This window comes from Lepidochelys kempii, chromosome 2, assembly GCF_965140285.1.
Source record: "Lepidochelys kempii isolate rLepKem1 chromosome 2, rLepKem1.hap1, whole genome shotgun sequence".
In the NCBI taxonomy this organism is placed as follows: domain Eukaryota; kingdom Metazoa; phylum Chordata; order Testudines; family Cheloniidae; genus Lepidochelys; species Lepidochelys kempii.
In genome coordinates this window covers 78,936,537-79,008,625 of record NC_136381.1, presented here as the reverse complement: position 1 = coordinate 79,008,625, position 72,089 = coordinate 78,936,537, and positions in this window count along the sequence as shown.

Sequence of the window (72,089 nt, the reverse complement as noted above, 5' to 3'; positions counted from 1 at the left end):
CTCAGGCTTGTGGGGCTGTAAGATGGTGGTGTAGCCGTTTGGGCTCAGGTTGAAGCCCGAGCTCTGGGACCCTCCCACCTCACCAAAGCCCATATGTCTACACTGCCATTAAACAACTCTTAGCCCGAGCCCCATGAGCCCAAGTCAGCTGGCACAGGCCAATGATGGGTTTTAAATTGCAGCATAGACATAACCTTAATCAGTGTGGCAGAATCATTCTGAATATGGTGCACAGAAAAAGCATGGTTTTAAAAAATAGAGCAATGTTCCTTTGAGAGGCTCACTAGTGTCAACAATTACCCTTCCATAATCAGTTGTCAGCTATCTTCATCCTACTTCATGGGTTATTCTCCCCTTCTTAATCAAATTGGCATAAATAGGTCAGAAATCCTATCTACAGGTTTTATTCAATAACACCTCTTTCTTGTTCCAAGTCCTGTCCAATTTTCTCTTACTTTTCCATGTGTTCTGCCCTCCCTATAATCACTTCTGTTTGATTACTGCCATTGAGTTTCTGATTGTAATTCTTTCCTGATGAGAGATTTCAGAACGTCTGGGTTTTACTCCAAGCCTTGCTAGAGACTGACCTTAGGCGAGTCATTTAGGAGCAGATTCGGCTACCTTTATTCACACTGAATAGTACTTTACTCCACGAATAATCCCATCAAACACAGAACTATTCCTGGAGCAAAGTACTATTCAATATAGTTATTGGTCTATGTCCTGGAATCTCTCTCTCTCTCTACCTCAGATCCCCACCTGTAAAATAGGGATAACGACACTTCCCTGTCTCTTTAGAGGATACGTTCATTAGCGATTGTGATGTACTTTACACCTTTGAACAGAATGACTCTGAGACAGCACTGTGGTAAAGCCTATACATAAGAACACTGCTCCATTAACCTTTTACTCTAATAATAATGGGCTATATTCTCGCAGTTCCCTCGGGATTCCATGCAGTTTCGTTTCCATGTTCTGTGCATGTTTCAATAGGATTTATTTTTCTCCATTTTGTAAAGCTTCAAGTTTGTTTGAGGATCTGGCAAGATTGTACAAGTCTAGGGTTTATTAACTGTAAGAATATAAGTCTTTCCTCCCTTGGAAGGAAATGTCATCTAGTGGTTAGAGCCAGGACTAACCATCAAGAACTCTAGGTTTTATTCCCAGCTGTGCCACTGACTTGCTGAGACACCTTGGACAAGTTACGCTGGCCCACAGCCTCAGAGGAATTTAGGCACCCACCTCCCATTGAAATGTATAGGATTGAAATGTAGTGGGCACCTAAATGCCTTTGAGGATCTGGGCCTTTGTGCCAAAGGCAAAACAAGGTTATTACCTACCTCTTAGGAGTGGTTAGATGCTTAGTTAATTAGGGGTCAGTTAAAGCTGAGGTTGTGCATAATTATGTGGTGCACTGTGACCGAAAACACCCCTTTATTCCCACCCTACACAATAGTATAATCATCTCTGTACAAAATATGCCTTGTGAAGTATCATTTGAGAACTAAACTTCCAGATCAATAATATCATGGTGAAATGTATGTAGCAACATTATAAAGTTATGAAATCCCCCTGTATGATGTTCTTACCACATATTCAAAATCACACAGCCCTGCCCAAGCAGAAGTATCCTGAAGGAAGAAATGTGTTTCCCCCTCAATTTACATACACATAGTAAACAGGGTCCGCAAGATAAGAGGGAAAAGAGATGTCAGGAGACAAAGCAAATTTGCATTTCAGCAAACACAGGTAAGAACAAACCTGGAGCCTCCTTCACCACCAAAGTCCATGTCACCTTCATTACGTGTTTCAATAAATGTTGCTTTGAGGGGTAACAATCAAAAGAATCCACTTCAGAGGTTAACTGGACTATAAAAGAGGGACAGAAAACCCCAAGCAATCTCCTTCTCCTTCACCTAAGACAAAGGAGCCAGGCAGGGTCCTGATCTGAGGATTTAGTCAGCCATGTTGCTGGGAACACCTGGTAAGGATTTTACCTTGAACAAAGTCTAGCTTGTTAAGTTTTAGCTACTAGGAAGTGTTTTCTCTGTGGCTGTTTTGTAACCATTTCTGACTTTAGTACCTTATGCTTGATCTCATTTAAAGCCTCTTGTAGTTAAATAAACTTGTTTTATTTTTAATCTAAACTACTCCAGTGTTGTGTCTAGAATGAACTGCTTGGTAACTCCAGTTAAAGCAGCAAAATGTTGAATATTGACCCTTTACAGGGTCAACGGCTCTTAAATATCTGAACAGTCCAGGAAAGCGCTGAGCGGAGCAAAACACGTGTTTTGGGGAAAAGTCAGGACTGGGGTCACCCTGCAAGTAGTAAGCAAGGCTGGTGGAAGCCAGAGTGGGTGACTGGTGTGTTGCTGAGAGGTTGCTGGGGTGTGAGCTGCTGGACCAGGGCTGCAGCTACACACAGACACTCAGGGTGTGACCTGCATGCTGGAAAGCTGTTTATGAGAGGCCCAGGTTGGGAGCTTAGGGTTGCAGGGCAGGTGGTGACAACCCCTCACTGGTCTGGGTTGTACCTGGAATGTGACATGCACCTCCAGCTTCAAACATTCTACTGGCAGTAGCTGAAAGCATTAGGCCTACACAGAAAGCTACAGCTTGAAGTCTGGTGCTTACTGATGTGCAGAAATGGAGAAGAGGAACCTGGCTATGGTCACACCCCTACATCCAGACACTCCCAGGTGACTGATCAGCAGTGCTGGCAGTATTTGAGGCTCCTCTTGCACTCTGGGAACATGCAACAGCATTGTGGATTGCAACATAATGTGCAGACCATGGCATCCACATTTGGTGAAATTTACCCAAACTGAACGTCCAGACCTTTTGAGCTTTGCCGATCGCTAATTTATTAATACTGTTAAATCTGACATCTTCTCAGCTATATTTCTCTGGAAAATTAAGACTCATTTGGGGAGAAGAAAGATTTTAAAAGCTATAATTGTCACACATTGCCCTGAAGTATTATGAATGCCAAAGTGCATTTGTTTTAATTCAGCTGAAGCCAATTACTTAATTTTTCAAACCCATTTATGCATAATATCTTTATGCCATGAGTAGGTGTATGTTCCCCCCCTCCTCCATAGTAAGATTGTATGGTTATATAATCATATGCCAAGAGAACTGTGGAAGAAAGAATATTCCAAAAATCTTCAAAGAACTACAGCATTTCAAGAGCCACCAGTCCTGTTATTTATTTCTCTCACACACGCAGTACTGTTCTGCAGAGTCTTCCTTTCAGGAGCTAATCTATTTCATGGGGCATTGCCCTCCGCAAATGACTAATTTTACTGGCCACAATCTGGTACTCACAAAATAAAATGAAAAAAGTATCAGGGATTGATTAGTTGATCTAGGCACTGGCAGTCTATACCTACATTGCTGCTCTGTGTGTATTCACAGCACCAGCCAGTGCTTCTGCCGTTCCAGCTTTGTTGTTTTGTTTTTACCCTGCAGCATTAGCACTGATTGCAACCACCAATTGACTTGGTTGCCAGTGTGAAATATAAAACAACAAAATCTATGGTCTGGCTAGCTCTGTGGATAATATGCTGTAGCACCAGTCATCTCCTGCCTGTGGCTATGTCAGCTGAGCCATCCACAGTCCATTTATTCCACTGGTGTGGGGTTGTTTTTTTTGTTTTGCTTTTGTTTAATTTCTATGAAATCAGGAATGGGACCCAGAATGCTTGGAACTTTGCCAGTATCCTGGCGAGTTAATAGAATGGAAAGAAAATAAGAAGTACACTGACCTAATTTCTTGGACTAAATATACTAGCAGTGACAAGAAATGCTACTCCAGTATTTGTTCTCAGAATGATTTTTCAGATTGAGGCTGAAGACCATACATTACAAATGGAGTTAGGGATCATAGACTGAAGAATATTCTTTGGGCTCTTGATTAACTGCAAAGGGCTCTCAACATCCCAGGGTCTCAGTTTTAAACAGACTGTTAGTTTTCAGTCTCTGCATTGCTTTCTGCCCAATTCCATTTTGATTCAAGTTTCCGTTTGCCTTCTTTGCCCCTTTAAAATTAGAAGTTTTAAAACAGCAACATTAAAAATAAACATGTAATCTCCCCCACATCTCATGAATGAGAGGTCCACGGAGGCACTCAAAGGAGCACAGACCCACTGCTCTTTTGTGTGAGCAAAAATCCACCCATCTGCATCTGTATGTGGTGAGAGACATTGTAGCATTAAAGTTTTTCAGATGCAGCGTGGGGGATCCTCTTAAAACCGGACCATACACTAACAGGAGTGCTTGAACCTATCTTCCCACCACCCCAGACCTGGTCCTGTCAATGTGTCATCCAAATAGGCACCAAGGTCCAGAGAATAGTGCTGTGGACTATCAGGAGACTGTTCAATTCCTGGGTCTGTTCCCCATATAACCTTAGGCGAGTCTCAGTTTACCCCGCTGTAGGCTATATATGGAGGTCCTTTGTAAAACATCTGGAGATCTCTGAATGAAAAAGCAATAAGTGCCAAGTATAACTACTCTCAAGCTCAATATGGCCTGTCGATTTGTCAGCATTCATAACTAAATATGCCAGAGTAATTGTAACCCCCCCCAAACTATTTAATACTAATAAAAGTATCTATATTTCAAACCTGCCCAGTCAAACAAACGTTCTAGGATAGCTAGCCACTTACCAGTGCCAGAAGCAGAACTACAGGAGTACTGACAATGCCGTCAATAGATCCTCCCACAAAACTCCCCTGCAGTCCTTGCCTTCTTCAGACCAGAGGCATGGAGTCTTGCCTCAGTGCCTTGTTCAATGCTTTTCAAGCTTTTCCCTTCCAGTGATCAGTCCAAAGCTGGTGGAAAAAAAAAGTAGAGGTGCTAAGGTGGAGAAGGAGGAGAACTACTCTTCGGAGGTATTCCATGGAGTAGATTTACATCAGTGTAACGCAGCAGAATGTGGTTTAGTAGATATGGAGACGAAGCGATCCTCCTAGGGCAAGAAATTGGCCCGAAAATAGTTCCAGTGAGGAATTGCATACCAGGTAATATCTAATTTTAAAAAGAAAAAAATCTTGTTTGTAAGAATAAAATTTATGCTAAGTGCTACTAGCATGGGTTTGCTAGTCCTGGGCCCATGTTGTCAGGTATACAGTTAGTTGTATGGGAGCTCCTAAAAATTCAATTCATTTTAAGAAAGCCCGGATAAGGAAACCAGATGCCTGGAACAAATAAAAGAACACAGCAACAACAACAACAAAATCAATAGCCCTGGTTCTGATGCATCGATACTTGGGTGTGAACACATTCAGAATTGTTGTCTTGATGTTTAGTCTATTAGGTATCTATTAAGTGTCACCTGGTCCCAATTTGTCACTTTTCAAAGCCACTCATCTTCTAAATTCACCAGGAAATGGATTAAAGCTCAGGAGTTTTACTAAATATTCCACACCCCTAACATACGCCCTGCGGATGGGGGAGTATGGAAGGGGGGGGGGGGAATAAATAAATCACAGCCCAAAAATTTCCCTCTTATGCCATTCCATGACAGTAGCAAAGATGGAAGCTGTAGCATAGGCAAGGCACAAGCTCAGAGCATGGTGATAAACACGCTTATGCCTCATCTATCTTATAATTTCCAGCCTTGCTATCTCCAGTGAAGCTGCACCAGAGGATAATTATGGATCTGAACTTTTCCAAGTGCAGAAACATTTCATATGGATAAAATGCTTTTATTATTCAAATCTGTGAAAGATACTGTAACCACTGAATTATGCTGTGAGTTTGCTATATTATATGTACATATGTTTTTCATAGTTTAAAGAATATTTTGGGTAGAGGTGGGTAGACTGAGCTACAAACCACTAGGAGACCATGAAGGGCGTGTATTTTATTTCCTGGTGTTTTGTATTTAAATTAGACCACGGAGGCCAGAACCTCAGCTGATACAAAGCGGCATAGCTTCATTTAAATCAATGGAACTATGCAGAATTACATCAGCTGAGGATCAGAGCCCTGTAGTTTAAAATGAAAATGATGCCGTTGGTACAATAAATATAGGGTAGGTGGAAACACTTCAAGTTTTCATCTTGGGCCTTGTCTAGGTGCACAAGGCAAAGATGAAAAAAGTCTAAGTCCTCCGTTTGTATGGATCTGTTCTTCACTGCCTTTCACCTTGAAAAAGCATTGACATCTGTGGAAAATGGGCATAAAATGTTACCAAGTAAAATTTGCCAGTTGCGTGCAATTTGCACAGGTAAAAAAAAACCCAACCCCCCCCCCCCCAAACAAACGACAATAGGATTGCCACACTACTATCAGAGGTAAATCGGGGGGCGGGGGGTGAGGTTACAGCACACATAGGCAGACCTGACCTAGCTTTAACCTAGCAATGACGCTGTAGCAGCATGGACTTGAGTGCAGGCTAGCTGTCTCAGTGAGTACCAAGGAGGGCTTGTACAGGCCATGCTGAAGTCCACGCTGCCATATTTTCACTGATAGGCATATGCAAACTAGCTTTATTCTATATGTCCTGGATTCACACCTCTGACTGCAGTCTAGACATACCCTAACAGTGCAAGGGCAGGGGAGAGTCAGGCTCTAGAGGCCAGATCTTGAGGGACATTAACAGCTTTCAGTTTCCCTTCACTGAATTGGAATTTAAGGGTGCTCAGTGCTTTGTGTTTTCTCTCCACTGCATTGTGTATTATAAATTATTATTGCATGGTAAAGAGACTACTAAAATGATTCTTAAACTGCCAAATTGTAAATTGTAAGACTGGAATAATGCTTGTCAACATTTCAAAGACCCTGTAAAGGAAAATCCTAAGGAGTTGTTTGAAAGCAACTCCAGAATGAAACAAAACAGACTGAGCTGCCAAAAAAGCAGAAGAGTCACCCATGCCTACACTCTACAAAAAGGGAATCTTCAGGGCATTTGGACTGAGGACAGAAATTATCTGGAAATCCCAGGCTGGCAAATTAATTTGAAAGCATTCTCATTTGAAGTGAATTTTGGACATGTATCTGCCAGGCAGAAGAATCCAACCATTCGGAGAACAATGGAGGATACAGCAGAGGAAGGCATGGCCAATCTCTAGCATGACTGCCTGGGATGGACACCCAGCTGATCAGAACATGACAGAATTATGAAACATTCAAGTCTACCCATCAGTACATAAAAGACTAGTCGCTCCCAAATCAGCAAGCCAGTGGCTAGGAGCCAGTCTGGCAGGTTTGTGCCAAGCAGACAGCTTCCACGGAGGAAGAGGGCTAGAGTCCTGAAGACCCAACATATGATTGTGATAGTTTTAGGGTTTGAATATGGGTTTAATTCTGGGAGATTTAGCATTAGGCTACAGGTCCCAATATCCCTATTAGTAAGGGAAAGATTGAAAAGTGTTTCCAGAATCAAATCCTTCAAAGACACCCTAGCAAACACAATGGCTCCTCTGGTGGCGAGTGTTCTACAGTAAGCATTGGCAAAGAATTTAGACTAAATGATGTACCTGGTTTTCCTTGTCTCTTGTGCATCCTGCACAAGGAGAAGAGGCACAACTCCAAAGAGCTGAGGTGGGGCAGACCAGCACCTAGTCATGGCCATGTACCCCATTTTCACAGTAATCAGTTCTGTGGGTTGGCCACATCAGAAGGAACATGCTACATCACCCTAAAGGCTGCACACAGGAGAGCCTGAAAAGGGACTATGCCTTTAATAGCATAATTAGCATTGTAAATTCACATACAGCATTTTGATTGTCTACTGGATGGTTTTGTCTTACTTCAAAACTAACAATATCATTTATGTTAGATAAAGCTGGTAAAGTGAGTTTTACTTACTTGAATTCTTGCTATCCGTGAGGAGATCACTTTGGTACCTCTTGCTCCATGCTTCAGGGTCCCCTCTCCTAATCAACTCCCTGCATGCCTTAGAGGCTCTCTGGCTGTCAGTGCTGTTGAATCACTAAGGCAACTTGGCCCACTTCCCAGGTGTGGGCAGTTGCCTTTACTGCAGTAACGCCCTCTGGCCTCAGCTTGTAGCATTGCACTAATCTTCACTTCTACCCTCTCCCCCCTTCTGGTAACCACTTCCTGGGCACCATGATGGCCTGTCTCTGTCATCTCTGTCTAACCCTTAAAATTTCAATCCCCTTCCAGGCTAACTAAAGGTCCTGCTGAAAATCCAAACACATTGGGAGTGTATCCCAATTTTCAAAGGAGTCCAAGGGCTTATTGACATTCTGTGGGAGCTGCACACTGATCTCCCTTAGGCCCCTTCGAAGATCCCAGCCTTGGCTTGTATGAGAGCATAGGGAGGTTTCAGAGTAACAGCCGTGTTAGATTTCAGAGTAACAGCTGTGTTAGTCTGTATTCGCAAAAAGAAAAGGAGTACTTGTGGCACCTTAGAGACTAACCAATTTATTTGAGCATGAGCTTTCGTGAGCTACAGCTCACTTCATCGGATGCATACCGTGGAAACTGCAGCAGACTTTATATACACACAGAGATCATGAAACAATACCTCCTCCCACCCCACTGTCCTGCTGGTAATAGCTTATCTAAAGTGATCATCAAGTTGGGCCATTTCGAGCACAAATCCAGGTTTTCTCACCCTCCACCCCCCCACACACAAACTCTCTCTCCTGCTGGTAATAGCCCATCCAAAGTGACCACTCTCTACACAATGTGCATGATAATCAACGTGGGCCATTTCCTGCACAAATCCAGGTTCTCTCACCCCCCTCCAAAAACACACACACACAAACTCACTATCCTGCTGTTAACAGCTCATCCAAAAAGTGACCACTCTCCCTACAATGTGCATGGTAATCAAGGTGGGCCATGTCCAGAACAAATCCAGCCTTTCTCACCCCCCCCTTTTTTCCCGGGACACACACACACACACACACACAAACTCACTCTCCTGCTGGCAATAGCTCATCCAAACTGAGCACTCTCCAAGTTTAAATCCAAGTTTAACCAGAACGTCTGGGGGTGGGGGGTAGGAAAAAACAAGGGGAAATAGGCTACCTTGCATAATGACTTAGCCACTCCCATGTTAGAGAGCACTAGGGTTACAGGGGCAGAAAGCGTGAATCATTTGATGGAACCTGCCTGTTTTGATTTTGCAAGGGACAGGAATAAGATGCTGCAGGGTTGGTGAGGCCTTTTGTTGCAAAGGGACTCTGAGAGCAGGCGTCATGATGAGGGTGGTGTTAATTGTTTCCATCATAGCACCAAAAAGTGTGGCTGATTCTCCTTCTGCTGCATTCTCTTCTTTCTTTCTCCTCCTCTTAGCATCCCTCAGCCTCTTTCCCCACAGCTGTGTCTTCTATTCCATCCTTAAAGGACATGCTACTATCCTCCCCATTCTATTACAGCAGGATTCTACTTCACTGGCTGAAGGAGCTTTCTGCCAGCTTCTTTTTTTTCTCCCTTGCAAAGATAATTGAGAAAGTCAGAATCCTGGGCTTTTTGCTTCCTTCGTGTGGTCTCCGACACCCTGAAAGCTGCTGGTTGTTTAATGGCCACCTGTTGGTCTTGTCTGGTCACCAATCTGTCACTGGCTTCCGCCTCCTCCTCTTGTGTGTCTGTGGGTAAGGAAAGACTTCCAACATGTTCCAAGGAAATTTACACCACATTTGGAAGCAGCTTCGAGTCAATGGGTGCCAAGAATATGACTGGCATAATTTTCTTGGGTCTTTCTCTAGTCTCACATGTGGGTTTGATGTATATTCAGGCAAGCACATATGGTAAAAGAATTTTAAGAAAAAGTTTATTCTACATATAGCTGGGTGAATATTGCAAAGAATGTTTTGCAAGCGCTTACACAGATATTAAAATTCAGTCCTCCAACCATCAGCACACCCACTTTTGTGTTTGTTATCTATGAATATATTATGCCATCCAGTTTTACTGGGTCTGAGTGTTTTTAGCAATCACATTTCAGAGCTGGATGCGTGAGTATTTATGCCAAAAGTGTTTACTTCCTCGCCCATTTAGGGAACAAAAAGAATACTGTGAGAGTACTAATCAACACAACTGTGAGCATAGGTGAACCATTTGTATTGTCAGTGTTACACTGTATCAAAACTGGTTAAACACTTTATCAAATTTTGAGTGAGGACCAGCGAGGCCACATTTTTTTTTCCCTACCATAAACACATGTCATTGAAATCCTGATGCCAATGGCCCATTTTGATCAGACCAACTCTTTCCCCTTTTAATAAGCAACGTGTAACCAGCAAATTTGAGACTTTTCAGGCTGCCTCTACATTCCGAGCTAGGGGTGTGATTCCAAGCTCGTGTACATATACCTGCACTCGAGTATAAATTGCAGCATAGATAAGAATGAACATAAGAGAATAAGAACATAAGAAAGGCCAAACGGGTCAGATCAAAGGTCCATCCAGCCCAGTATCCTGTCTTCTGACAGTGGCCAATGCCAGGTGCCCCAGAGGGAGTGAACCTAAGAGGTAATGATCTAGTGATCTCTCTCCTGCCATCCACCTCCACCCTCTGACAAATGGTGATAGGGGCACCATTCCTTACCCATCCTGGCTAATAGCCATTAATGGCTATTTGAATGGCCATGAATTTACCCAGTTCTCTTTTAAACCCTTTTATAGTCTTAGCATTCACAACCTCCTCTGGCAAGGAGTTCCACAGGTTGACTGTGTGCTGAGTGAAGAAGAACTTCCTTTTATTTGTTTTAAACCTGCTGCCCATTAACTTCATTTGGTGGCCCCTAGTTCTTATATTATGGGAACAAGTAAATAACTTTTCCTGATTCGCCTTCTCCACACCACTCATGTGGTAGCACAGGCAGTGAGAACATGGCTTAGCCATACTGAGTACTTAACCACAGGGTTCAGGTGGGTTTGTACTCAGCATGTCCACACCGTGCAGCCGCTGCCCTCGCTACCATGGCTACACTACTATTTATACTCATGCTAGCTCTCATCGGGCCAGCACGAGTACGTATATGCAAGAGGGGAATCACACCTCTTGCTCAGAGTGGAGATGTAGCCTCAGTGGGAAATTTTCAAACTGGTTCACAGGGATTTAGTACCACTGCTTCAATTAATCTCAGTGAGTGTTGCACGGTTGAACGTTCCTTTACAATTTTAGAGGCAGATGGTCAAAGGCAATGGGAGTTGGGTGCTCCTTTGTGCCTTTGAAAATCTCCCCCCTCACTCACACAAGAAATATGGACAAATAGTGTATTTACCACATTACAATGTGCATTTTCACATTACGGTGTTCTCTCTATACTTTATCAAGGCCAGTTTCCCTCTGAATGGAAGATAGAATACAAAGGAAATGGTAATTAATTTTTGAAATAATTGGTAAATTAGTGTCTGGGATTGCTTTTACAACAAGAGACGGTGAAAACCCTCACCCACTGCGCTCAACTGATGACAAGAAAACATCAGCAAAAATAATATTAAAAGGGCAGAGAAGGAGCAGGGAAAAAAGCTTAACTTTGGGTCAAACAATAAGATTCCCAGGTTTTATCTCTGTAGAGTAAGAGAGGGCATAATAAAAGAGTAAGAGGCAGGGCCATAGGGAGATACTGTCATGAATCCTAGCATTACTGTGTGCCCAGAGAAAAACTCCGTTTATTCTTCTGGGGTAAGGCGAGCTCCATCACTGGATTCTCTTGAGTCAGAAATTCATGTTTAGTAATGTGATTGCTACAAAGGCACTCAAAGGAACCCCAAGCAGCAGGGTTGGTGACAGTGGTGCACACTAGAGCCAGTACTGACTTAAAAAAACCCACTGAGGATTATGTGACAATTCTTTATGTGATATAAGTGGCACAGAGAAGAGAGATCTTGTTGCAGTTAACAGAAATAAGGATTTTTTCTCCCCCAAGCCTGAGTTTTGAAGGAAAAATAGGAGGAAATAATGAAACTGTACTGACAGACATTACCTAACGTTCAAGGGACAGCCAAATTCTAGCGCCAACTCAGAAGAAAATAAACTGGAATAAGGGTTAAAACTTCAAGAGCTAGAGAAGACAGCCTCCAGTTGGACAGTGTAGTGACAGAGCCGATGTCAGATAGGCAAATACAGATAGATGGGCACCACAGAGGGGCAGCTTGTGAACAAAACGGAAGTATTACTGGTGCCAATTGTCTTCTCATGCAAGACAACAGTTTGGTGGATTTGGGGCTGCCTGTAATAATTTATAAATACTCAGTCTTGACGGATTTCTTTTGTTATTTACTGCGTGAATACACTGAGCTAGTTCAATAGCAGGATTCTCAAGAAATACACCCAGGAAGGGCAGGGGTGAATTCTGATATACTTCTCTTCTCAAATACTTGAGACACAATGCAAGAGCAATCTGCTTTGAAGTTCCACCTCCGACACTCTGCTGAGCTCACGAAATTGGCTTTGGGCAGCCGGTCCAAATGTGTGAACAGAGATAACAAAGATTTGGGGCTGGATCTAAAGACACTCTCAGAGAGACGGAGAGTGAAGGTGAACCCAGACTCCAGAAGCTGGAGTCCTGGAGGAAATTAAATCTGCTCGTGTTCCCATGAGGGGAATAGTGAGACACTAGGTAAGAGACACGTGTAGGCCTTTTGTTGCTTTAAAAACCTAGTCTCTTATGTTATGATTTATTCTTATTGTTTTTAGAAGGCTGTTTTTGCTGGATTCCTGGTTGGTCACAAGCTCCAGAAAAGAAAGAACCGCAGGTACCCAAACACAATCAGAATTGTTGGGATCAGCACAGCTGATCCACAGGGTACTATAGTCCATGGCCTGGTCTACATGATTCTGCCCCCTTAGAAGGGAGGTGTATTCAGGTGAAAGAAGTGGTCGGAGGAGCAGCTAACACTGTACCCATGAAAAATGGTAATGGAATATGTTGTGAGTATAGCAGTGGCAGCAGTAGAAGGAAAGCAGGAGTAGTTACATGAGAATATCCACCTGAAAAATAACCTTGTGGTAACCTATTAACAACAGGCAGAAGACTACCTCTAGCCCTGTAGTAGACGAGACAGTGGACAGGAGAAGACTGGCCGTACGTGGGCATCTACATTCACAGCAGGCAATCTATTGAGTGTCAAAAATTCCTTTATCCCATTCCTAAAAATACAGATACTACCTGTTCAAGGCAAGATGGCATACATGCAAATTGCTTACCAGATGGTACAACTGCCTTTGGAAGAAGCATGAGAAAATGCAGCAAAATATGGTGGAAACCATATTGTCGTGTGCAAGCTAAATGCAATATATTGGCAGTTGACTTGCTGTGATTGTCTTTTTAGAAGCCAAGAGTTTTATAGGGAACTGAACGTCCTGCAGAAGCCACTTCTCTGTGGTGCCCCAGAGTTGCATCAAAGCCACCAAGCAAGAATAGTGTGAAAGCATTTGATAGTGTCAGGAAAAGCTTCATCTCGCCATGGAAATTTGAACCAACAGTCAGATATCTGATGTATAATGAAATTGGTGAAGAGTTTGTACCTTTGTCTGTCTACTCTGCCCCATCAATATACTTACATGGCCTCCATTACCATAGCATCTGAGTGCCTCCCTAGTATTTAAAAATAGAACTGACAACAAACCCTCCAGATTTATGGCTTCAGTAAAGTGACAAATGTGATGCGTGCCACCAAGAATGAGCAATGTATTATGTGCCACGTTTTGCACATTTCACTGATTTTATTGCCAATGACTTGCTATGCTGACAAAACAATGTAGAAAGCATGCTGTCTTATGCATACAAAAAGCCAATACTGCATGTGGATGTATGCATAGAGAGAGAGAGCCCCATTCAAATGCATCTGAGGGAAGAATTTGATCTAGAGTCTAGTCACTTCGGTTGCACCTTGCCTGTTCTATATTTACTCTTCTCTATTTTTGTAGATGTATAGTTCAAAGACATCATGGCAAAGGTACTTTACTGTTATGCCTGAATCCAGCTTAGAACACCACTATAAGATTGCAAAAAAAAAAAAGTTATGAAATAATAAACAAGAATAGTGGGAATTCAGATTCCTACTGACCATTCTTCTTCACAGTTGTATGACAGTAGCACCTAGAAGCTCCAGATAGGTCAGAGCTTCATTGTACTAGGTGCTGTACAAATTGTAAACCAAGTTTAAACATGTCTGCCAGGGCTTGGCAGTGGTGCAAGAGCCCATGTCTGGGGCAGACACCGACATCCTGGCAGTATTTTCATTCCTTACTACTAAGTGGCCTATTAAAAGTGAACCAGTTCAATAAACCAAAGTTAACAAAAATCCTGACAACTCATTATTTTTGTCAACGTCCATCTCTTCCTGCATCTTCAACGTTTTCTTTGTTATTATCCTCCCAATCTTCCTTACCATTTAATTTGCCTCCTGTGCTACACCAGCTGACAGGTGTATCTTTTCCATTTCAGATGCTCCTAAAGCCTTGGGCACTGCTTCCTGAAGAGACTGATACAACTCTGGGACCCAATTGTTAGAAAAGTAGTTTGTACTGAATATTTGCTACTTATTCCATAAGTTTCTAGGCATCCTTAGTTTGCACTAGGGCTGCCAAATGATTGAAAAAAAAATCACACTTAATTGTGAGATTATTCATCTCATACAAGTACAGTAGTGCAATCTTTTTATTGTGAAAGTACAATTTACAAATGTAGATTTATTATTGTTATTATTTACATAACTGCACTCAAAACCAAAACAATGTAAAACTTTAGAGCCTACAAGTCAAAACATGAAGGGATATATGAATGTTTAGCATATCTGGCTACAATATCTGGCAACAGTGCAATGCAAACGCCTGTTCTCGCTTTCAGGTGACATTGTAAATAAGAAGTGGGCAGCATTATTTCCCGTAAATGTAAACAAACTTGTTTGCCTTAATGATTGGCTGAACAAGAAGTAGGACTGAGTGGACTTGTGAATTGAAAAATACTCTCTCTTTTGTTTATCTTTTTTACAGTGCAAATATTTGTAATCAAAATAACATAAAGTGAGCACTGTACACTTTGTATTCTGCGTTGTAATTGAAATCAGTAGATCTGAAAATGTAGAAAAACATCCAAAATATATATAATAAATTTAAATTGGTATTTGATTATTGTTTAGCAGTGTGATTAAAACTGCGAGTAATCGTGACTATTTTTTTTTAAATCTCATCAGTTTATTGTGGGTTGATCACTTGCATTAACTGTGATTAATTGCAAAAAGAAAAGAAGTACTTGTGGCACCTTAGAGACTAACCAATTTATTTGACAGTCCTAGTTTGCACATAGGGGAAAAAAATTGCTTGTGCTTTGCATGTATTTTGTTCACTTTTGCAATGTATACGGGATTTTGTAAGATGGACTTTGCTGAAGTTTGCTAGTCTTTCAAATATTTCTTCAATAGCAGAATGGATCACATGAGAGACAATTTGCAGATATTCCATCCTGCCTTCAGCACCTGGTACAATACTTTACCACTCTGCTTCACTTCCTCCTCTCCTCTTAAAGGTTATTTCCTCCAGAGATTGGACTCCCTGTGCTTGATCTACTGTTGATTATATATCCCACTGTCTCCTTTTCTTTTTATCTCCTACAGTACTGCAGCATGATGCCCACCTTCCCAAACATCACAAGAGCCATCATGAAATGCATCTGCAGTAACCCACACTGCTGAATCTAATTCTCCAACATTAGTCAATATGACTCATCAAATCATGTGCAAAATCAACTGATGGCAGCTCCCCCTTTGTTGATCAACACAGAATAACGTGTAGTTGGTATAAGAGCTGGGGGTTGATTTTTTTAAAAAAAAATCATAGAATCTTTTTACCAGTATATGTAATCCTCATTCAGATTACATGAGTGGTTCAGATCACTGATGTGTCAGTGGATGGTTACATATTCGGAAAGTCCTTTTCCTGAATACTGCACATCTGTTCTCTCTTATGGATGATTCATATGAAAAAAGAGATAAACACATAGCACTTGAAAATGCCACACCTGAACCCTTAAGGTAAGACAGCTGGCTAATACCTCAGTTTCTGGGACACCACTTTAATAACCATTAGTTGTTGTAATTATTGAACATTTTCTCTAGGAAACATCATTTCCATCCTATTATTTCATGTTTGAGTCCATATTAGCATAATTACTTGCTTTCTGACTACAATCTGGGAGTTTTAGAAGCACAAAGGACATAGCTGGAGAATAAGAAACTCATTCTGGAAAGCCTCTGCATTGACAATTGCATGACTGGCTTGCCAAGGCTAATTCACATTTTTTGTTCATTTTTCCCTTTGATTGACTGACCAAAATACTTCAGACTTTCAGAATCACTTAGGCTCCTTGTTCCGGGGTTTAGAGATACATAGCAACATGAAGCACATTCATGCAGATTAAGTGCTCTTTGGAGTATTAAAAACCACTTAATCTGTATAAATACGCTTCAGGTTGCTCAGTTTTTGCATTACCTTGAGAATGAGCTGTAGCAGTTAGAAGCTGCATAATGCATTTATTTAAAAGGAGATATAGAATCTGTGATACATGTATCTTCCCAGTGATTACTGTCAGAACAGCAACTTATTCTTTCTTATATTTTTGTACTTCACTGCACTGTATTAATGCAAGTGACAAAGAGCATTTCACATTGTATGCCCTCTTACATTCAGAATTTTGTTTTTATCAATGTTGATTGAGCGGATAAGCATGAGATATGTATAAGTATGGAGTGATTTTTGCAAATCAGTGCACCAAGAAGGATTTATACTTTTAAACAGCTACATGTAAACAGTATTTATTTCCTAATCTAGCTAAATATGTTAGCCCATGCTTAACAAAAGCATACCTTTTTAGTCTCCACTGAATCTAATTTTCATTTTCAACAGAGCTGAAAGAAATTATGTCTGACACACCACCAAGAGCATGATATTGGAATGTCAACTATTTTGCTTTTGGGGTTTACATCACCACATAGTCTAACAACTCCTTACACCACAATTTGATTGTTTCCCAAAATAGAAAGCATGCTTGTATTGTGTAGCATTCCCACAGGATATCTTACACGCCCTCAGAGGAATCTAACTTCTATATTTAACATCTTTACAGTGGTAGCTGTGTGTCATAGTATAAAGATTCTTGTGCTTAGATATAATCCAACTTTTTCTCAGTGGTGTATATAGTAGTGCATCCATAAATCCTATCTACTCCTATCTACTTAGATGTATAGTTCTTAAGTATCATACATTTTGGTTAAAAAATAAGGGGTGAAATCCTGGCCCCATTAAAGTCAATGGGCGTTTTGTCATTAACTTTAATGCAGCCAGGATTTCATCTAAGGAATGGAATAGAATAGGCTGCATTCAGTTTCATCACAACTTTTGATGTTTGGCATCAGTAAGTATATTACTAAAACAAGCATGGAGGAAGCTTGTAAGAAAAAACAATCTTACATTCTGTGGGCCAGGGCATAGGGTGATTCAGTAGTCGCCCCTCTTTCCTGAGTGTATGTTGAGGCCCAGGTTAATTGTGCTGTTGAATATTCTGGGTCTGGGTCATTAATGCTGAGCACAGGGAGGTGAAAACTTTGCCCCCCTTTACAGTGAGGTTCCCTGCATGCCAGGCATGATTTGCCTTCAAGGAAGGCAGGATATATTATTCCTATTGGTTTTCTTAGAGGTGAATCCTGGCTGGGTTCCCATGCCAGCCCACACCATCCACTTTTGGGGCTGCACTGTCTCTAACAGCTCTGCACTGCCAGTTATGAAGGAGGTTGCAGATAGAGCCCTGTGCAGGACTACTTTCTAAGTTATACTTCCGTCCTGCCCTGCAATACCCACTCCCACTCTCTTGGGCATTGTTTCTTACATTTTTATCCTGCTCCCAATCACAAAAACCTTAGATTCCACAAATCCCTCAAGAGAGACAGATTCCCCATGTTACTTAAAAAAACACACCAATAAAAAATTGTCAGTTAATATATATATATATATGGTATTCAGACCCAATTTTACAACTAAAATTTTTGCTTAAGCCATGTCAAAAATACTTTAACTCCTGTTAAAATAGACATCAAATCTCTTTCTATTTCTCGCTTAAATTTAAGTATTAAAACCTTTATTTTTAAAAATGAAAAACTTTCTTTACATTGCCAAAATTCTATTTATGACAAACTGCAAGAGGTTTAGTGTTTTCTGCAAATCACCACAGTCTGGTTCTTTTTGCCCATCCAATCATGCCTGCAACAAAGTACATTTTACCCACTCCTGCTATTATGACAGCAGGTCCTGTGGAACCTGTGGGATCCTAGCCCTGCTGCAGGGCTCTAGTTGCAGAATTCCCAAATGCCTCTTTAGGGCAGTGTTAACTCTCCTGTGACACACCTGAGCATCACAAAAAGGACACAGCATTTGCTGGATGCAGAGTTTAATTTTCCTTTATCTTGCTCACACACACAAAAAATGAGGATGTGGTCTGAGTCACAAATGATGCAGCCACATATTTGTCTTGCTTCTTTAGTTGCTTCCCAGGGTTCTGGCCAGAGGTTTTGATTTCTGGAACTCTTTCCCATTGTAGTTGGTTGAATAATATTTCTCAAATAATTTCACAATATTTTTCAAATTATTCAGGTTTCTTTTCCCCCATTATTCATCAATCTTAAAAAAGGCTGAATAACTCTCTCTCTCTATGTATATGAATATGATACATTTTGGAATAAAACATATGCACATTTTTCCCATTGTTGGTCCAGGATTAGTACCCTCCCACATAAACTATATGACTCCTGGTGTGCATATTCAAATATTGTGTGAGCTCACTGTTGTTCAGGGGTTCTTCTGTTTGGAGCTTAGTGCAGGACATGGGACTAACCTTGTTTCCCTCTTGATGGCTAAGGATTCTACTATACAGTGTCATAATTCTTGAACTCTGTAAATGTGTTTTATATTCTGGATCATTTAATTTTGTTAGGCAAATGTGCTTCATTTTTTAATGATAAAATGTTCTCATGCTCATCTCTCATAACTGTTTTTCCCCTTTGTAACAACTGATGCATAAAGTCTAATCTTTTGTAGTTGAAGGAAGATGTTCTTTGAGGATTGATTTAGGATCTGCCTTTGTCTTACTAATTTTTAATTACATGCAGTCAGACCTGATTAATCTGAATTAGTATGCAAAGCCCATTTTTAGAACTAAATAAAAATCAGATTAACAAGTAAAGGGTACATACAAGGATGTGTTAGAAGATTGGTTAGAAGTGAATTCCTTCTTATTCTTAAACATACATGTTTCCATCCGTACAATGTCTGCCTTCACATTGACTATATAGTTCTGCTATGTTATAGAGCTTTAATTTCTTTTGGTCCTGACTGCGCCTCTAAGTGTAATAAATAAAATAATATTAATTTTTTATATAGCAGAAACATGGACGTAACAAATTCAGTCCAGAACACACAAATAAGTGTTCAAAGGCTTTTAAAGGCCACACATGTTTAAAGGCCACAAGGCACTTTGCTTAGCCCTTACCACAGGAGTGAACTCATTGATGAAAATGGGATTTAAGCACATGCTTAAAATTAGCACGTATTGAAATGCTTTTTCTGAACTGGGGGCTTGCGGAATAGGGCTGGATATACTCATCTGTGGACAGTGTGTTCACATATATTCCTCAACTAGAACATTTAACTATATTTGTCATTTTCAATTAATGATTGCATTTTACTCAATGAAATCTAATTATTGCCAAGAATGACTTCTATTTGTCAAAACTGTCTAGTGTTGTAACACTTTCATAGCAGTTAATTCATGCAGGTTGTAGAATAATCTTAATCTAAAACATGGTATATTATACTGTGAACATTATACTGGATTTTATTTTAAAACTTTTCAAATACAATAGAAAATGCATCCATACAAAGCTGGTACTACATTAGCTACTTTCATTTCCATTGACAAGTAGACATCCAGTGTAGACAACAAGGGCTTTATTCTTGACTGACCTATACCCTATTCATGCTCAATTTTTTGTTCTTTTTTTCCCCTGGAGTTTATTTCCATGTTGTGTACAAGAAATTAAAAATGACTCAAATTACCAAAATGGTTTTAATTGGCATGCAGTAAGTAATTTCGCTCATACATTGTCAAGATGCCAAGATGAAAAGGGAATGAAGCTCATGGAAAAAGACAGAATTGACATGAATAGATAAAAGCACTTGTCCATGAAAAGTAAACAAACTTAGAAAAAGGTCTACGTGCAAATCAGATCCAGCTATGTGACTGGGCTCACTGCATCATTCCTGTAGATTATTCATTATTATTAATTAAAATAAAAAGCTGAACAAGTTGAAGACGCAGCTGGAGACAAGGTGGGTTTTTTTTGTTTTTTTTTTGGTGATTCATGAGTAAGGCTACGTTATAGTCATGGGTATTTTTAGTAAGTCATGGACAGGTCACGGGCAATAAAAAAAAATTCATGGCCTGTGACCTGTCCATGACTTATATACTATATACCCCTGACTAAAACCTGGGGAGGGGGCAGGGGTGCTGCGGGTGTTCATGGGGGGCGGCCTGGGGGGTGCTGCATGTTCTTGGGGGGGGAGGTGCCATGGGGGCTGGGGTGCAGCCCAGGACCCCCACTGGTGCTGGTGGGGGAGGCAGGCAGCGGCGTGTGGCCCAAGTGTCCTGTTGGTGCTGGAGGGGGTGGGGTTGCAGGGGCTGGCAGGCTCTCTACCCTGCTCCTTGTGGCTCCCTGGAAGCAGGGACATGTCCCTCCCTCAGTTCCTAGCTCTGTGCACTGCCCCCACCCCAAGTGCTGGCTCCGCAGCTCCCATTGGCCAGGAACCGGCAGCTAATGAGAGCTGTGGGGGTGGTGCTGGTGGGCAGAGGCAGAACATGGAGCCAGGAGCTCAGGGAGAGAGGGACATGTCCCAGCTTCCGGGGAGCGCCCCAAGATACCCGCCACCCAGAGCCCTTACCCCTTCCCGCATCCCAACCCCCAGCCCTGAACCCCCTCCCACACTCAAACTCCTGCTGCTGCTGGGAGAGTGGGGGGCGTTGGCCTGAGACTGACCCAGCAGTGGCAGATGTGGCTGGCTCAGGGGCTGCCTGAGTTGCTCAGGTGGCCTCTGGGCCAGCTGCACCGACCGCTGCAGAAGTCCCGGAGGTCCCGGAAAGTCATGGAATCTGTGACTTCCATGACAAACTCACAGCTTTAGTCATGAGCATTTTCTCTAAGAACTTTTGATACATACATATGAGACAAAAAGAAAAGGAGTACTTGTGGCACCTTAGAGACTAACCGATTTATATGAGATTAATCCATGACCATGGTGATACATGGTATATCTAATTTCTCCTGTTCTTCAACTCAAAGGCCCCAATACTGCAAACACTTGACTATGTACTTAGATTATGTACTTAAGTTCTTTGATTAACTGGTCCCTAAGTCAGGAAAACTCATTTCTTTTCTTTGTCTATGAGAAATGCCTACTTTTCCCATTGATTTGTATTTCATCTATGGGTCTCTAACAAAGATCACATTATTGGCAGACCCCAACTCATTTTCCCATCCTCCACCAAAAAAGAATAAACAGAATGCTTGTACAGTTGTTTAAAAATCTGGCACTTGCCCTTATGAACTTTAGCTGTTAGAAACTCTGTTCCAACGTTTATTAAGAGGAAATACAAATCTGCCCATTTTAATGTAATTCCTATTGCCCTTAAGTCTCTTCCTTCTCTCTAGATAAATAAAAAGATTAATTCTCCCACACTCCTGAAGCTCTGCTAGGCTCTAAATTAGATCAAGCTGGGAGTTTTCCTCATTACAGCAGTTCTCCCCTGCTGACAGAAGGACTCTTGTCTCTGTCACTTGTCGGCTGCATGTCTGCTTGTCCTTACAATTAAATTGTAAATCCCACATGATCATCATTCAGCCAGGAAGAACAGTCTATCTGGGCTTTTAACATATTTTTAAAGATACATTTGTATAAATAAATTTATATATATATATTACTTCTGGACAAACACTGATGCTGCTAATAAGGTTTTAGACACAGGAAATATATAGCTCTGGAAATACAGTGGAAGCTTTAATTTTCAGATTATGCTTATTTCAGCAGAAAGGCATCTCAGTTCAGATATGTTGGGTAGTCACTTGAGTTTCCTGGTCCTTTCCCTTTGTGTAGGATCATTGTTTTCTCGAGGCAAGCCTATTCTGCTGCTCTACTTTCCAGCATTTTATTTAGTTTTCATATTTATAAAACCTTCATCGGTGTCCACCCTAGACTCTGGGCCATCCAGCTCCTAAATGAAAATACACTATTACTAGACTGCAATACAAAGGCCTGACCATATCACCTGGACATACAATAAGATAAATATCGACCAGTGAGTATGAGGTTAGTCAACTAAACCCAACCTCCACCACCTCAACCAGAAACCCACCCCATCCCCAAAAGCTTAGGGAATAAAGATGGGCAGTGTGCCAGGAAGGTTGACAAATCCCAGTTCTGTCTTACTATGGTTGGGGAGCAAGTTTCAGAGTTGAAGGCCCCTCACACTGAACACCCTGCCAACAGCACCCTCCTTTTTATACTGAGGGAGCTCCTGCTTGAGCATCTTTGCTCATTACAGAGGCAACACTATGGCCCAGGGAGAGAGGTGATACCTCAGGTCATTAAGTCATGAACCATTTATGACGTTATAGGTTAATACCTTGAATTCCTCCCAAGATCTTACTGGAAGTTAGTGCAGACTCCTGAGCACCAGTGCAATGTGCTTCTGATGACAAATGAAGGGCTGGAAGCTCCATTTCTTTCACTGCAAACTAGACTAGACAAAATAATAATAAGCGGTGCACCACATGCTACAGAATTATTGAATAGTCTCAAGGTGTAACCCCCTGTAGATTGGCATCGATTATTGAGACAAGGTCCACATACTACACTCTTTTTGTCAGGTGAAGATAAAAAAAGTGCTCTTGGCCTTAACTACTCCTTGAGCATCCAGAAGTTGAGGCTCTGCCAGCACAAGTAGGTTGCACAGCTGTATTACAAATGGCTATCTCAGTCCCTCAGTCTGGAGGCTAGTGTAAGTTCGGCCTACTCTTACAGCTGCTTCTCTCAACCAGCCAAAAGAGAAGAAGCTGACTTTACAGTCTGTGGATGAACACAGAGTAATAAGGTCGTTTAACATCATTTTTCAATAGATAAATATGCTAATGTAATGCTGACAGACCCCGGTTGTCATCGGCCAGGATCAAACCTAGAGAGCTTAATGCATAAGCCTCTACTTCATGAGCTGAAAGACACATGTCTCTCAACCAAGGCTGTAGCAGGGTTATCAATCTCTAGAATCTAGATGGTCTGTGTGCCACTAGAAGAGGACAGACTGCCACACCAAGCAGGCATGAGTTGAATTCTTCTCCTAGCTAAGGAAGTACGTCCTGAGCTTCAGACTTCCCAGCTGACATCCCGGATGAGTCCCCACTTGTAACGCTGACAGACCCTGGTTGTCGCTGACTGGGTTCAAACCTCTGGAGCTGAATGCATGAATCTCTCATGCATGAGCTAAAAGACATGTGTCGCTTAGCCAAGGCTGTGGCAGGCTAAATCTCTAGCTGGTCTAGCCCACGTTAGAGGGGGGACAGAGTGCCACACCAAGCAGGCATGGGTTACACTAATATCATGCACAGTGAAATAAAGGTCATACTGCCTGTTGTACAAAAGCCAAACCACAGAATCAGATGGTCCTGCCTTTGCTCTCAGGAAAACTATCTTGGTACCTTTATAGGGTACCATCCTTAAACATGCCTCTGTTTAGAAAGGTGCTAACAGACTGACTGGTCAATGTAGAGAGGACAGACCATACTACAAACTGGTATACAAAATCCCAGCAGTCAAGCCCTGTCAACAGTGGCACCTTTCTATCTCTTTTATCCCTGGAAAGGTGCTAAGAGGTTTTCCCTAGTCAATATAGTACAGGGCTTTTGCTTTCCACTCAAGGGCGCTCAAGGGCACTCAAACCATATTCAGAAAATATTTCAGTCACTGAAGTGATAGACACTGAAATAAAATAGCCCACCAAAGTGTCTTGGAGAAAGATAGGACATTTGGTTGAAGCCAAATTCAAAACAAGTCCTATTTACAAATTGTGAGAAATTAAAAATAATGGGAGTTCATCTTTCAATAATTAAGCTGTGTGTGTCCTAAAAATATGTGGAAACACTTCTAGGGTTTATGATTATGTTCTACTATGCCCTCACTTATTATGAGAGATGAGCTGATGAGAAATCTGGCAATTTTTGAGTCAGCTAAGTATTTGTGACTATGGGTATGTCTACACTATGGAATAAGGTTGAATTTATAGAAGTCGTTTTTTTAGAAATCAGTTTTATATATTCGAGTGTGTGTGTCCTCACAGAAAATGCTCTAAGTGCATTAAGTGCATTAACTCGGCGGAGCGCTTCCACAGTACCGAGGCTAGAGTCGACTTCCAGAGCGTTGCACTGTGGGTAGCTATCCCACAGTTCCCGCAGTCTCCGCTGCCCACTGGAACCCTGTAAGCCCTGTCCTCAGTCGCCCCTCCCTGCATCAGAGCAACGGCAAACAATCGGGCATCTGAGAGTGCTGTCCAGAGCAGTCACAATGGAGCACTCTGATGGGGCTAAAACATTGTCGCGGGTGGTTCTGGGTACGTATCGTCAGGCCCCCGTTCCCTCCCTCCCTCCGTGAAAGCAAGGGCAGACAATCGTTTCGCGCCTTTTTTCCTGAGTTACCTGTGCAGATGCCATACCACGGCAAGCATGGAGACCGCTCAGGTAACCGTCACCCTATGTCTCCTGGGTGCTGGCAGACGCGGTACGGCTTTGCTACACAGTAGCAGCAACCCATTGCCTTCTGGCAGCAGACGGTGCAGTATGACTGGTAGTCGTCCTCGTCATGTCCGAGGTGCTCCTGGCCACGTCGGCTGGGAGCGCCTGGGCAGACATGGGCGCAGGGACTAAATTTGGAGTGACTTGACCAGGTCATTCTCTTTAGTCCTGCAGTCAGTCCTATTGAACCATCTTATGGTGAGCAGGCAGGCGATACGGATTGCTAGCAGTCGTACTGTACCATCTTCTGCCAGGCAGGCAAGAGATGAGGATTGCTAGCAGTTGTATTGTACCATCTTCTGCCAGGCAGGCAAGAGATGAGGATGGCTAGCAGTCGTACTGTACCATCTTCTGCCGAGCAGCCATGAGATGTGGATGGCATGCAGTCCTTCTGCACCGTCTGCTGCCAGCCAAAGATGTAAAAGATAGATGGAGTGGATCAAAACAAGAAATAGATCAGATTTGTTTTGTACTCATTTGCTTCCCCCCCTCCCCTGTCTAGGGGACTCATTCCTCTAGGTCACACTGCAGTCACTCACAGAGAAGGTGCAGCGAGGTAAATCTAGCCATGTATCAATCAGAGGCCAGGCTAACCTCCTTGTTCCAATAAGAACAATAACTTAGGTGCACCATTTCTTATTGGAACCCTCCGTGAAGTCCTGCCTGAAATACTCCTTGATGTAAAGACACCCCCTTTGTTGATTTTAGCTCCCTGAAGCCAACCCTGTAAGCCGTGTCGTCAGTCGCCCCTCCCTCCGTCAGAGCAACGGCAGACAATCGTTCTGCGCCTTTTTTCTGTGCGGACGCCATACCAAGGCAAGCATGGAGGCCGCTCAGCTCACTTTGGCAATTAGGAGCACATTAACCACCACACGCATTATCCAGCAGTATATGCAGCACCGGAGCCTGGCAAAGCGATACCGGGCGAGGAGGCGACGTCAGGGCGGTCCCGTGAGTGATCAGGACATGGACACAGATTTCTCTGAAAGCATGGGCCCTGACAATGCATGCATCATGGTGCTAATGGGGCAGGTTCATGCTGTGGAACGCTGATTCTGGGCTCGGGAAACAAGCACAGACTGGTGGGACTGCATAGTGTTGCAGGTCTGGGATGATTCCCAGTGGCTGCGAAACTTTCGCATGCATAAGGGCACTTTCATGGAACTTTGTGACTTGCTTTCCCCTGCCCTGAAGCGCATGAATACCAAGATGAGAGCAGCCCTCACAGTTGAGAAGCGAGTGGCAATAGCCCTGTGGAAGCTTGCAAAGCCAGACAGCTACCGGTCACTTGGGAATCAATTTGGAGTGGGCAAATCTACTGTGGGGGTTGCTGTGATGCAAGTAGCCCACGCAATCAAAGATCTGCTGATATCAAGGGTAGTGACCCTGGGAAATGTGCAGGTCATAGTGGATGGCTTTGCTGCAATGGGATTCCCTCACTGTGGTGGGGCCATAGACAGAACCCATATCCCTATCTTGGTACCGGAGCACGAAGCCGCCGAGTACATAAACTGCAAGGGGTACTTTTCGATAGTGCTGCAAGCACTGGTGGATCACAAGGGACGTTTCACCAACATCAACGTGGGATGGCCGGGAAAGGTACATGACGCTCGCATCTTTAGGAACTCTGGTCTGTTTCAAAAGCTGCAGGAAGGGACTTTATTCCCAGACCAGAAAATAACCGTTGGGGATGTTGAAATGCCTATATGTATCCTTGGGGACCCAGCCTACCCCTTAATGCCATGGCTCATGAAGCCGTACACAGGCAGCCTGGATAGTAGTCAGGAGCTGTTCAACTACAGGCTGAGCAAGTGCAGAATGGTGGTAGGATGTGCATTTGGACGTTTAAAGGCGCGCTGGCGCAGTTTACTGACTCGCTTAGACCTCAGCGAAACCAATATTCCCACTGTTATTACTGCTTGCTGTGTGCTCCACAATATCTGTGAGAGTAAGGGGGAGACGTTTATGGTGGGGTGGGAGGTTGAGGCAAATCTCCTGGCTGCTGGTTACGCGCAGCCAGACACCAGGGCGGTTAGAAGAGCACAGGAGGGCGCGGTAAGCATCAGAGAAGTTTTGAAAACCAGTTTCATGCCTGGCCAGGCTACGGTGTGAAAGTTCTGTTTGTTTCTCCTTGATGAAACCCCCGACCCCTTGGTTCACTCTACTTCCCTGTAAGCTAACCACCCGCCCCTTCTCCCGTCAATCACCACTTGCAGAGGCAATAAAGTCATTGTTGCTTCACATTCATTCATGCATTCTTTATTCATTCATCACACAAATAGGGGGATGACTTCCAAGGTAGCCCAGGAGGGGTGGTGGAGGAGGGAAGGAAAATGCCACACAGCACTTTAAGCACAGCACTTTAAAAGTTTACAACTTTAAAATTTATTGAATGACAGCCTTCTTTTTTTGAGCAATCCTCTGTGGTGGGGTGGCTGGTTGGCCGGAGGCCCCCCCACCGCGTTCTTGGGCGTCTGGGTGTGGAGGCTATGGAACTTGGGGAGGAGGGTGGTTGGTTACTCAGGGGCTGCAGTGGCAGTCTGTGCTCCAGCTGCCTTTGCTGCAGCTCAACCATACACTGGAGCATACTGGTTTGGTCCGCCAGCAGCCTCAGCATTAAATCCTGCCTCCTCTCATCACGCTGCCGCCACATTTGAGCTTCAGCCCTCTCTTCAGCCCGCCACTTACTCTCTTCAGCCCGCCACTTACTCTCTTCAGCCCGCCACCTCTCCTCCCAGTCATTTTGTGCTTTCCTGCACTCTGATATTATTTGCCTCCACGCATTCGTCTGTGCTCTGTCAGTGTGGGAGGACAGCATGAGCTCGGAGAACATTTCATCGCGAGTGCGTTTTTTTTTCTTTCTAAGCTTCACTAGCCTCTGGGAAGAAGAAGATCCTGTGATCATTGAAACACATGCAGCTGGTGGAGAAAAAAAAAGGGACAGCGGTATTTAAAAAGACACATTTTATAAAACAGTGGCTACACTCTTTCAGGGTAATCCTTGCTGTTAACATTACATACATAGCACATGTGCTTTCATTGCAAGGTCGCATTTTGCCTCCCCCCACCACGTGGCTACCCCCTCAACCCTCCCTCCTCCCTGTGGCTAACAGCGGGGAACATTTCTGTTTAGCCACAGGCAAACAGCCCAGCAGGAATGGGCTCCTCTGAGTGTCCCCTGAAGAAAAGCACTCTATTTCAACCAGGTGACCATGAATTATATCTCACTCTCCTGAGGATAACACAGAGAGATAAAGAACGGATGTTGTTTGAATGCCAGCAAACATACACTGCAATGCTTTGTTCTACAATGATTCCCGAGTACGTGTTACTGGCCTGGAGTGGTAAAGTGTCCTACCATTAAGGACACAATAAGGCTGCCCTCCCCAGAAACCTTTTGCAAAGGCTTTAGGAGTACATCTAGGAGAACCGCGAATGCCAGGGCAAAGTAATCCTTTCACATGCTTGCTTTTAAACCATGTATAGTATTTTAAAAGGTACACTCACCAGAGGTCCCTTCTCCGCCTGCTGGGTCCAGGAGGCAGCCTTGGGTGGGTTCGGGGGGTACTGGCTCCAGGTCCAGGGTGAGAAACAGTTCCTGGCTGTCGGGAAAACCGGTTTCTCCGCTTGCTTGCTGTGAGCTATCTACAACCTCATCATCATCATCATCTTCTTCGTCCCCAAAACCTGCTTCCGTATTGCCTCCATCTCCATTGAAGGAGTCAAATAACACGGCTGGGGTAGTGGTGGCTGAACCCCCTAAAATGGCATGCAGCTCATCATAGAAGCGGCATGTTTGGGGCTCTGACCCGGAGCGGCCGTTTGTCTCTCTGGTTTTCTGGTAGGCTTGCCTCAGCTCCTTCAGTTTCACGTGGCACTGCTTCGGGTCCCTGTTATGGCCTCTGTCCTTCATGCCCTGGGAGATTTTGACAAAGGTTTTGGCATTTCGAAAACTGGAACGGAGTTCTGATAGCACAGATTCCTCTCCCCAAACAGCGATCAGATCCCGTACCTCCCGTTCGGTCCATGCTGGAGCTCTTTTGCGATTCTGGGACTCCATCATGGTCACCTGTGCTGATGAGCTCTGCATGGTCACCTGCAGCTTGCCACTCTGGCCAAACAGGAAATGAGATTTAAAAGTTCGCGGTTCTTTTCCTGTCTACCTGGCCAGTGCATCTGAGTTGAGAGTGCTGTCCAGAGCGGTCACAATGGAGCACTCTGGGATAGCTCCCGGAGGCCAATACCATCGAATTGTGTCCACGGTACCCCAAATTCGAGCCGGCAACGTCGATTTAAGCGCTAATCCACTTGTCAGGGGTGGAGTAAGGAAATCGATTTTAAGAGCCCTTTAAGTCGAAATAAAGGGCTTCATTGTGTGGACGGGTGCAGGTTTACATCGATTTAACGCTGCTAAATTCGACCTAAAGTCCTAGTGTAGACCAGGGCTCAGAAAAAGCAAATTTACTCATCTATCTTTGGAACTCTGAACTAGCATATTCAATAATAACACATAGTTTATCTATGCCCAAATTCAGCAAAGTGGTTAGCGCATGGGTTTAACTTTAAGTACATACTTAATTTCCATTGGGACTTGACTTCAGTGGGACATGAGCTCACACTTGAATCATTTGCTTAAATGATTTGCTGAGCTGGATTCATATTTCTGAAAAGCAGCTATATCTGAAATTCATACGTGAAATTCAGATAGACAAAAAGATTTGAAACATTAAAGCTTCATGATTTTTCCCCTCAAAATTGCATTCCAGTATCACTTTGCTCTGTTGATTATTGTACTTAACGAAGATTAAGCGAAAGGGTGCGTAGGTTCAGGGGGAGTTCAAGAAGGACTAATTCTAATCTCATATGTTTACTAACCACAGTCCTTCATAAACATGAAGCAAAATTAGCATATATAGTAAAAGTAATTGCTTATTTGAATTAAAAAAATTTCCCCATGCAACTGGAAATTAACTGCCAGTATAAAGGCATTTTTTAAATTTAAGATGTATGTTTCTTACAACAGTTCTAAATTTAGATATCAGGATAAGCTTCTGGTGATGTCCTAGATATCAGGACAAGCTTCTGGTGAGATCTACTAAAGTGCAGCTTAATCTCCCTGGTGAAGTGTTGGAAGCTCCATTTCCTTCATTGAAAACTAGACTAGCCAAACACTTGTGAATATACAAGGAAGGACACATCTGATGACTTAATCACTTTTTTCTGCCTTGAGTGCCTATGATTCTATAAGAAATATGTCCCTTTACATGGGAACTTGGGTACCTATATGGCCCAAAACAATATTAAAGCTTTTTGCAGTCTGATATTAGGGGATTGTGCTAGGCATCACCCAACTACTCTCTGATAAAGGTATGCATGTGTGTGCGGGGGTGTGTGCGGGTGGGTGGTGGGAACTCACCTCCAATCTGGCTGACAAAAAAACCTCTTAGAGTAGGAGTATATTTTTTAAAAACAACACAAAATAATTATTTCATCTCTAGGCAACTCAACCTGCTACCTCAGAATTTTGTGTTGCCTATGCAGCTTTATTGAATATAGGTTCTTCATTTTCTTTACACCGCGCACAGCCAACCTGTGGAACTCCTTGTCTGAGGAGGTTGTGAAGGCTAGGACTATAACAGGGTTTAAAAGAGAACTGGATAAATTCATGGAGGCTAAGTCCATTAGGGATGGGTAAGAAATGGTGTCCCTAGCCTCTGTTTGTCAGGAGAGAGATCACTTGATCATTACCTGTTAGGTTCACTCCCTCTGGGGCACCTGGCATTGGTCACTGTCAGTAGACAGGATACTGGACTGGATGGACCTTAGGTCTGACCCAGTATGGCCATTCTTATGTTCTTAAAATTTTGTCCATGTAGCTCTCTCAAATTAACTATTATAGGAATATTTTTTTTAGTTACCCAGAGCCTTCTGATTGCACTGGTATCACACAAGTGAATCTTTTCGTAGAAGCTTAGGTTACCACAGGGACTGCACCAGCCTCGTCTGCTTTTTTATTTTGAGTTGTACAAACCATGCAGTATGGCACGTACTCATCCCTGCTTTGCCATGCCAACAGCCTGGCTGAACAAAGGGATTACTTTGGCACCTAAGTACAATTTCTAAACGTACAAACATTAGAATCCCAGAGATCTATGACTCACCATTCTCTTTCAGAAAAGTTCTACTCTCTGTTCCTGTTGGAATCAGGCACAAAGATAGTGAATGCAAAGGGACCTTCAGCTCTTTGCCCATCTAGGTCTGGCTTTTTGTGGTGTTCTATAGATCCCATTGCTGTGGTAGCCAGGTGCTTCCCAGGTAAATTACATTTATATGGCAAGGTCCTTGGCAGACTTCAAGGAGTCTTATGCTCTTCTCCCCCCTCTGGTTTAGAGAAACTGCTTGGGATATACATCTATTTTCCTTTCCTTCTCTCACATCATTGTGATTATGGTGTGAAAACTTTGTCTAGGAGGAGGTGGTCTTGCAGAATGCCCTACTGGTGATAAATCACATCTCTTCTGGAAGCATGTTCCATACCTGTAGCCACCCAATTAAGAAGGGGTCTGGGAGACAGTGGAAGGATTGTATCCCAGTGATGATCTGCTCCTGCAAGCCTTTCCTGTTCTGGAGGTGGGCAGGAGCTTCTGTAAAAGTTGGAGCCTCTACAGTCCTTTTGCCTTCAGTCCCCTATACAGTGAGTTACAGTAATCCAGTCTGGCGGTCACATGTGCATGACTCACTGAGGCCAGATTTCTTGTCTCAGAAGGAGTGAAGTTTTCTAGCATGCTGGAGGTGGGAGAAAATATTTTCTGCCAGTAATGAAACCTGATTAGCTAGGCTTAGTAATGACTCCAGTAGGACCCACTTTGTGGCACTTTGACAAATAAAAGAGAAGTCTCCTTTGTCTCCATTGTCCTCTAGTTCTTTGAAACATTTCCCCACTTTGACTGGCATCACTTTGGCCTTTCCCAGGCTGAGCTTGAGCCAGCTGCTGATATCCTGTAGGCATTGTTACATCTTTTGGTAGTGTTTCTAGAAACAGGCCCTTACTATGGAATACTCCATCTGTGCATCTGTGTGTGCGTATGCTTCATATTCTATGCGTGTGATCTCATTTATTTTATATTGGTGTAAATCCCTTGAAGTTACTGAGTTACTCATATTTGCACAGGTGTTAATGAGGGGAGAGTCAGGTCCTGTATGTTGAAAGGGAATGGGCTGACACGTGCCTCGAGTTGGTTGAATACTGGTTGTGAATAGGGTATTCAACAATTATTTTCATTTTCATTTGATGGCAAAATTATTAAAATAATTTTTTCATTATTCTACCATCTCCACAGTTGGTTGAACTGTAGTTATTTTCACTGCCTGAAATGTATACAATTTTTGTTGTTGTTGTTCTTTCTAATAATATTACTGGCTCTTTTTCTCATTCACGCAACAAAAACACTAACTCAGGAACCTATCCTTGCAACAAAGCCCAATGCCTACTCTGTCCACATATTTATTCAAGTGACACCATCATAGGACCTAATCACATTAGCCACGCCATCAGGGGCACATTCACCTGCACATCTACCAATGTGATATATGCCATCATGTTCCAGCAATGCCCCTCTGCCAGGTACATTGGCCAAACCGGACAGTCTCTATGGAAAAGAATAAATGGACACAAATCTGACATCAGGAATCATAACAGTCAAAAACCAGTAGGAGAACACTTTAACCTCTCTGGTCACTCAGGAACAGACTTAAAGGTGGCAATTTTGCAACAGAAAAGCTTCAAAAACAGACTCCAGTGAGAAACTGCTGAGCTTGAATTAATATGTAAACTAGATACCATTAACTTGGGTTTGAATAGAGACTGGGAGTGGCTGGGTCATTACACAGATTGAATCTATTTTCCCATGTTAAGTATCCTCACACCTTCCTGTCAACTGTCTAAATGGGCCATCTGGATTATCACTACAAAAGTTTTTTTTCTCCTGCTGATAATAGCTCATCTTAATTAATTAGCCTCTTACAGTTGGTATGGCAACTTCCACCTTTTCATGTTCTCTGTATGTATATATATATATATCTTCTTACTATATGTTCCATTCTATGTATCCGATGAAGTGAGTTGTAGCCCATGAAAGCTTATGCTCAAATAAATTTGTTAGTCTCTAAGGTGCCACAAGTACTCCTGTTCTCTTTATGGCTTAACTGGTCAATTAAACCAGGTTTATGGCTTTTTTTGCATTGTTGGAATAGTGCAAAGCAGTCAGAGCATGCTGGTGAATCCAGCCCATTAATTTTAACTAGAGACCGGGCCTGGAGCTGAGTCTTTAACACCTTTGGACTACAGGTCTCTCTGCCTTTTTGGGGGAATGATTAACATGACTGTTGACAGTGACATATCTTGAATCTCACTCATTTGACTAATATTTCTTATAGCCATAAAATATGATATTTCTTGCAGTTATCAAACAAGAAAAAACTAGTACTATTATCAGTGGTTTCATTTTATAGTCAGTCTCTCTTCAGATTTCATCTCAAGGATCCAATGGCAGAAACAGTACCCAAGGGGCAAGGATCTAGGGGCAGACCTACTTTGAACTACTACCCCAGTTTGTAATGGCCACGTGGGGCAGTTATATTGGGCAGGGATCACCAGAGTACAGTATGTCCTGCTCATATTTCCTCCTACTCCTGACATACCTCTTATCCCTGGGGAATAGAAGAAGGTAGTATAGAGTCTACACTTTGGGTGTCCTCAGCTGTTGGCATAGGGCAGCTTTCAACCCTGCTCAGCCCGTAGCATGGCCCAACATAATTTTAAAATATAACCTTGTGCTAAAGACAGATGGGGTAACCCTAATATAAAAATACAGAATAAAAATCGCATAGTCCCTTTAGACCCAAAGGATGTTATGGATCTCAATCAATTAAGTTAGATAGGAATATTGTATCAGTTAGTAAGCCGCAAAGTTAACACAGAAAGACATAGGTGCTGGAACTGGGGGTGCTGCTGCATCCCCGGGCTTGAAGTGCTTTCCATTATATACAGGGCTCACAGTTTGGTTCAATAGCTCGCAGCACCCCCACTGTATAAATTGTTCCAGCACCCATGCAGAAAAATCCCACTTACAATGCTTTGTCTTCAGAATAGGGATTACCTCCAAAGATTCCTTGGTTGCAGCTGGGGCAGAGTCCAGTTCTTCCCTTCCTAGAAATCTTAAGGCTTTCAAAAAATCCAGGGGCAGTTATAAAAATGCAGTTTCCTATTAAAAAACTCTGTATGCTATCCAAACAAGTTTAGAAAACTCTGGGGGCTAAATATGACTACACAATTATCTGATTCCAGTGGAGGCAATATACACTCTCATATTAAAAAGACACCCGGGGATTTAAAACTCATTTTATCCAAAGAGAAAATCAGATTTGAAATATATTGGATTCAGGAAAAACTGTAGAATCATAGAATATCTGGGTTGGAAGGGACCTCAGGAGGTCACCTAATCCAACCCCCTGCTTAAAGCAGGACCAATCCCCAATTTTTACCCCAGATCCGTAAATGGCCCCCTCAAGGATTGCACTCGGAACCCTGGGTTTAGCAGGCCAATGCTCAAACCACTGCGCCAGTATTGCAAATCATTAATCTGAGTTAGAGATATAAGCCAAACTCATGTTCTTTACTCCATGGGACTATCCAAAATCCAAGTTTTGGGAAAATTTTTTTTGCCACTATTGAGCATCGTGCTCACTGCCATGGGATCCAGGCCTCTGAACTCATACACGTTCCAGATTTCTCTAAATTGAATAAAGTGTGATTACCCTGAGCCCTGGCTCAAGCCCTACATTCTAAATGTTAACATGGCTCCTTTGTAGTTCCCCTTGCTGCCTCTGCTTGTGCCCAGTGCTTGCTTACGAGCCAGAAGACTAGCATCAGGGGTATCCAAAGGGTTGAGGCAACCCCATATTGTCTAAAAATCCAACAGCGCAGCCAAATCTCTCACCCAGCCGCGCCTGCCTCCCCTAAAACTGTGACAGGCAGCACCGCCAGCAGTAGAGCACCTTGTTTCAATCCTCGCTCCCCTGGGCAGCAGCTCTCTCTCAAACCACATCCACCTGCAACTCAGCTAACTGGGGGAGCTCATGACAATACCGAGAACCTTGAGACAGTGGCTTTGAATATTAGCTATTTGCACCTCAGTTCATTCTGGTCGGTCTGTGTTCCTTACTCTTAAAGTTATTTAAGTGGCTTGCTGGATGGGCCCAGGGCAGGTACTATTATCACTCCTTAAGATGCTTTAAAGTAGGCGCAAGACTGACTGATGATACACATCAACTCTGTCTCCCTGGAGGACTGAGACTGTTACCTCCTCAATGCTTCTAGAGCCAGCGAGATTGAGGAGATATTTTAGTTCAGTCCAAAACTGGACTTCCATATGTCAGTATGCTGTAGAGTTTATCATAATGCCTTTCAGCTGGGGCATATAACAGTGGATGTGTACCTCTTTCCACTTGCTCCCTGCTAGTAGAGCAGACGACACTATCCATTTTTACAGACTACATCTACAGTTTTCAGAGTAACAGCCGTGTTAGTCTGTATTCGCAAAAAGAAAAGGAGTACTTATGGCACCTTAGAGACTAACCAATTTATTTGAGCATGAGCTTTCGTGAGCTACAGCTCACTTCATCGGAGCTGTAGCTCACGAAAGCTCATGCTCAAATAAATTGGTTAGTCTCTAAGGTGCCACAAGTACTCCTTTTCTTTTTACATCTACAGTGACAGACTGAAAAGTGGTGGTGAACAGGAAAGGCAAACACAATCATTGACACCTCTTCACTAGCACAGATCTGCTCTTTCACCCTGGAGATGGTGTTGTATGCTGGAGATATGTGCCCAGGACGTGCTTGGGTATGCTGCCACCAGCACAACACCCCCCCTTTTCAAAGGTAAGAAACAAAGGGGCTGGGGTGGCATTGTGGAGAAAAAAATGAAGAAGTCATTTGGAAAGAGAGCAAAAAAGTTGGGAGAAAATGCAAAGAGCATATAGAAAAGAGAGAGAGGAAGGAGAGTCATACACAGAGCAAATGTTGGGGCGGATCCTCTGTACTTTCAAGGTGGCACTGCTTGGCATGGACAACGATTCAGTTCCCTTTCTCATACAGTAGTCTTATTTCTTTTTCTAGACATTGGCATCCAAGTTGTCCTCAAGTAACCCAGTTTATCAGGTTGTCTGTTTTTCTCAGAAAAATACTAAGTCAAGAAAAAAAGAGAGAGAGAGAGAAGAAATTCTATCAGTGCATCAAATGCTCCAGGCAATTTTCGTCTGGAAAAATAATAAGGAATGAAAGGGAATGTGTCTGTGAGTGCCTATGACTGACAATACATAAGCAGTGATGAAAAAGTACCTTTAAAATACATGCATCTGAATCATCTGCAGAAAGCCCAGCAGCATCAACAAGTTGCTCGGATAGCACACAAATGTCCAGGCCAACATTTGAATGTCCAGAGACATTTATATCATTCTCCTCACCATCCTACTCTTGGTGATTCTAACAAAACTAGATCACATTTTCCGTTGAACTAGGAAATGTTTCCTTCGAGCAAATAAGTAAAACAACTAGTATGAAAAAGTTAAAACTCTTAAAGATCTGGCAGTTGGTAAAGATCAAAATCTGAGCAAAGACTCAGCCAAACGTAGTAACGGCAAATGCTGTAGAAATTCCAGAGCCAAATTTAGTGCTGCAGTAAAATAATAACATACATAACCGTTTTTGTGGGGCTCATTATCATTGTATCTAAACACCTCAAATTGATCCTCACAACACCCCTCTGATGTTGTTATTGTCCCTATTTTATAGATGATGACTGAGGGACAAAGAAATTTGGGGCTCATTCATGAGCCCAGCAGAGTGCCAAGGCAAGGGAGTAAGGGGGATAAGTCCCCTTATCCCTCTGTGCAGGGTACCTGCATCACCAAATCCCTTGAGGGTAGGGTGAAGGGCAGATACTTCCAGACAACTACACACCTGATGTTCTTCTGGATGTGGAGTGGGTGGGAAATCTGAGCCAGTGCAGAGACTAAAAGGCTTGGTATGGGTTACTTCCCACATGAAGCAAGGGGTGCAAAATGTGAGCCTCAGAGTCCCTGCCCCGCTCCTGGGCCAGTGCAGCTATGCCCAGTCCCTTATTTGGGCTGGGATTGCAAGATGTCATTCAAACCTAAAATGACTTGCTACAGGTCAAACAGAAAGTCTATGGCAAAGCTGGAACAGACTCAGATCTACCAAGTTCCAGTCCAGGAGCTTAACTATGAGGCCATTCTTCCTTCCCAAAGTTCATGCCTTGTATGATTTGCTCAAACAATTGGTGTAAGTGCATAATAGTGGAATATTAATTAGCGGCATCAGTAGTTGAGGAAAATAAATATACCGTATACATCAAAGACCAAACCTACTCTTATCAAGGTCAATGGCAAAACTGCAATTGACTTAAATGGAAACAGGATCAGGTCCCAAGTAACTAGAAGCAGGAAAAGACACTAATAGTAAAGTAAAATAAAGCAGGTCCCCTGTATTTTTTCCCTAAGGCACATCTTTCTCCAACACAAATATGGGGAAAAACACAGCGCTGGTGTGACTCCCAATTGCTCCACTTACCCCAGCAGCTGAATTTGATCCCTCAGAATACTAAATTAGTGTAATGTACACTCACTTGCAACACCCACCAATAACCAAATAGGAGCAAATTATACTATTTTGCCATTCTACACCTATTTTCTAGCCCGGTTACACCAGATATAAAATTACTCCCCTATTTACATCACCACTGACTTTAGCCCACTGAGTGTTGTAAGAACATAAGAATGGCCGTATTGGGTCAGAACAATGGTCCATCTAGCCCAGTATCCTGTCTTCCAACAGTGGATGGTGCCAGATGCTTCAGAGGGAATGAATACAAAGGGCATTTATCCAATGACAGGTTTCAGAGTAGCAGCCGTGTTAGTCTATATTTGCAAAAAGGAAAGGAGTACTAGTGGCACCTTAGAGACTAACCAATGTATTTGAGCATAAGCTTTGCATCCGACAAAGTGAGCTGTAGCTCACGGAAGCTTATGCTCAAATACATTGGTTAGTCTCTAAGGTGCCACTAGTATTCCTTTTCTTTTGGCATTTATCCAGTGATCCATCCCTGGTCATCCAATCCCAGCATCTGACAGTCAAAGGCTTAGGGACACCGAGAGCATGGCTTTGCGTCCCTGACCATCTTGGCTAACAGACATTGATGGACCTATCCTCCATTAATTTATCTAATTATTTTTTGAACCCAATTTATAATTTTGGCCTTCACAACACGTTCCTCAGGTTGAGTGTGCATTGTGTGAAGGACTTCCTTCTGCTTGTTTTAAATATGCAGTCTATTAATTTCATTGGGTGTCTCCTGGTTCTTGTGTTATGTAAAGGGGTAAGTAACATTTCCTCATTCACTTTTTCCAAGCCCCATTCAAGATATCTGTTAGCTTTTTGACTGCTGCTGCACATTGAGCAGATGTTTTCAGAGAACTATCCACAATGACTTCAAGGTCTCTTTTTTGAGTGGTAACAGCAAATTTAAACCCCCATCATTTTGTATGTATAGTTGGGATTATGTTTTCCAGAGTGCATTATTTTGCATCTATTAACATTGAATTTAATCTTCCATTGTGTTGCCCAGTCACCCAGTTTTGTGAAATCTCTTTGTTACTCTTCGCAGCCTGCTTTGGACTTAACTACCTTGAATAATTTTGTATCATCTGCAGATTTTGCCATGTCACTGTTTACCCCTTTTTCCAGGTCATTTATGATAATGTTGAACAGCACTGGTCCCAGTACAGATCCCTGGGGGACATCACTATTTACCTCTCTCCATTCTGAAAACTGACCATTTATTCCTACTCTTTGTTTCCTGTCTTTAAAACCAGCTACTGATCCATGAGAGGTCCTTCCCTCTTATCCCATTGCAGCTTACTTTGCTTAAGAGCCTTTGGTGAAGGACTTTGTCCAAGGCTTCCTGAAAGTTCAAGTACACTATATCCATTGGATCACCCTTGTCAAGATGCTTGTTGACCCCCTCAAAAAATTCTAATAGATTGGTGAGGCATGATTTCCCTTTATAAACTCTTCCCTAACATATTGTATTTATCTGTGTGTCTGATAATTCTATTATTTCCTATAGTTTCAACCAGTTTGCCTGACACCGAAGTTAGGCTTACTGGCCTGTAACTGTCAGGATTGCCTTTGAAGCATTTTTTAAAAATCAGTGTTACATTAGCGATCCTCCAGTCCTGTGGGTACATAGGCTGACTTAAGCAGAGATTACTTACCACAGTCAATAGTCCTGCAATTTCACATTTTAGTTCCTTCAAACTCTTGGGTGAACACTATCCTGTCCTGGTGACTTATTACTATTTAATTTACCTATTTGTTCCAAAACCTCCTCTACAGACACCTTAATCTGGGACAGTTCCTCAGATCTGTCGCCTAAATAGAATGGTTCAAGTGTGAGAATCTCCCTCCCATTCACTGCAGTGAAGTTGTAACTAGAAAGGAGTAAAGCTGGAACCACAAATCTGGATCATTTGAATATCAAGGGGGGCTGAGGGAGGATGGTTAAAATTAGAACCCAAACCTATCCTTACCATTTAGTTTTTGAACTAATGTGGTTGGAAGTTTGTGACTGGGGGCAGAATCTAGCTCATTAATTGAAGCATCCATAAAGGGGATGTTCTAGACTATAAAAGGGACCCAAGCAGGGGTGGGGATAAAAGCTATCAGGGGTCTGAACACTAAGGCAGATGCGAAACTTTCTGATGGCTTCACGGGTTATTGCTGGTTTTTTATATTTTTTCTTTAGTCTCTCCTCACCTACTCCCCATTTCTCCACTGTCCTCTTCTTTTCCTGTTCACACTTGTTCTGTATTCAAGCATAAGAAGAGGGAGAGCCAATACAGGGTAACATTCAGGCTCTATTCCTTCTTCCACATATACTGCACTTTCCCACCAAGCATTTTCTGAAAGTAGAATGCTTACGAAGAGAGTATAACACCCCCAAGATGACTGGGAAAGTTATCTGTTGTAATATAAACTACATGTCTGTCTCCCTTCCCTTTTCTCCTCCTCCCAATTTCTATCCTTCTTCCTTTCTCCATATTCCTATTTTAAAAAATATCCTGTTCATTTTAAAGTTCGGTCAATGCACTCTGCAGCTGTGCTCTAGCCACTCCAGCTCAGTAGTTTGTGAAGCGAGACTTGCTCGGAAGAATGTCAGAGGTACCAACTGTAATTAAGCAGGAACACCATTAACAGCATTCAGAGGAGTGCAAACTGCAGCACTGCCTTTGCGTTGACAAGTTGAGGGCAGATAATGCCCAGGAAGAAATATTGAGCGTTGCAGCCTTTGAAAATGGATTCTGCCTCATTTGCAACAACATGGTCGAATATATTTCAAGCTGTTCTGAAATGATCCTATCCTATAGCACAGAATTCCCTATTTATTGCTCCTAATGCCTCTAGGACTTTGAAGAATTGTGATAAATGAAATGCAATATGTTTCTCTAGGGTTTTTTAAAATAAACGTAACATTCAATTTTAAAATCATTGTGTCTGGCAACCAACATGGAGAGAGACTTTTGCTCCTTCTTTGCATTCTCCCCTATGTGGGGTACAGACTAGTTCAGTCCATCTTTCTCATTAGGGTAGTATTTAGTGTTTTCTTCATAGCCAATCACCCACAAGCTCTGCCTATATTTCTTCTTCTGGCCCTCAAAGCTAGAAAAATAGCAAAGATAAGAAAAAGGTAGAGGTAATAGATTTACTCCCTGTGCAGGGAAGAGATTTCTATTACAGGGTAGAATTCTTTCCTGTTACAGGTTCGGTCTTTCAGCATTTAGAAAATACCTACCTTGACAAAATATACGGATACTGTCAAAAAAGTTTTCTGTGGGAGAAGAAAGGTTGAAGCAGACTATCCAGCCTTTCTTATCCGCAGACCATAGAGAGCATTAACTGTAGTTCACTGATAATGAGCTGTGATTGTGAGTGTGGTGTATGAGAGAAAGGGGATGTGTAATGTAATGATGTGTCATTTCCATCAACAGACAGGGTGTCAGAAAGTTATTTGTCTTCTCCTTTGATAGAGAGAAATCTGTCTCCTGCTGCAGTACAATCATCATCCCACAGCAGACATATGTTTGAACTGGTAGGTTCTTCTTTTGTTTCTGGGCCTCTCGGGGATTGCCAGAGTCCACCATATCTTTGATCTGCAGCAAAGCCCCATTACAACAACAATAGACAGGACATTTCAATGCAGTGAAGTCAAAGCCATCTAGTACATCAGCAATTAAGCAGAGCACTCATGGGAGAGATTGAGGAAGATTTTATCTCCAGATGCCTTTGTCCACAGAAGGCCTTTTTCATTTTATACTCATAATGTACACAAGACCATTCAGTACATGGTTGCGGGGGACTACCCTGCCCAAAGTTTACTTATCAACTGATGAGAGCTGTGTTATTTAGCAAGCCCTGCTAACATTTTTAGTGCATATTTGGGAGATCATCATTCATATGACAATCCTATCAAAGTGTATGATTTGGAAATCCCAAGATCCTGAGCATTATAAATGAAGATATATGTATGTGCATAGGCTATATTTCCAAATAACAGGGGCTGATAAAGAAATAGGCACACAAATTAGTGTGTAAGTGCACTCACTTTTTTACATGCACAAGACATTCTCTAATGGTGGAAAATTTGGACCTAACTGCAAAATAATTTCCATTAGGTATGAAAAGTCTGTTTTGTTTTGTTTTTCAGGATAGTGGAGTTGAACGACCAAAGAGGCATTGGGAAACTCACTCCTGTGGGTGACCCCACAGCACAGGCAAGGGATTGAAACTCACTTCATTTTATACAATGAAAAACAACTTGACCTCAGTGGAAGAGGAATGCTAACCAGTTTAGGTTTGTTTGCAAAAGCGTGCCAGTTGAGGGAGACCAATGGGTCCTGGGATTGATGAATTTGACTGGAAGTGTCTGGTTTGACAACTTGGAACCTCTGTTTTATTTTTTAAGAAACTTGATATTCACTGTTGCTAAACTAATGATGATATATCTCTTTTTACAGATACATCCCTAGTTGTTTTAAAACAGGATAGACTTCAGACCACTAAATACAGGTGGCAAATCTGATTAAAAAATTAGTGTCCTGATTCACCACTGCTTCACTCTAGTTTTGCAGCAGTGTGACTCAATCATTTTCAGTGGCATTACATCCTGCCAAAATCTGGAGAAATGCAGGGGTGAGTCTAGCTGTGGATTCCTTGTCTTTTTATTCTAATTTTGAAGGTATTCATCTTTGGAATTTGCTCCCTCTTGAGTGTCAGAACATGAATCTAGTGACCATCAGGGCAAGATGCACCTATTTATGGCATCTGATTAACTTTTCTGTTTTTAACGTTCTTTAATTAAAGGGCATAGCTCCACATCTGTTTTCCTCCATTGCGTAGTCTCCAAAATTTAGGAAGAGTTTTGAACATTTCTACATTTCCTGCGTTTGGGTTGAATTGGAATTAATAACATATTATGATATAAGCTGTTCTCACTGTCAGGACCTAATGGAAGATTTTTTTGAGGTGCCAAATAGGAGCAGTGCCTTAAGGTGTGGAATAGGGGATTTAGAGGTAATTTATCTTCATATAGGTCTCACTGTCTGAAGGAGCGATAGGGCCAGGCCATGAGTTGCCACATTCATGTAGTTTTGTGGGACCAAAAGAGGTTGCTTGCATTGCTAGTACTCATTCTGCTCATTTTCCTCTTTGGGCTCTTCTACCCATGGAGAACAACTCCACGTGTAGACAAGCCCTTAGTATTTCAGGCACAACACCAGAAATTTCACAAGAGATAGAACTCATAAGATTTCCAATGCAAAGCAGTTCAGAAGCTAAAAGTATGGCTAAGGATGAACTAAATGTGAACGGAATGTGTGAACCTTTTGAAGTTCCCCACATTGTTAGCAAGAGTTTCTCTGTTTAATAATAACCAGGACTCCTCCTTTCTTAACTATTCTGGTGCTGTATATTCAACAGAAGCATTAGCCCAATGCACAATCCCGAAGGAATCAGAAAAACAAAATAAACAAATAACCACCCCCCAAAACTTTCTGTCTACTTCTGAAATGGAGCTAACATTTCACAATAAAGCATTCTGATTCTCTATCAATGTTCTAATAAATGAAAGCTGATGCTCCTAGTACACTCACAGAATATGGGCAGGTTGGTACTGGAAATTGCATGGACTGAGGGCCTGTCTGTGCCTCATAGAGTGGCATTGAAAACATGCAAGGAAAGGAGGAGGGTTCTTCATGACATTTCAAAGCCTCTTAAAGAACAGCACCTTCACCTTTAATTGCAGGGCAAGATATTCCCACAGGCATGGACTGTTCTTTAAAAGGTTTTAAACATTTTTAATGATATTATTAAGATATAAAGCACTGTCATTTAAAAGCTTTTAAAAATAGGCTCTTTATCTTCTCCTTTTCAGTACCGTTGTCTAGCTTAGGCTAGCAGAAAGGTTGTGCATGATTAGTTAATGTCTGATGATACTTTAATTGACACTATATAGAGATAAAAGCACTCTGATTTTTGTGTGTGTGTATATTTTAGTGCTCTACAAAGATGCCAAACTGACAGCCCCAGAGACTGATTGTCTTCTCCTTAGCCAGTAAGGGGAAGCATGTGCAGGATAGTTTAGACTTTGTTCCATTCAATCAGTTCTTAACCTATCTGCTGAAGCTGCCATCGGAGTTTCAAGTTACTGCCATTTGTGATGATGATTTCTGTGGACACCTCAGGAATTGGACTGACTGAAATCACTGACACATTTCACCTAGACTATGAAGCTGGGGAAAGGCTTTGTCTCATTGACTATGTCTATGCCATAAACTTATTTTCTCCTTTGTTTTCTAATCAATATGATATCGCTGAAAATATTCCTTAAAATATGCAGAGAAACTGTAGGTGTGCTCAGTCAGAGAGGGCAGCTGGTCTGGGACTCAGACATGTCCCATCTGAATAGAAGTCAGCCAATTTACATTTTAAAAGACTCTTCCTAAGAAGGGAAGTTTACTTAGATCCTGCAGAGTGGGAATGTCCTTTGAAAAGATACTAAATGTGCCTTGGTTCAAAAGAAGTCTTTGAAATTCTTCTAATGCAATCATGGTAAGTAGGAAGAAGTTCAAAGACTGTGCATTGGCAAAAATTCAGTTAGCATTTTGACATAACTTCAACCAAGATTCTAAGGATAACTGCCTCTGGTAACAACAACATAGAATGTGCTTTCTGTATGCAGGTCTGGAGCTGGTAGGCCAGGAAAGAACAGACTTTGAGCCAGTTGAATGTAAATGGAGTTGTGCTGTTTTACAGCAGGTGATAATCTAGTGCACAGATGTTATAGCAGTGTTGCCAACTCTCATGATTTTGTCTCGAGTCTCATGATACTTATTGTTTTTCTTAAAGCTCCAGCTCCTGGAGTCAAGTGGATATGCGATGATTTCAGCCTTCATTCTTAAAGAAAAAGTTAGTTTCTAGCCCTCATGGCTATGGAGAAAGCTTCAAAATGCACCCTAAAGGCTCACAATACAGAAGGGGAATTAAAAAAAACACACACCAGATCTATTATTTTTACATAATCTCATATTTTTGGTGAGCCTGACTCATGACTTGTGAAATTTTGGGGTTGGCAATACTGTTATAGGCCAGAGTAAACAAGACTGCATACTACAGTGAAAGCTTTGTTATCTGGCATGTTGGGGAAATGTGGGGTGCTGGTAAGTCAAAAATTCCAGCTAACTAAGAGGGAGGGAGTTTGGTGCAGGAGGGGGCTCAGGGCTGGGGGTTGGGGCACAGGAGGGGGTGCAGGGGGGTGGGGTCTCGGAGGGAGTTTGGGTGTGGGAGGGGTTTCAGGGTGCCGGATTCGGGTGGCGCTCACCTCGGGTGGCTCACCGCAAGCGGCAACCTGTCCCTGCTGTTCCTCGGTGGAGGTGGCTCTGCATGCTGCCTCCGCCCACAGGCACCGCCCCTACAGCTCCCATTGGCTGCAGTTCCTGGCCAATGGGAGCTGCGGAGCCAGCGCTCGGGGTGGGGTGGGGGTAGCGCAATGAGCCCCTGTGGCTGTTCCTCCTGCTAGGAGCAGCAGGGACCTGTTGCCGCTTCAGAGGAGCCATGCGGCACCAGGTAGAGAGCCTACAGGCCCCGCGCCAACTGGACTTTTAGTGGCCCACTCAGTGGTGCTGACCAGAGCCACCAGATCTCTTTTTGAAAACCGGACACCTGGCAACCCTACTGAAGATCAGGAATGCCGGTTTATAGAGCTTTCCGGTTGGTAAAGTGCCAGATAACACAGCTTTTCCTGTACCATGTAATATTATGAGTCCAGAGTACAGTGCAGCTATCAGTGTACTATCTGAGCATGCTACAGATTTATTCAAGAAGGGTTGTTTCTCTCTACCTTCTTTGGCTTGAAGGGCCTTAAAAAAAAAAAAGATTCTGTCTGAGTTATTGAGGAAAGGCCAGGTAGAAGAAGCAGGTGTTTTACATTTTGTTCTGAAGGCACTGAGGTTAATAATCATTCTGATCTCTTCTGGAAGAGAGTTCCACAATAGTCATGGGAGGTCATTTCCAGGAAGAGTGAGGTGTTACCTCAGGTAATTAGGTACAATCACAGAGAGGCGTTTAAAGATGAAGCCTGCAGCCCAGTTTAACCTTTGCAAATAATCACATCACTCATTACAGCACACAGCAACTGGCTGAAAGTAAGTTGATATGCCTTCTGTGTTTCTCTCTGTATTCTTATAAACAATATTTTAACTTCACCTAAAGAGCTCAATCCTGAGAAATGCTGAGAACCTTCAAGCTGCAGTTGAAGGTGCTCAGTACATTGCACGGTCACACCCAGAATTTGGATCTGGCTGTTAATGTGGCATTACAGTTGACCTGCTGACTGCACATGAACATCCTGGGAGATGAAAGATACTGCCCCCTTAGAGGAGGAAGAGGCCGGGTGAGCTTAACCTGGCCAGAGGTTAACACAGAAAAGGCAGGAGAATGGCAGCAGTTTTTTCCCCACAGTGATGCCACCACTATTACATGGGACTCCATCCCAGCATAGCGTTTCTCCTAACTTCTGATTGCCCCCTTTCATAGCTTCTCATTGCCAATCCCTGAACTGTTGAATCCCCACAAAACTACATGCATTAAAAATGTCAGGTCTTTATAATGTGCTAATGGTGGATGATTTTTAATACCTTTTAGAATTTCAGAAGGAAAACAGAACTGGGACACACTTTATTATGGTGCACGTAACTCAGACACACAATTGTTTTGCCATGCAAGTTATCTTCTCAGTAGATAACATTATCTAACCAAATGTGCTGAAAACAACAAACAACATGACAGTGAAACTGAAAAAAGTCTGGATTTCTAGAATCCTCAAGGCAAAAATAGATTGTTTATAACGTACCTTGCAGCCCAGTGTCCACTGAACAATTTATTTAGAATTACAGAAGAATTCTGATCATGACCCCTGCCCCAGAAATTAGCCCTGAAGTGCTGTACTGCAGACTTTCAACTCTCCTAGAAGACATTTGACTTACTTTATTTCCATATCTGTTGTTTCCTCTCCATTTATTCTAACAACCACTGTTTCCCCCCTTCAACTACCCTTGCAGGCATAAGCAGAAGCTATCCTTTAACTCTGGTCTTCAGTCTGGCAAGTCACTAATTACTACTATCAAAACTGATCTCAGTAGAATTCAGTTTACTTACAAGATCAAATACAGCAGTTTAACTCAAGACTGAATATCATTGTGAAACTTGTTGGACGAAACTGTACTTCAGAAGTTGGTTTTCGGTTAATTATTGTTTCAATGTGTATTATTGATCTGAATAAGTGGTGTAGTGCTTTTTAGGTATGGTGTGTCATTGACAAAAATTTTCTAAATGATCCTTAATGTTCAAATACTGTAATATAAATAGATAATTTAATTTACAAACATGGACAATTAACTGTATTAGAATTTGCTCCAAACAAAAATATTTCACTGGAGTATGTTGAAAATATTTGAGTCATGAGCTATTAAAAATGTAGGTGAATAACTTCTGATAAGAAAAACAGGATCAAATTTTCAGTAGGAAGAGGCCCAACTTATTCACCTACATTTGCACATAAGATTACCACAGTTGTGAATGCAATTACAGCAATGATAGTGATTTAGATGGTTTATGGGCTGATATCTAATTATGGTTACTGCGCATCCAACTGTAGGTGCACGATTGTGCCTGCAAATGGGCCTTAACCAACTCAAAACATGGCCCCTCTGATCTTTTTCTTTGATGAACACAGAGAAGAAAATATAAATTTTGATTGCTGGGATTGAAATATGAAGGTAAGTGAACTCTAAAGTGTTCGGTAACTCATCCACTATCAGTTCATATCTCATGCTTACAGACGCGTAGTGCAGAAAAGTGGAACAGTCTAACCATTTGAGGGGCTAATGGCAGCCTCCATCAGAAATGATTGGTCTGCTGGAATATTGCAGTACTCCAAAAAATTGCATTAGACACACTCTAGCAACTTGTTACTGAATAAGTTAACTAGCACCAGTAAGTCAGAGACTTAGCTTAAACCCTGTGCTACTATAACTCACACTTCTTTGCAATGAAGCACATCAGAGGCTCTCAGTGTAGACTTAAGAAAAACTTGCAGCCCTTCCAGAAAGTTGTTTGAGCAGAGTGAATACTGCAACTTCTGGTCTCAGCCAGATAATCTCTCTAATCCAAGTATTGGCTCTCACTCTGCAGGAGATGAAACAGATCTTTGATGGAAAAAAAGAACTTCGCCGCTCTTGGTCTGATTGATGACCTCCTTTTCAAAATCAAAAGGGACATGATTCTCTTGCATGTTGAACTCTGAGTATTATATAGCCTCTTAGCTTGTTTTTTTTAAGGTTCAAAGACTGCAGAATCTGCTTTGTTTGCAGAGAGAAGATTTAGAAAAGAATAAAAAAGTCATTTTTTAGGGTTTTCTCAATCCTTTACCCCATAAATTATATTTGTAAATACCATCTTCGGACTCACTGGAATGGAAAGAGCGTATTATGGCCAAAGTGCATTACACGCAGTAGATTTCTTCTTATTCTCAAAGGCTTTTGTTAAATGTGCTCCTGAAATGTGTTAAATTGTTTATGTTTTCTGACTTTATACATTGGGAGCAATTTTATTTGGTATTGGTGCTCCAGAACCTTGACTCTTGCTGAAGAATGGAAGAATTTGCGTTAAATGACTGTGCAAAATCCTGTTAACAAAAGCCATTACTCGGAACATTTTTAAAAGTAACAACCAAGGGCCCTATCAACATTGACTATTCCGTCACTGAGCCCAGGAAACCTTGTGAGCGTGTACTGGCAGAGTTTTCAAAAGATCCATCTGTGTTGGGGACAGAGTGTTGAAACCAATGTGTTCTGGTCTCTAATGTTTGGGGACAATGATGCCGAGAATATGGCATTCACCCACCAGACCATTAAGATCTTTTGGATCTTAGATGCTTAGAAAAATGAGAATTAATCTATTGCAAGAAGCAATAAAAAGAAACAAAGTTTCTTTTTCCACGATAACTTTTGTTTGATGCTAAAAAACACAATTATTTTAAGTGGATTACTTCCAAAGAATAACTTATTTTGTTTTATTATCAAACACTACTCCTTTCCTATTTATTGATGAATCAAGCAAGGCAACTGGATTTATTACTTCTGAATCTATGGATAATCCTATTTCCAAATTACTTATGTGTTTGCTCTTCTGGGATCATCAGTAAGTGCAAGTCTGATGCACGACTTAAGTTCTCCAAATGGAGTGTAAGTGGGACCTTCGTGCATTGTTCTGCTGGACAGAATGGGTGAAATTCACCCATTCTGAGTAATTAAAACATATTTTGCTTTTTTATCTATAATGTGCATGGCAGCAGTGGAAAGGGTAAGGAATTTTATGGTGCTGCTTTATAGCGCATCATAAAGCAGACAAGCAGAAGGGCTTATTTCAGGTTATACCGACAATAAATCTTACCCTGTGAGGCATTCATGTGATGATCCTGTGCAGCTGATTTTGGGAGTGGACTTGCCAAACAGTATCAGTGTTGATGAAAAATAAAAATAAGGAATACCCAAATACCCCCGTTTCCTAGTGCTATACAGCAATTTTCAGCAGACAGAATCATTTAGGTTCAGAGCGTCTTTGTGATATAACATGACCGTAGAAGACATGAGTATCTTGTATATCTGAACTGGTAACTTGTGGCTCTTCAACTGTTATAAATTTATCTTATAATACTTTATAGTAATGTAGCACCTTTATCTGAGGACTTCAAAGCAATATACATACATCAATTAAGCTTCTTAAAATCCTGTACAGATTTTATCCATTTTATAAATGGGTAAATGGAGGAAAAGAAAAGTTGTGAGACATCCAAATTCTGACAATTTGAATTTTGTTTCTCAAAGGAGCAAGGAATCCTTGTGTTTGAAAGTTGTTTTTTTTTAAAGTGAGATGCACTGGACTGTTTGCATTACACATCCTCCTCTGTGCCTGATTGATAGAGGGTGAGAGTCTTTTATAGCTGGCAACTACAGAGTCCCCACTTCATATGGTGGCGGTCCTCCTGGCTGACACACCCAGGGCTGAATTAAAGAGTTTCAGAGCTGAAAGCTTTTGTCACTGTAACAAACACAAATCCTCGGTCGATAGTGTGGCCAGCTGTCATGATTTTGTCATCAATCTTGTGCTATTTGGATTGTTTCCAAAAAAGCTCCAGCTCCTGGAATCAAGATATTGCATGAGAATCTCAGCTTTCATTGAAAAATAAGTTTCTTGTCCTCATGGTTGCCAAGAAATGGGTGAAAATGTGATCTGAGTATTCCCTAAAGGGGCCCCAAACCAGCAGCTAAAAAAGCCATTTCTCCCTCCCCCCTTGAATTATTTTTCCAAAAAAATCTCAATGTTTGTAAGTCAATCTCATGTTTGTCAGGCCTGACTCACGACTTTTGAATTCTTGGAGCTGGCAGTACTAAGATGGGGCACACAGAGGAATGTGTAAAATGCCCTGACCAGTAGATTGCAGGTGCATGACAAAAACAGAAACATGAACCTATAGAAGGGCTGGAGCCTCGACCACTCTGTACAGAGGAGAGAGTATGAGCTTGTCTGCCCTCCAAAACTGAGGCTGACTTTTTGAACCTATTCTGCCAGCTCCCACATATTTACACAGAGCCTGTGTTTTCTGTAACAATTAGCTGGAGTTTGTCTACTTGGGCTTGAATGAGTGCAGCTGTACTGTGAAAAAAACACTCAACTTACAGAGTGATTGGATTAGCAGTTGAGTTTGTGCTATAGCCTGTAGCCGTATCCCCATTGCATTACTAGCTGAAGTGTCAGCAGCACCCACGTTTCAATGCCAACCCGCTCCGACAGGCCAGCTAGCTCAAATTTATAGCATCGCTTAACTCTAGCTAGAGATTTGTGTGTGTGGATGGGAATGTGGTTAAGGGCAACTCTCAAGTTATAACCAGTGCTAACCATGCAGTAAAGGAAAGCCCGTAGAAATGTAAACTGCTCAGAATACACAATACGTTAACATCCAGCCTTGGATCCCAGAACCCTTGACTCTGAATCCTTTGCTGTGATTGCCACCCACTTTTCTTCTTCAGTGATTTCTGCCTTCCTCCATCTAGCAATGTTAATAGCAATAGATGATCTGATGTCCCTTTTCCTACTCTGACTTCCGTTTCTCTATGTGGGTAACATCCTTGCTGTGCTATGTATTGGCCGGAAGGAAGCAGGGTACTGCAGAGGAGGATCTCACGTAATTTCCAGCCTATTCCTAGTCTGCAGTGGCCAAGCAAGAATGTTCTAAGTTTTCTGAGCTTTCAGTCTCAGGTCACCTGTATTACAACTTGATGTGCCACATCAGTGCCATTGAGCTGGCTTCAAAATCAGAGCTTTGTCATCAGTGTCTCCTGAGTCAAATTACACGTGTTCCAAAGGAATTAGTGTTAAACATAAAACAGACAAAAGGAAACTGTATCACACTTGGATGACAACAATGCATAAACCACAGTGTCATCAACTGCACAGCATGAATGTCCTTCTCCAGCTGTGTCTATACATGATTTCCATTAATTATGGGTATTATTGATACTTGGCTACACTGGGGACATTTCCCCTAGGCTACTTTTATATTAAGCTATGGTTCTTCCAAACAATTATATCACTTCCCCCCATTTATTGATTGTAGTATTTAAAAAAACAAAGCAAAACAAAACCCAACCAGCGTGATACTATGCGCTTTTTCTCTTTGGCCTGTCATTTATGAAAGAATGATTCTTTCCTTGCCTGCCCTCTTTTAATTTTAAAAATCACACTTAATCTGTCTTTGAAAACCCAACAGTCAGATTCATCCCTGGTATAACCGCACAGAAATCAGTGTAATTACACCAATGATGAATTTAGTTTTATGAATTCAGTTAGGCTCTGAAAGCTTTTTGATGTTTTATTTTATTTATCTTTTTTTAAAAACCAAAGCTGCTTTGGGACCATATTAAAAACACAAAGTTAGTAACACTGGCTGCAGTAGAACCCCAAAAAGGCCATAGAATCCTTTGACAAAAAATATACTTAGAGTACCATCTACAAAAATGGCTATTTTCAGCAATATGCCTTTTGAAATACTTTTGCATCTCTTGACTACAGAAAGCTGTTTGAATTCAGACAAATGCGCTGCACACAAATTCATTTCAGGGCTGATTCATTTTATCTGCATGTCTTCTGTGCCAAGTGAGAACATTAGGCCTCTTTAAAAAATGATGGGGGATAATAAATGCTCCAGGCATTTGTTTTGCTGAAAAGAAATAATGGCAGAGGAGCATATGGTGAAATATATTTTTAATTACTTTTCAACAATGTTAAATGTTTTTCCCTTATTTTCATATTTAATGTTCTTGATCAAGCTTGCTAAATTGGCTGCTCATAAGGAACACCACTTTGTGCAATAACACATGACTAATTTTATGGGTAACATTATATATCACTGTATATCAGCAACATTTTACTGTAGGAGCTTTCGAACTTTGTTTATGACGTTTTATGTCACTGAAGGAAGCTGTCTCCCTATTCCTCCCCCTGAGCACAGCTATCAAAGTCTTTTTTGTTTTGTTATATTTTTGTTTGTGGATATCAAGCAGGAAATGTGCCGTTCCAGTAGACTAAGCACGAGGAAATCCACCTGGAATTGACAGGCGCCACCATCCTCTATTTTACAGCTTCGCTTCACGGTCACCCCACCTTACAGCCCCAAACTAAACAAACAAAACCCAGACACCTGTAGATGGCCCTGCTAACCAGAGAGAACCTGATTACATCAAAAGGCAACTGTTTTTAGAACTGAGACCGTTAAGGCCAGGCTGAAAATATCATCGCTGCAGATGCTGCCTTATGCAGTGGATGGACCTATCAAGGGAAAATATTGTCTTATTGTGCAATACCACAGAAGCAGCAAACTAAAGTCACAGGAGGAGAATAACAGTAACTGAGTGCAAATATCATAGTTATTATTAGGGTGGTGCCTTGGCACTGTGCAAACAGAGTAGCCGAGAGTCCCCGCCCCAAAGAGCTTACAATATAAATAGCTCTACTGTGTGTATTTAATTAACTGTGATGTATGAAAAACTTGTAGGAACAAAAACAACAACAAAAAAAGATAATTGGCAGTAAATGTCTCAGCAGTCAACAGAACTCCCTTAAAATTCCCCTCCTCCTGCAGACCCCACACCTCCCCTGCATCCATCATCAACAGCAGGAGCAAATAGACACATTGTGCTGAATGCCCTGAAGATCAGAAGACTCAGGCTATTACAGACCAATGGAAAGAAGTTGTTCCAGAGCTGAAAGTCCCTGCCATCATCACCTCCTCTTTCAGCTCCAGTGCCTCTTCTGATTGCAGCTATGGCTGGAAGGAAATAGGAGGCCTCTTTCACGTGCCCAATGCTGCTCTTCTCACTCATTGCCAGAGCTTCTGAGGCACTGAGAGTTAAAAAAGCAGGATAGCTTTATCCCTCATGCTTTAAAACTGCATTTGAAAATTATCTGATAATAATTATTATAGCAGCACTCAGTCTGGGAAATGGGAACCACTACAGGAGTTAGGGCAGTGGTGGGCAACCTGCGGCCTGCAGGCCGCATGCGGCCCAGCAGGGTAATCTGATTGCAGGCCACGAGACATTTTGCTGACATTGACTGTCTGCAGGCACAGCTCCCATTGGCCGCGGTTCACCATTCCCAGCCAATGGGACCTGCGGGAAGCGGAAGCCAGCACGTCCCTACAGCCCGCCGCTTCCCGCAGCGCCCATCGGCCGGGAACTGCGAACTGTGGCCACTGGGAGCTGCGAGGAGGCCATGTCCATGGATAGTCAATGTCAGGAAGATATCTCATGGCCCGCAATCAGATTACCCTGATGGGCCACATGCAGCCTGTGGGCCACAGGTTGCCCACCGTTGAGTTAGGGGATGTCTTTCTCAGGTCTGGGTTAGTGGGGGTACCATCTGAAGCCAGTCAGCAAGGAGTGGGAGCCACTTTGATGGCCAAAGGATGTGTTGTTCCTTTCCCCCACCCATCCTCCATGAACAGAGCCAATTTGAGGAACGAGAAATGCCTTGCGGGGCTAAAGGGTACACTCCTCCTACCCCCAATGATTCCCCCCAAGAGATCTGGTCTGGGAGACTGGAAGCCATGCTAGCTGGGCAGAGTGCAGTAGAGGTAAACTGAAGTGCTGTTCCCATGATAAGGCACGGACAAGGTAGAACTGCAATGCTGGTGCTGGGAACCGACTTCCTTATGTACCTGGATGAAAACTTATTGGTCAAAACATTATTTTTGGCCATTTTTTTTTTCAGATTTGGCAACACAAATGTTTTGCAAATTCGCTTTGTTTCTGTCAAATTGTTTCAGCTGAAAAAACCTAAAATACTTCAAATACTTCCTTTAATTTAAAAAAGTAAAATAAAACAAGGGTAAATATGGTCAACATCTAAAATGAAATTTTCAATTGTCATTTAGTTTGGCCCTGTCATAAATATAAAGGGAAGGGTAAACCCCTTTGAAATCCCTCCTGGCCAGGGGAAAGATCCTCTCACCTGTAAAGGGTTAAGGAGCTAAAGGTAACCTCGCTGGCACCTGACCAAAATGACCAATGAGGAGACAAGATACTTTCAAAAGCTGGGAGGAGGGAGAGAAACAAAGGGTCTGTGTCTGTCTGTAGTCGTCTTGGCCGGGGACAGAACAGGAATGGAGTCTTAGAACTTTTAGTAAGTAATCTAGCTAGGTATGTGTTAGATTATGATTTCTTTAAATGGCTGAGAAAAGAATTGTGCTGAATAGAATAACTATTTCTGTCTGTGTATCTTTTTTGTAACTTAAGGTTTTGCCTAGAGGGGTTCTCTATGTTTTTGAATCTAATTACCCTGTAAGATATCTACCATCCTGATTTTACAGGGGGGATTTCTTTATTTCTATTTACTTCTATTTTTTATTAAAAGTCTTCTTGTAAAACACTGAATGCTTTTTCATTGTTCTCAGATCCAAGGGTTTGGGTCTGTGGTCACCTATGCAAATTGGTGAGGCTTTTTATCCAACATTTCCCAGGAAAGGGGGGGTGCAAGTGTTGGGAGGATTGTTCATTGTTCTTAAGATCCAAGGGTCTGGGTCTGTAGTCACCTAGGCAAATTGGTGAGGCTTTTTACCAAACCTTGTCCAGGAAGTGGGGTGCAAGGTTTTGGGAAGTATTTTGGGGGGAAGGACGCGTCCAAACAGCTCTTCCCCAGTAACCAGTATTAGTTTGGTGGTGGTAGCGGCCAGTCCAAGGTGTAATATTTTGTACCTTGGGGAAGTTTTGACCTAAGCTGGTAAAGATAAGCTTAGGAGGTTTTTCATGCAGGTCCCCACATCTGTACCCTAGAGTTCAGAGTGGGGGAGGAACCGTGACAGGCCCACAATGAATTTATCTGATCTTTTTATTTGTTGAAATGTTTTTTTAAAAATTCATTTTTGATTTGTCTGGAAACAATTCCCTCCCCCCTGTCCCCGATGTTTCAGAATTGCCAGCAAACCAAAAAATCCATTGTTTTCCCAGCTCTATTTCATTATTCTACCTGGAGACTAAATAAAGTAAGAGAGTTGTTTGTGGGGGGCACCTGCAAATGGCCTTTCTCCCCACTTTACCTGGGCTGTGGGCCCCAAGAGTGACTGGCCCATCCCAAGGTTAACAATACTCTGGATTGTTTTAAGTCTTACTGTGTCAGTCTTTTCACACTGCAGCACAGGGACAGCTGGGGGCTGCTGCTCCTGATCACTGGTATACCTCATAACACTGCTGTGTAGTGCATGAGGTACTCTTTCCTTCTCCCCCTCCCCTGATTGTCCCTGGCCCTTTGGAAGTATCCTGTGGATCAGGGGCTGCTGGGCACGCCAGAAGATGCATGTAGGACTTGGGGGCTGGAGTATGCAGATCATTAACCTAGTGAGGCCTTGGGAGGCCTGGAAGACAGTGCTTGTGTTGCCAGACATTGGAGGTGTTGGGGAATTGAGCTATACATGCTAAGGGTAGGAGCTAGCAAGGTGCCTCACGACCCTGGGCACCCCTGGGAAGTGTCACAGCTACCAAGGGAAGGTAGTACCTTGTGGCAGTAGGCAGCAGCCACTGGGGTTCTGGGAGTCACATGGAGCTTCTGGAGCTCAGCAGCCACAGAAGATGTTAACAGCTACAGAGTCTAACCAATTTATTTGAGCATAAGCTTTCGTGAGCTACAGCTCACTTCATCGGATGCATACTGTGGAAAGTGTAGAAGATCTTTTTATACACACAAAGCATGAAAAATGGGTGTTTACCACTACAAAAGGTTTTCTCTCCTCCCACCCCACTCACCTGCTGGTAATAGCTTATCTAAAGTGATAATAGCTTATCTAAAGCTTATCTCTATCAAGCATTCTTACAACTACAATACCCACCTGCGGAAGTGAAGAAACAGATTGATAGAGCCAGAAGAGTTCCCAGAAGTCACCTACTACAGGACAGGCCTAACAAAGAAAATAACAGAACACCACTAGCCGTCACCTTCAGCCCCCAACTAAAACCCCTCCAACGCATTATTAAGGATCTACAGCCTATCCTGAAGGATGACCCAACACTCTCACAAATCTTGGGAGACAGGCCAGTCCTTGCCTACAGACAGCCCCCTAACCTGAAGCAAATACTCACCAGCAACCACATACCACACAACAGAACCACTAACCCAGGAACCTATCCTTGCAACAAAGCCCGTTGCCAACTGTGCCCACATATCTCTTCAGGGGACACCATCACAGGGCCTAATAACATCAGCCACGCTATCAGAGGCTCGTTCACCTGCACATCCACCAATGTGATATATGCCATCATGTGCCAGCAATGCCCCTCTGCCATGTACATTGGTCAGACTGGACAGTCTCTCCGTAAAAGAATAAATGGACACAAATCAGATGTCAAGAATTATAACATTCATAAACCAGTTGGAGAACACTTCAATCTCTCCGGTCACGCAATCACAGACATGAAAGTTGCGCTATTACAACAAAAAAAAACTTCAAAACCAGACTCCAGCGAGAGACTGTTGAATTGGAATTCATTTGCAAATTGGATACAATTAACTTAGACTTGAATAGAGACTGGGAGTGGCTAAGTCATTATGCAAGGTAACCTATTTCCCCTTGTTTTTTCCTACCCCTCCCCCCCCAGACGTTCTTGTTAAATCCTGGATTTGTGCTGGAAATGGCCCACCTTGATTATCATACACATTGTAAGGAGAGTGATCACTTTAGATAAGCTATTACCAGCAGGAGAGTGGGGTGCGGGGAGAGAAAACCTTTTGTAGTGGTAAACACCCATTTTTTCATGCTTTGTGTGTATAAAAAGATCTTATATACTTTCCACAGTATGCATCCGATGAAGTGAGCTGTAGCTCACGAAAGCTTATGCTCAAATAAATTGGTTAGTCTCTAAGATGCCACAAGTACTCCTTTTCTTTTTGCGAATACAGACTAACACGGCTGTTACTCTGAAACCAGCTACAGAGTCCTTAGTTTTAACCTCCAACCATTTGGAACATTTTAAAGAATTAGGTCAGTTTATGCCGCAGCAGACAGCAGTTTCCCTTGGGTTACAGCTTTGTGCACGGGAGATAACACTTTGTATAAATCAAGACAGGCTGTAAAAAGTTACCAAAGCTGTGAAATTCTGCTTGCCATGTTGTTATGGCAGTGAATGTGTTTTATAAAATGTTTCAAATCTACATCCTGATTTTTTGGGGCTTTTTGGACCAGTGATGAGGTTGTGCACATTGCATAATCCCAGCTGCCTGTCTTGATTTTCCTTTACTCTGTTTGCAGAGAATAAAGTTTATGTTGTTTTGATTGCTGCATTTTATTGGTATATGTAGTCGAAGGTCCCTTTAAAAATGCGAGACTCTTCTCCAAACAGAATGGATAAAGTGATTGGTGCTTCTTTTGAGCATGCCATTTCCATCTCTGCCCTATTTAGATGTTAGTTTTGGAGAGGACAGCTCCCTGACTGCAGTGGGAGGAACAGATCCTGCCATCTGCAACAGCTGAACCTCATGAGCTTCTGAATGGTTTGAAATTGCAAACATCCTCTTTGCAAAGAATCTGTCAGAATGCTGGGATCATAATATCCACTTTGTACTTACATGTGCTAAATACATGGTATTTACTAGCAGTATGCGCTGTGCAAACTGCTAGTAAATACTATGGCAGCAAATAAACCGATTTCCTGTTTTGAATTTCAGTCCTTTGTCTATACACAGCCTAATCTCCCTGTGCTAGAGTTGTGCCACAAACCCTAAATTATCCACTAATTTTACAAAGTGGAAAAAAAAGGTCCATTTAAGCATTTAACATCTCTCTGGAGGAGCTAAACATTTTATACATTATACACCAGTCTCACTTGAATGGAATACTTGTCCGAGCCTGATATCTTGGAAAAGAAGAGGGCTCATTATGTTGGTGAGGTAAATATGTTGTGAATGCACTATTTTGTTCTCCAGCTAAGTGGCAGTGAGGAGTTAATTTTGGATAAACTGGGGTTTTTCCATTTTTGGCCTACCATATTAATGCTTCATCATGAGTATCCATTACTGATTGAGAACTGGGATAAAACAACTTTTTGAGTGGAGATCTGCAGTGTCCCTATAGCTCAAATATAAGTAATCACATACTGAGAAATCAACTCGCAAAATCCTATCACTTTGATACCCCATGTTTCTTTATACTGATCCTTCTGTATTCTTCCCGGTGTGCTACAGTGTACTTTAGATTTTTATAGGTTTGACGAGAAGCCTCAAATATCCCTGCAAAGGTATGTGTACACCTTGCACATATAGTATAGCCATGTGTAAATGGGGTTTTTATAGGTGTGTGTTGTGTGTGTGTGTGTGTGCGATTTGGTACACATAAACATCTTATTTGAGATTTTTAAGTGCTGGCATTCCTGTTCTTCATGCAGAGTCAAGTGCAAGAGTCTTCTCCTTTACCAATCCTGTATCTGGAGAAGCCCATTGTTTCTGTGTGTGCCTCATTGGCTGTCCCTCTATTTCCAAACCTCAGGTGGATTTTTTAACTTTGCGTACACAGTGCCTCTTCATTCTACTCCACTTCTGCTATTATTTAATGCTGTAAAACACTTTGTGATCCATTTGTAAAACAGACTCTAATTTAAGGTCCAAATTATACCTGGACAATATAGGCACACTAGCATAGGAAGACAGCTGAAAGTCCCTTCCAAGCCCTGCCCTAGCAGACCCATGTGGCGGGCAGCCATAATTTGTATGGCTGCACTCCTGAAATACAAGAATGGAGACTGACCTACTCTGAGTCCATATCTCAGAGGTGAGGTGTCCTGAGGCATGGCCAGCCCCCTCGTACCTTTGTGCACCATGTTGTGTCTGCAGAGCAGAACTGGAGCTGGGAAAACACAATCCACTACCATAAAAGAAGCCCCAACTCAACAAGATATTAGATGCATGTGCCTAACTTTGACTGCATCAATAGTCCCCTTGAAGTCATTGGGCCTGCTCATGTGCTTAAATTAGACATGTTAAATACCTTGCTGAATCAGGGCCTGATCCATTAAGTGCATCAACAGGAACAGTACAGCCAAACATGTGACACAGCAAATAAAGAAAACAATGCACTATGTTCACACAAACTCATTTTTGGTCATTTAAAAAAATGACTTCTAGCAACAGCAGGGATGGAGCATCAACTGTTAACTTGCTTTTCCTAGATTTTTCCTAACTTTCTCAGTTTGGTTCCAACTATAATATTACTTCACCTAGTGTTATTTTTCTCTTCTTTTCAGCGTGTCATTTTCCAGTAAATTGTTTACTACCTGATGTTTGTCAAGTGTTTTCTAACTAAGTTTCTCATTTTAATAATTTCTTGATTTTGCTTTGTTTTGTTAAATGTTGCTGTTTAATAAGGCCTTGTGCTTCATTTCATAATCAGGGGAGTTGTTGTGAATGCCTAGTTTTAGTTGACAATACTTTTGCTAAAGTGCAAATGAATTAGTACACAACCACATTTCTGGAGCTAGAGCATCTGAACAGACAGCACACTAAAGAGAGTCTCACTTTTGAAAAGTAATTTTCAAAATCCAATTAAAGATCTTACCTACAAGATGTCTCATTTTCTATTCAAAATAATCTGCAGTCTACATTATTACTGTATGATTCAGAAAAAAAGACCCTGAAATTAAGAGAAACATAATACAATCTTAGTGTCTGTTATGCAGTTTTCTGTTTATTGAAGCCTTCATGTAAAATCTGCTTGTTTCCAGGGAATGAAAATTGCTCATTATCCCAGATAATGAAAGAGAATGATGTCATCTATAATTGTTGGTTCAGGGTACTTACTGTACCCTTCTATTAAAAATGATTTGCATAAAAAAGATTCAGTAAAGAGAGTAGCATTTAAAGGATCTTTTAAAAAAACCATACACTAGATTAATTTCTTACATGCAATTCAAAATACTGAGGTAAATGTGTTTTTCTGCATAAAATAGTGCAGTGTGCTTCTAAAGTGACAGATTACTGCTTGAGTCTGTGTGATCTGTATGTTGCTTAATTAGTGACACCTAATGTGGATTGTGTGTATATTATAAGATTCTCTTATATGAATATATATCTTAATATATCTATATGCATATGTATATGTGTATATACTATATACATGTTCCATCATTTTGTTTATATGACGACATTTTTGCAGTATACAGGAGTATTTTCCAAGTGTGTGCCTTGTTTTATTTCCTCTGACTAATCACATGTAAGATAATCTTTACTGGGTGAGAAGGTTCGCATTAACAACCTGTGCCTGAATATGACAGTTCTGTAAACAGCAGCTGTACAGGGTCAGTCAGTAGATCTAGAAATCAAAACTATATAGGCCTTAGTCACAGCTCGTGAGACAAACACTATGCGTTGGAAATTGACTGTCAGCCAACCTATATTTGAGAAGTTGCTCTAAACTACACATCACACTGTCTACAGCAGGAATATTTGATACACAAAAAAATCACTGATACATAAAAGTCAGCTCCAGACTCCAGTAACAGGATATTAAAATCATTCAACTAGAAGGACGTTCTAAGAGGAACAAATGTTTGTGCCTAAAGGGCTGGAAAACCAGTTTAGACCCAAACTCCCATGAACATCATGTATTCAGAAGTGTTGAGCTTAGGCTCCAACTGGAAAAGTGAGCTTTATATCTGTGACTTCAGTCAGCCAGTTAAAGTTTATTCTTCCACAGAGGAAAGAATAAGCACTGGAACAATGAACCTGAACAGCTACAACTAGAGGGAAAATGGACAAATTTCCAAACAAGGAAAATGAAAATTAACAAAATAATAAAGAGCAACGGAAATATATTCAAATGTATGCTTGTATAATCACTCATTTCTTCTCCATCCTGGTCACTAAAATCCTTGCCCACTTCTGCATCATCTCTCGCCTAGACTACAATAACTGAAACCTCTGGGCTAGTTTCATCCCATCCATCCTCCATTTCCAACATATCCAAGACACAATTACCAAGATACTCTTCCTCCCGTAACATTGACTCACCACTCCTTTTGAATTACTTCCCTGCTTCTTCTCACCTTCCATGGTGAAAAGTGCTATGTTATATTTAAATCCCTCTCGAAAACACATTTCTTCTGCCTTCAGCACTGACCTTTCCAAACCACTTCATCCCAAACTGCCTGTGTAGTTTACAGGAGACTCAGGCCTCTGTGCAGTGTTCCAGTGGCATATGGGGAGAAGTATGGGGAGAAGCTTTTGCTTTGAGCAGGGGGTTGGACTAGATGACCTCCTGAGGTCCCTTCCAACCCTGATATTCTAGGATTCTATGATAAGTAATTGCTCCACAGAGGACTACAGGTGAGTTCTCCTGGTATAGGAGCAGCTTATGGTTGCCAAGAATCTCTTCCTATGTTTCTGAATTGTTTCAGCTGTGTCTAAATTAGACTGCACATTGCTAGGGAGTAATGACCATGTGGTTTTTATTTGCTTGCACAGCACCAGACACACCAATGGTGCTTTATAAATACATAATTTTTGTCTTAATTTCCTGATTTGTAACTCTGGAGGGAAGGCAGAAGGATTCATCCTCTTCTTTCTCCACATTTACATGGTCACAGGCTGAAAAGTTTGGGTATTCTGCGCTAATAGCACATCCTGTGTTTTTATGAGAGTATTATCTGTGTCACAGAAATGCCTATCAAATTGTCTCAAGACTCAGCTCTTCAGCAAAAAGTCGTCTTGGCAGAATTTGTAAAAAGTGAATGGGCAATCTTTCCCCAAAGCAGTTTCACATGGAAGCCTGGAACGGCACCTGTGATGAAATATAGGGCCATATTTTCAAAATAGCTCATGCATTTCGTGTGTCCCAGCTCGGAAGTTGTCTATCTAAGATGCACATGCAAATATAAGTTTTGCACACTCAGACAATGTACAAGTCTTATGGGTGAAAATCTAGACATTGAGTTGCAGCTAGGTAGAAAATTTGGATCCAAATTTTCTATCCTGGCCTTTAGGCTCAAATCTTGGACAGCAGTGCACATTCTGAGCACCGGTCTATATACTGTTCTGATACACAGGGCAGTACTGAAAGCAGGATTGTCCTCCCAGCCTGTGGACCTGCTGTAGAGCTATTCTGTGGCCACTACAGCAGCCATGAGGAACATCTGCAAATGTTCTATGCGGGTGACAATAAAAGGGTTCACGAAACAGCTAATCCTCTGGCCTTGCCTCTGATTCTCACATGTACCAGCCAAGTTCTTCTCCCCACCCTCATGCAGCCCCCCCGCCCCCCTCCCCAGTGCTGCCTGTGTGCTAGCACGTAGAAAGCACCCACAGAGATGAGCTTTATACTTTGCAGAAGATGTAATTCCTCCTACCCATGATTCCCCAAAAACCCTATCCCTACCGATAACCCAGAGCAATAGTTTCAGGACAGGGGAGAAAGCTCATGTAAACTGCCATTTGTCAGGCTGAGAAAGAAGTGGTACTAAGGGCAGCTACTCTCACTCCTTGATCTGAGCAGTTGGCATATAGGTCAGTAGGTCATTGAGAACAAAAGAGGATAATTTCTGTCTTAATGAGGCAAAGATGGCTTAGTTACTCCTGACAGATGGCAACAGCTATGAGTCATGCATATTTCATATATTTTTCCTACCCAAGTAATTTGGACAACCATTTACATTAACTTCTTGATCTTCCCTGTGGTGCCAAAATTTGTATGTACTTTCCTAATTCTAAACTCTCTTTGTATTATATAGTGAGAGGGGAGGAATACAGATGTGGTGATATAAACATTTATCAGCATGAGATCGGAATAGCCACATTACTTACCACCAATGAATGACGCCCATCCCAAATGAGGACTGGTAGCACCTCTTTACCACCTGACTTCATCTATATTCTGGATACACCACATATTTAAAAGACAATATTTATAGAGAATTTTCTAATTGCTCATTGGGATTATTTTTTATCCTTGGGTCTACAAAGGGTGGTCCCTGAGTAGTGCTATGGACTGTGCAGGGGAGTGTGTAAGTCTTTCCAGGGCAGATGGAAGAAAGAAAAACTAAAATTTGGGTCATGACAGTTTTTGTGTTAAAAAAGCTACCTTGGAATCTTTCATGCATGGAAACAACTGCTTCCCCCCTTCAGAAAGCTGGGAATTGCTCCTTCCCATTGGTTCCTAGCTCAGATGCACTGCAAGATATTAGGTTTTAGCCATTCAATTTTTTTCTGATTTCAGGTGCTGCTTCTTAGACAAGTTAGGGCTCATTGTTTAAAATAAAGATAAAGATCATTTGCCTTTTAAAAAAAAATCTTCCTTGTATTATATCAAACTTGGGTTTTCTTTGAAGCTACCTGGTGTTGACTTCCTTGAGATAGCAAGATTAGTTTGCTATTTGGAGTCACAGTTTAAACAGTTTCCAGCACTTCAAACATGATCAGTTCCCAGCAGTGTTGGTTCATATTTTGTAAAACATACCTTTTACTTTATTGGGGTATTACCAGTTTAAATTTTAGTTTTTAAATCCAACCTGAAAAAAATCCAACCAAGACAGGCAGAGCAGATGAACAGTTTTTGAAATTTGACTGATATTGTAATGAAAATATTTTGTTGCTTTTCAACCAGCTCTAAAAAGAAGGCAATAACAGTCAATCAAGATTTCAATGCATATTTGGGAAGGTCTTTTATATGCATTTTTCTTCCATGTATTATAAGTGTTTAAAATACAGTACCATTCTCTAATATCCTGTTTACGAATACAGATTTTTTTTTGTTCCAGCAGCCCACTCACAGCACGCAGCACCAATCAAGAATATTGGCTTCTATTTTTAATACAGATGGTTAGATATTGTCTCCCTTCCACCTACCACATCCCCTTGGTTTCCTTTGGCTGGATATGTTTTACAGCCTATAGGAAGGACAGGTATTTTGTATAGTTGTCAGTAGAAGTCTGATATTTGTACCACTAGTTTCTGCCAGGCTTTCAAGTCACTACCACAGTCATCACATTTAAAAGCAGATCTCCTGGGTATGACATTACAGCAATATTGATTGTCTCCTGATGTGACATCACTCCTGCAGGTCCTAGGTATTTTCTTGGCAGCATATCTCTAGGTTACACAGAATGACACAGCTGATGCAGGGCAAAAAAGAACTGAAGTGCATTGGCAGTTCTGAGTGGGGCACGTCTGCATAACACCTGTCTGCAGCTGTATCCAGTTCTGTAATTAAGACGTTAATAGACTACTGAGCACTCCCAAACATTATAAAAACACTCAATTTATTCTCATTACACAGCTGTGAGATAGGTCAGTATTGCCATCCCTTTTGTAAAGATGGGGAAACTGAGGCTGCCTTACTTGACTAAGGCCACAGTACCAGAGCTGGGATTTCACTTGTACCTGACTCCCAATCCTACGCTCTGGATGCACCTTTCTTCCTGCCCAACCATTTTCATTATCACTAAAATTCAGCGGATTCATTAGCAAAACTGGTAAATGGGTCTGTGATAGCCAGTAAACAGTTTAATTAGGACTCAATTGTGACCCAAGGAAGCTCTTAATGCCAACTGACAAGGAGGTATGGAGAGGTCCACATATATTATGATTCTGCATGTACATTTAGGTTTGCCAAGGAATGTCATGTGAGGTCTTAAATGAAATCCTTGGGTTTCACTTGTTATTAATATAATTGGGGAATGGATGCACTGTTATTTATATATACTGAAAATATGCTCTTGTAGTGAGTATCAAGGTGTTAGTCACCAGAGAGGTGAAAAAACAGACAAGAGATTTTTCTGTCAGACAAGAGATGTTTATTCATCTGTCTGTCAGGATGTAATTTAAGCATTGTCAGTTAACACAACGGGTGCCCATTTACATCAAATGAAATCAAATGTTAAGTTATCAAAGAGACGTGAAAGTTAACAAGGGAGCAGCACACAGAAGACCAAGCCCTGGGTAGTTAGCCTCTCTGTGAAAAAGGAAAATGAACTCTGGGGGTATATCTGGCAGGCAAAAATAAGACACTTCCCTCATCCTGCTCCAAAGAGGTAAACAAACATTCATGAAAACAGGATCCCAGCCAACATTGGCTGAAAATGCTGCAAAGGACTTTGGTGATTTAAACTGAAGATTAACTTGTTAGTTAAGTTTAGTCTCTCGAAAGCATGTTATGGTTTTTGTTTTGCATGTTTCCAATATCCTTACTCACTATCACTTGAATCTAAACTTATTCCAGTTTTCCATATAATTACAGCGAAGTGTGACAATATTAAGCAAAGTACAGATCCTGAGTTGAAGCTTACAAACTGGTGTGTGCTATTCCTATGGACTGGTAATTCTGTGAGTAGCCAGTGTCAGGGGCTGGATATCACAGAGAAATATGTCAAAGGGACTCCCGGACTGGATGCACCTATTGTTAATTTGCAAGGCAAAGTGAGACCTGGCATAGCCTGGAGGAGAATGCGTGAGTGGCTAACGGGCTCGTGGTGTTAGGGAGCTGATGCCCAACTAAGCAAAAGTAAGGCTCCTTTACCCTGGAGACAGGGGGCAACAAGGTGTCTCACAGTCCTGGGTATCCTGAGAAATGTCACACCCGTCCTGAAATGTTTTTACATACAAAACTCCCATTAATTACAGTGGTAGTTATTTGCAGAGAGCCTGCAGGGTCTGGTATTAGCCATTAACATCTATTTCTTGATGAGGAAAATGAGCTGTATGCATTACTTACTGGCTATTGAGAAGTCCTCAGAGCTGAGTACATTCTTGATGTAGCTGTTTCTCTTCCTGTTACATCACATGTGTGCTTTAATCTGACAATACACAGCATGTGCATGTCACAGTGCATCAGTAATGTCAACAAAGTTCTTAAATTACTCGCAAGAAGCACCATATGCTTTTTTACATGGTGGTTTTCATCACTGCTCCCCATCCCCACCTAAATTGTGCTATTCAGACTGATGCATTGTGTTGCAATATGTCAGGTCACTTTGCTTAAATCACCTTCCATGATGTTACATAGTCACAATACAACGTGACTACTGTAATCTACACTCGTGCATCACTGTGGGATGCACCACAGAGGGAAGGTGGCTAAAAAGGTGCTTACCAAGGCATTGCATTGAAGGAAAGATTAGTTTGCTAAATAAAACTGTTGTAGAACTTAAACAAATGTCCTGCATTATCACCCGCAGCAGCAAAAACTAACAACAAAAGAAACCCTAGTGCCTGAATTTTTCTCAGGCATTGTACAGTAATTATCTGTCCTTTTTCTGAGGCCAGCAAATAGGGGGGAGGTTTAGATTGGATATTAGGAAAAACTTTTTCACTAAGAGGGTGGTGAAACACTGGAATGCGTTACCTAGGGAGGTGGTAGAATCTCCTTCCTTAGAGGTTTTTAAGGTCAGGCTTGACAAAGCCCTGGCTGGGATGATTTAACTGGGAATTGGTCCTGCTTCGAGCAGGGGGTTGGACTAGATGACCTTCTGGGGTCCCTTCCAACCCTGATATTCTATGATTCTATGATTCTATGAAATACTGCATACTTGAATGTATCCCTGTTTGAGACAGCAATCATTATTTAACATAGGAAGGGTGGCATGTTCTTTTTAGTGGTAACTTCAAATAGGAGAGTAGGAGTGAATACTATTCCATGCTATATGAAAAACTGGGTTATTCTCTCTCTACCCAAAATATCTAATGCTATGTAGTGTTAAGGTTTTGTTTAACTTTTGTCTTAAAGTCTTACAGTTTCCTTCTCTCGACTAACAAGCCTGCAGAATGAACACAACAGTAGATCTGCCAGACATCATCTGTAGGGAGATAACCCCCTCCTCCATAGTACCTACTGTAAGCAGGACAATTTTGAAGTTACTAGGATCTGTTCCAGTCCTTTCTAAATGTTATTGCCTGAGCAACAGGAGAGGAGGCTCTTTGGCCAAATTTAATCACCAAATTTAATCTTCCAAATATAATGGACTGAAACCATCAGCTATTGTAGGATTTTGGCCTGGACACCTTTGGATGCTAACTACCAATGTGTCAGCTCAGGATGCTATCATTTTCTGGAGTCTAAACCAAGAAAAAACAGACTGGATGACCTTACCTACAAAAAAGCTTCTGCAAAAAAAGCTAGCTGCCTGTTATGGTAGAATATGCAAGTGGGTGGGAGATTTTCTCTCCTGAATTTCTAAGACCTACATATCAGGTTGCTTCCCTATCACATCTTGCATGAGGTAACACCAAGTGGCTGCATATGATCTGTCATAACCAGTCATAATTTCCCCCATTCCCTTTGACAAGCAAACAAACTCCTTGTGACCACAGGAAGACGGACCTAGTTTACACGAGTGAAAAAAGTGTGTTCACTCACTCGTGTTTAAATCCTAGTGTAGGAAAGTCAGTTGTAGTTTTACCCTTTGTATTTAGCTGGTTAAGGTCAACAGGCTCATTAAAACATGTTCTACTGTGATACTTTCCCCCATCTATGCCTGGCTTTTTGACTTATTTGGAGTGTTGAGTGCTCACCTGCCAAGATGACAGACTTCTTAGAAGAGTCACAGATGATTGATATAGGTAGGAGAATGTGCTCAGTTTTATTTATTTATTTACTTGAAGTCTTATAGTTGGAACAAACTGGAAAGATTGTCCACTGCCCACTACCACAGTAACTACAAAAACCACGTTAGTTCTGAATGCAGGCATAGGCCATACAATACTTGCTCTAGCTAAGAATTGTTTCCTAAACTTCTGTTGCTGACAGGATAGTCTGAAAACATTAAGTCACTCCATACTGGAGGAAATATTGACATATAACAAAACTGACACACAATAGATTTAATAGATGGAGACATGGAGCAAATAAATAAATAAACCCTTTAAATTTTAAACTCTTTAGAACAGTAGCAACCGTAGTTTAAACTTAAGCTCTATTTATACTGTCATTTACACATTTCAAGGTGGGACAACTCCCACTCAGTGTGGAAAAAGGTGACTGTGGGTGTTAAAAAAAAAAAAGAGAGCGACCTGTCTCCTAATTAGAAGTTTTCAGCAATATATCTTGCTGTGAATAAAATAACCTTTCTTGAGGAAAAAATAGAGCCATTATGCACACATCTGTGCACACTAGAATAATAGGTGTTTAAGAACAAGGTTTTGGATTGCTTTGATAAAATTCTGCATTAAATCAAGTTTTTTCAGCCCTTGAATTCATCACAAAGGGACCACTTCCCCATGCACATTATCTTTTCATATGCCATTTCTCACCATACTACTTTCTGATAATTTTGTCAGGAAATGCTCTTTTTTAAAGTAATCTTTTCTAACACTGGTACATACATGCCAAAGCAGAAGTGGAAGGGATAGACAGTTTACGTAAAATCTGAACTGTGGAAGAATAGATATTTTAGAGATTGTATATCAACCTAAGAACTCTAGGTAAGAATACATGTAAGAGAAATATAATTAATGTTTAATGACAACTTTCTCTCTTGCAAGCAGATAAATAGATGCCCTCTGTCTGTCTTTCTCTCTCACATATATAAATATATATTCTGGGTTTCTCAGACAGACTAAATGTCCTTCTATTTGATAAATCACATACTGTACAATATACTGAAATTCATGATGATCCAATTATCCTTCCAAGTTTGTATATATTGATTGTCACAGTGTAGCCAAATCAAAAAGAGCATTAATAATTATATCAAGGTAGGATCACAATTATTTATTTAGCTTTGTAATCATAAAAAAGAGTTTCACAAACATGCAGAAAATAAAGGACCCAACTTTGCTCCACAGTGAAGTTAATATAAAAAATGCCAGTTAATTCATGTATCTCCACTGACGAGTTTGTATTTAAGGAGCCATTCTGGCTCCCAGTGAAGTTCTGTCAATGAGACTGGGTGGTTGAAATAGTGAGAGGAGTACTGTGAATCTGCTAATAAGTTGTCAGTCTCAAGTAGGTTCGGCTCCCCATCCTCTTCCTCATGTTCATACAACAGTTTCAAGTTTGATACGGATGGCCTGTAATTTGAAGGCAGGTCTTATAAAGCTTTTCTATAGTCCCAAAATATATTTTGAACTGTGATACAACATGATGCACTATCAGGAAGTGACAATGTGATGTCTTGTGTCCGAAACATACCATGCTAATGTAGCAACTTGCACCACGGCACAAACATTAGGACATCACAATGGAACTAGGTTTCAGAGTAGCAGCCGTGTTAGTCTGTATTCGCAAAAAGAAACGGAGTACTTGTGGCACCTTAGAGGCTAACCAATTTATTTGAGCATAAGCTTTCGTGAGCTACAGTTCACTTCATCGGATGCATACTGTGGAAAGTACAGAAGATCTTTTTATACACAAAAACCATGAAAAAATGGCTGTTTACCACTACAAAAGGTTTTCTCTCCCCCCACCCCACTCTCCTGCTGGTAATAGCTTATCTAAAGTGATCACTCTCCTTACAATGTGTATGATAATCAAGGTGGGCCATTTCCAGCACAAATCCAGGGTTTAACAAGAACGTCTGGGGGGGGGGGGGGGTTTGTAGGAAAAAACAAGGGGAAATAGGTTACCTTGCATAATGACTTAGCCACTCCCAGTCTCTAGTTAAGCCTAAGTTAATTGTATCCAATTTGCAAATGAATTCCAATTCAACAGTTTCTCGCTGGAATCTGGATTTGAAGTTTTTTTGTTGTAATATCGCAACTTTCATGTCTGTAATTGCGTGACCAGAGAGATTGAAGTGTTCTCCAACTGGTTTATGAATGTTATAATTCTTGACATCTGATTTGTGTCCATTTATTCTTTTACGGAGAGACTGTCCAGTTTGACCAATGTACATGGCAGAGGGGCATTGCTGGCATATGATGGCATATATCACATTGGTGGATGTGCAGGTGAACGAGCCTCTGATAGCGTGGCTGATGTTATTAGGCCCTGTGAAGGTGTCCCCTGAAGAGATATGTGGGCACAGTTGGCAACGGGCTTTGTTGCAAGGATAGGTTCCTGGGTTAGTGGTTCTGTTGTGTGGTATGTGGTTGCTGGTGAGTATTTGCTTCAGGTTGGGGGGCTGTCTGTAGGCAAGGATTGGCCTGTCTCCCAAGATTTGTGAGAGTGTTGGGTCATCCTTCAGGATAGGTTGTAGATCCTTAATAATGCGTTGGAGGGGTTTTAGTTGGGGGCTGAAGGTGACGGCTAGTGGTGTTCTGTTATTTTCTTTGTTAGGCCTGTCCTGTAGTAGGTGACTTCTGGGATGTCTTCTGGCTCTATCAATCTGTTTCTTCACTTCCGCAGGTAGGTATTGTAGTTGTAAGAATGCTTGATAGAAATCTTGTAGGTGTTTGTCTCTGTCTGAGGGGTTGGAGCAAATGCGGTTGTATCACAGAGCTTGGCTGTAGACAATGGATCGTGTGGTGTGGTCAGGGTGAAAGCTGGAGGCATGTAGGTAGGAATAGCGGTCAGTAGGTTTCCGGTATAGGGTTGTGTTTATGTGACCATCGTTTATTAGCACTGTAGTGTCCAGGAAGTGGATCTCTTGTGTGGACTGGACCAGACTGAGGTTGATGGTGGGATGGAAATTGTTGAAATCATGGTGGAATTCCTCAAGGGCTTCTTTTCCATGGGTCCAGATGATGAAGATGTCATCAATATAGCGCAAGTAGAGTAGGGGCGTTAGGGGACAAGAGCTGAGGAAGTGTTGTTCTAAGTCAGCCATAAAAATGTTGGCATACTGTGGGGCCATGTGGGTACCCATAGCATTGCCGCTGATTTGAAGGTATACATTGTCCCCAAATGTAGAATAGTTATGGGTAAGGACAAAGTCACAAAGTTCAGCCACCAGGTTAGCCGTGACATTATCGGGGATAGTGTTCTTGATGGCTTGTAGTCCATATTTGTGTGGAATGTTGGTGTAGCGGGTTTCTACATCCATAGTGGCCAGGATGGTGTTATCAGGAAGATCACCGATGGATTGTAGTTTCCTCAGAAAGTCAGTGGTGTCTCGAAGGTAGCTGGGAGTGCTGGTAGCGTAGGGCCTGAGGAGGGAGTCTACATAGCCAGACAATCCTGCTGTCAGGGTGCCAATGCCTGAGATGATGGGGTGCCCAGGATTTTCAGGTTTATGGATCTTGGGTAGTAGATAGAATATCCCAGGTCGAGGTTCCAGGGGTTTGTCTGTGCGGATTTGATCTTGTGCTTTTTCAGGGAGTTTCTTGAGCAAATGCTGTAGTTTCTTTTGGTAACTCTCAGTGGGATCAGAGGGTAATGGCTTGTAGAAAGTGGTGTTGGAGAGCTGCCAAGCAGCCTCTTGTTCATATTCCGACCTATTCATGATGACAACAGCACCTTCTTTGTCAGCCTTTTTGATTTTGATGTCAGAGTTGTTTCTGAGGCTGTGGATAGCATTGTGTTCTGCATGGCTGAGGTTGTGGGGCAAGTGATGCTGCTTTTCCACAATTTCAGCCTGTGCACATCGGCGGAAGCACTCTATGTAGAAGTCCAGTCTGCTGTTTCGACCTTCAAGAGGAGTCCACCTAGAATCCTTCTTTTTGTAGTGTTGGTAGGGAGGTCTCTGTGGATTAGTATGTTGTTCAGAGGTGTGTTGGAAATATTCCTTGAGTCAGAGATGTTGAAAATAGGATTCTAGGTCACCACAGAACTGTATCATGTTCGTGGGGGTGGAGGGGCAGAAGGAGAGGCCCCGAGATAGGACAGCTGCTTCTGCTGGGCTAAGAGTATAGTTGGATAGGTTAACAATATTGCTGGGTGGGTTGAGGGTACTATTGCTGTGGCCCCTTGTGGCATGTAGTAGTTTAGAAAGTTTAGTGTTCTTTTTCTTTTGTAGAGAAGCAAAGTGTGTGTTGTAAATGGCTTATCTAGTTTTAGTAAAGTCCAGCCATGAGGAAGTTTGTGTGGAAGGTTGGTTTTTTATGAGAGTATCCATTTTTGAGAGCTCATTCTTTATCTTTCCCTGTTTGCTGTATAGAATGTTGATCAGGTGATTCCACAGT